Below are 72089 nucleotides of genomic sequence, written 5' to 3'. Positions count from 1 at the left end.
CTCATGACCGCAAGAGTATTTATTTTACTCTTTCTCGTTTCTTATCGAGACCCTTCATACATCTAGGGAGAGCTTCTCTTAGCTCTTGGTATCTGACACTCTCCATCCGATGATTTGTTGATTTTTGATATCCGGTCATTGGTTATCAAAAATAGGGAGAGAATATCATTCGGATTTGGTTATTATTGTTTGAGTTTGGATTTTTGAAGACTTCTGAAGACGATTATTTATTTAGTTATGCGATGTGACACTTATTTTTGGTCTTCACGAATCAAATTTTTTGCATTAATCGATGTTTTTCGATTCAGATTATTTATTATTCGGACTCTACCACATGATGATTTTGTGTTCGCATCTGGTTCAGATCTTATGGTTTCACGAGTTTGGATTTGTGATATGTTGAAGACGAAGATTATTTTGGCAATGTGATGTGGCACTTATTTTTTGGTCCTTGGATCAAAATTTTGGCATTGTTGGACCATGTTTTTGGACTCACATTATCTTTATCCGGACTACATTTTATGGATGCTTCACATTTTTAGCAAGTTATTCTTTGAAGAATTTCGGTGTATTATGATTTGAGAACTCGGGATGTTTTTCAGACTTTTTGAAGCCGAAGTGTTTCTTTTATTGGATATTCTACTTGCTCATGGTGACCTCCTTCTTTGGGTGATTATGATTGGTTTGAAGTTTTGGATCTTATTTTTTCTGCTTCATTGGTTGTGCTTTGAAGCCGAAGACCTTCATTTCAGAGATTCATGGCCAGTTTCAGACTTCACAGACACTTCTGAGTTTCAAAGACATTCCAGCACTTGATTTCATTTTATTACCACACTTGCTAGTCGGGTTACTGTATTATCGCCTTGTATCACTTATTGTATCTCTCATCATTTGTAAGCATTTAGGGAGAGAATGTTGGTGCGTGTAAATGCTCCACAAATAATGAGTGTTTATTAGGTTGTATTTTCCCTTTATTGTATTTATGGTGTAAATACTCTCCCTCCTATATAAAGGGAGAGTTGGCCATTTATTCCAAAAAGCTAGCTCACTTTTTTCTTAGATAGAGATTACTTTACTTCTCACAATGTAATCTAGAGAGAGAAAAAGTGGTGGGTTCTCCCATCCAAGGAGAGTTTCTCTCCCACCATGTTCTTCATGAATATCAATATTATTCTCTCTTTGTTCTTAGTCTTTTTTATGAACTCATAATATGTTCTTCATGTTCATATTTCCAAAAGCACGATTAATCTCAAGATATCTTACTTCTGCATTCACCGTTCGTTATAAAAATGGGTCTCTACACTATGTGTGCATATTATATGTATTCTTCATATCTATGTTGGATGAGCAAAATATACATGTTTTATTTGATTTAAACGGTATATGTATTTTATACCTATAATTATGATGTGTAAAGAGGGGTAGATGATATAGATGATGAAATAAATGATGAGAGGCCTCAATGTTTAAGTTGATTTAGCCATCTAGCTGAGTATATATGACGACCACAGACTTTTCTAGACGGTCTAGTGGAACGCCAGCAGGCTCGCAACCTGTAGGTGTTTTTGAACTATGTGTTCACCAGGTGTACTCCATCCCCCTCATGGTTGCCTTATTGACATATATTTATGAGGAATCCCCTAAGCAGTATTATCCATCCTGATGATAATACTTAGGCTAGGTCCCTTAAATTAGATGCTTTAGGGATAGAAAGTAAGGATAATGGTAACGACTAATTGGAATAGTTAACAACCAAGCGAACATGACCATTCTATACACTTTTTATGTAAGTAGGCCAATCATAATATTTAACTAGAACTAATGACTAATTTGGTACTTATAGATTCCTAATAACAACTATTAACTTAAATATAAGTTACCCTAAAATCCTAGTAAGCGTAGCTTAACTTGCAAAGTTTCTTGCGAGAACGGGGAAATTGATCGGGCAGAACTTCGACCCGAAAGCTTGTATTTTCCATGCCTGCTAGCAAGTCAAGGCATCAGTAAACACTCTTAAAATCTAAGGAAATTAAGACCAAAGAGTTTAGAAGAAATCTAGAGGAAAGGATTGCGAAGGTGCGAGGAAATGAGTGTTCCATGGCTGCTATTTATAGAAACACAAGGGGCGGTCGCGCCAATCCATTGGGCATCGAGCTTGGTATGTAGGGTGGGTGGTCCAGGCCAGTGCCATGTGTGGCAATCCTAAAGGTGTTGCGTTGCCCCTTAGAAGTAAAATCGCGGATCTTCTAAAAATTGTATCTTCCGCATATGAGCTCTGTTTTTGAATTTCTTTATATCCACGCGTAACTATCGAAGAGTATTATAACTGTCATTTAGACTCCATCGGCTAGTTATTGCTCCATTTTAGATTTAACGGTCTATGAAGAATACACTACAAAAGCCTATGTAAAATTAATATCTTCTCCATACGAACTCCATTCTTGACTGTCTTTATACCGATGGATTGGTATTTACGAGATCACCAACTCTCGTTTAGATTGTTTTGGCTATTAATCAACCGATCTTAATTTTGATTTTAGTGGTGCGCACTGTCGTAGCGAAACTTTGAAAAATCATAAAATCCTCAAACAAAGTCAGATTTTGACGTTCTACATATGAACGCTCTCGCTTTTATGACTACTATGAATTTTGTTTGAGTTACTTAAGTTAATAAGCAACCTATCTTTGGTTCACTTTTTCTTCATATAGGGTTGAATGCAAAATTTCGAATAATCATTTCTTCTTCATACGAAGTCAGATTTAAGCGTTCTATATATCTATAGAATTCGTATTGGCGTTTTCTACATTTTTTATGATTACTTTGGTTAAAAGTAATATATTTCTACTTTCAAATTTATAAACAACCGATTTATATTAAATGTTACTCAAGAGTGAAAACGGGGTGTTACATGCAAACCTTGACTTTTAATGTGAAAGAAGATCCGATTGCAGTTATGGATTGGATCTTTGAGATAGAGTTAGCCTTCATAACTTGTGGTTGTAATGGCAAGGTTCAATACCACTTATGTTGTGCGACAATTTAGGGGTGGGGTTGTTCGTTGGTGGAACACATTAGGAAAGATCATAATCCTTAACGTTCCATTGCATCTGACATGGGAAGAGTTCTTGGTTCACTTCAAACACAAGTTCTACTTAGCCCAAAACATGCTAGAGATAGAGAACCAATTTCTGACATTGAAGAAGAGCAACATGTCCGCTAATGAGGACACCAATGCCTTCACATAAAAATGGAATTCGCTTTGCGCCTCGTACCCAACAAGCTAACAAAAGTCGATAAGTATGCGAAGGGACTACCATGGGAGTACAATGTGCCAATATGTTAGGCACCTACTCTTAAGGAAGCCATCTGGGTTTCCAAATCTGTCGAAGACATGATCAAGGTAAGAACCACTGACAAGGCTGGAGTTGCCGAGAAGAGGAAGGGTGAAGGATTCTCAAAATCTAATAAGAATAGTAAATTCTCAAATTCTGGCCCCAACGATAAAAAGTATAGGGGTAACAATGAAGCCAGTTTATGTGAGAAGTGTAAGAAGAAGCACTTTGGGAGATGCGACAAAGAAGTGACTTGATACAAATGTTGAAGGATTGTTCACTATTCCAAAGATTGTACGTACGATGACAAGAAATGTTACGTATATGGAGGTAGCAGGCATATTTCAAAGGACTGTCCAAAGAAAAAGGAAGCTACAAAGGCAAATGTACTGCCAAATCCAAAGGCTAGGGCATTTTAGATGACTGTGGAGGCAGTAGAAGATGAAGTAGATTAAGAGTAGGAAACTACTTATCCGGAGTACAAGATATGAAGTAGTCATCCCATATAGATAGTATTATGATATGTAGCCTAATGTAGGAGGCATGGAGTATGGTGAACTTGAATAACATTGTAATCGCTTTTAAGAAGTTATACAATCGTTATTTATGTTATACTATTTAATGTGTTTAGTTGCTATGTGATTATCTTGTATGGTGACTTGGAAAAACTGCGAGAAACTTATTGGGACGAGTATGAGTAGGTGTGAAAGGTAGTAGATGACTATACTACTCGAAGCATAGGACTCATACTTGAATCAGGAAGAGTCGCAAGGTTACTAATACACTAGTAGTTGAGTTTAGTTTTCTAAATTTCATCGTTATCATCGTTTTAGTGGTGATTATGAAAAAAAAAAGAATAATATGTCGACCCCAGTGGTCATAACGAATCAATTCCAATTAAGATAAATCTGAAAGTAAGTTACTCGGTTTAGAGAATCATGTTCGTTGTAGTATCCAACTTTAGTCAGAAGATTGAAGGAAAAGATAGTCGAAGTGATCGGCAGAAGTGTTGCAGCCGTCGTTAAATACCAAGCAGCCTGTAGCTAGAAATACTACATGTTATTATGTGATTATATCAAATTAGAACATGAACGAAGGTGTCTTCCATGCTAGAGTTTGACTCATAGAGACCTGAGTCTAGCCTTTGCTACCTGTGATGGAAGGTCATTATAGTATGACCATTCTGTCTATATGATAGCCAAAGTAAAGAACTTATCTTGGTCTGAGTCTACAACCCAAAATTAAGAAAGAGAACGAGTCTCTGATTAAGATCAAGTTTGTAACTTGAAGTTTAGGACTGAAGGTCCAATAGAGAATAAAGAGCAAATGCATGTTTGAGCATAGCCAGCAGCTAAGAAGTCCAAGAGTCTGATACTCGTTGGGAAAGACATATGATTTATGGTTATTGCTTAAGATGGAAAATTCATTCATAGGATCATTATCCAGCCCTATTTTGTTGATGATTTTGGAACGTAATCATCCTAAGGGGAGAAAATTGTAATGCTTGCAGATTCATACTAGACATTTAAGATATAATAGACAATATTAGCTAAAGATGTAATAGTCGTAATGACTATGTTGTGGATATAAGGAGCGCTTAAATCCGACTTCGTATGAAGACGTTATGCTTCTTTGGAGTTCTGCGATTAAACCAACATAACTATGTGTGTCATAAAAAGTGAATTATAGATAGGTTGCTTATCAACCTAAGTAATCTAAACAAAATTCATGGTAATCGTAAAAGCAAGAGCATGCATATAGAGACGCCCACTGACTTCGTATGAGGAAGTTATGATTTTTCAAAGTGTTAGCACAGTTGTGTCAACACGAAACTGAAATTAAAATTGGTTGATTGTAGGAAAAACAATCTAAGCAAGAGTTGAAGATCTCATAAATAGAATTTCATTCATATAAACACAGTCGAGAACAGAGTTCGTATGAAAGAGTTATGATTTTTATACGTTTTTTAGCAGTGTAACTGTTTTAAAAATATAAAATTAATAATAAATTGATAATTGACTAATGGAGTTTGAATGAAAGTTGTATTGCTCGTCGATAGCTACACATGGATATAAAGAACGTCAAAAACAGAGCTCGTATAAAAAGATACGATTTTTAGAAGTTTTTCGAAGAGCGCGACGCGCAGGGTAGGTTGGCATGGTTTACACATCTAGAAGGGGCAGCATGGACCAAGTAGAATGTGACACGTGGCAGCGAACTACATGAACGATGTCACCGTAAGGCGTGGTGCGCTCCTTGTAAAGGCGCGACATGCCCCTTTTTCCAACTGACAAATATGTTTCGTTTTTGCTCATTTTCTCACCCATTCATCCCCAAATCCTCTGGGAACCCTCCTGCACCCCTAGCCCCAGTACTCCCTAGTTCTCAACTACTTTATCGAGGGACTGTTTCATTAGAGATCCCAACAAATAGAAACTTGCGGGTCGGATTTAAGTCCGCGTAATTTCCCGATTTTCGCTATAAACTTTATAAATTAAGCTACACTTGTGTAACTAATGTTTAAGTTCATTACCATTATTATGAACCTATAAACAAGATCTATCAGTACTTTCATGTCATAATAATCGTTGATCTACTTACAGGGGTGATGTCTAGGCTAGATTTAGTGAGGTGTTTAAAGTGAGATTTCCAAACAGTATCTAATATGATCTTACCTGGTTGCTCCTTATCAGCTACGGATCAATATTCATTGCGATTATTGAGGAATCTAGACAATCGTCATTATAGTCATAATAATTATGAAACAAAGACTAAGGCTTAGTGATATATATACCTAGGTCTTTCAAAAGGAAAAGCTAAGGCGTTAGGTGAAGTGTTGCCCAAATCACAAGTCATCCACTTTAACAAGTGAGTGAGTAGTTACTTTCATCTTACACATAGATCTAAAGTATTAAGATAATTAAATGTTATATGTGCTTATTATCTGTGATTAAGATATTTTATGTTAGATGAAGTAATACAAGATGATTTTTATATAACAGTATATGTATTTTCATATTGATACTATATTGGGTAGTGATGGGTGATGAGAGATGAAAAATAATGAGGAGAGGCCATGAATTTACTGGAGATGTGCGATGTAGTCATCTAATAGGGTATATATGATGACCACGAGCTATTCAAGACAATCTAATAGGTAGGTTCGCAACTTGTAGGTTATGAGTGACATGTTCATGTGATGTACTCTATTCCTTACTGACATGTACGCAGAGGAATCCCTGAACCAGTACTGTCTACTCGATGTTTGCGATGATACTTAGGACAATTCGATCGAGAAGAATATATATAAGAAAACAAGGATTGGTAAATGGTTTAATTGTTTGATGTGAAATATATAATTAAACAAAATAATTATATTATTGTGGGTTGAAAACCCTATGTACTCACCAGACTTTCCAGCCTGACCCACTCAGTTTCTTTGTATCACTAGTAACGGTAGAAAGGTACATGGATAATGATGTTTGGATCTGATGAGAGGTTTGAGGAGATGTATGCCATTAGTATAAGAAGATGTTGTAAGGCCTGTGATGATATGTTTATGCTTATGTTTCTTGTATCATTTATGGCATCCCGAGTTTTTAATAATAAATGAAAAGTGTTTCTTCGGAAATACTTTTATCTCACATATTTATTATGGGACAAATTCTATATTTGTAAAGAATACTCTATTTTAAAATAAGCATAAAGAAAAGGTCTTTTGGGTTGAAAAATGGGGATGTCACAATTAGTAAGCAAACCGATTCGATATTCTAACGATTTCATTTCGATTCCTCAAAACTTTGCTCCAAATTATTCACCTTCAAAATTGGCACAAAAGGGTTTTTGGACAAAAACCTTCTTTGGAAGCCACAAAATGTCACCCCCAATGGTTGTACACTGAATTAGAGTTGACAATCTTCTATTTAAAAGATAAGGAAAACGTTGTCTTCTGAAAGCAAAAATTAAACCTTAGCGGAGTGAAGTTAGGTCAGTTTTTTTGGCAGGTTTTCGAATTTCATCCCCATTAGTTCCAAATCAATCCTAATCTTTTCTTTTTGAAAATAAGGTGGATTGCATGGAACTTGTGTTTGCATTTAGATATCATTGAGGCTGTCTACTAACCCAAACACGGAGCCTAAGGTGAACAGGAGGTCCCCTTGGTATAAATGTACATCTATATTGGGGATTAAACAACCCAATTCTAAAAAAACATTTTTCCTAATTGCGTCCAAGCACCAAATCTTCGAAACCATAAACCAACCTAATTGTAAGGTTGAATTCATGTTTCATTAGCATGAAGTTCGTGGTTATAGAAAGAAGTTTCTAGCTATGACTTTATGCTTGAGTGTCGTAGTCATTGTTTTATTATTGATATTTGTGTTCATGAACAACTGATAGCAATGGGTTATAAGGTGGGGGTAGGTTTAGAAGCTTTAAGTATATATTTTTGGGTAACCTTTTTTACATGTAATATCAACCTTTTGTGTTCATTATCAACATCTAAATAACATAGTAGTGATGATGATGATGAAGCCCTTATTGAAATCAGGTAATTTTGTAAATGTTTTTTTTGGATATACCCCCACTTCAACGGAAAGCTAATATGTGGTTAATGTTTATTTAGGATGTCAAAACCAAAAAATAAATGGGTACAAAATGATCCCAAAAAACACTGTTACTTTGCACTAAAAATTAGTACAAGGCAAACTGGGTCGATCCACAGAGACACGTGACCAATGTTTATGCCATTTTTCCTAAGGTACGCGAGTCACGAAATAGGGAGTTGTTTTGAATTTGCAAAAATAAATACTAAGCACATGCAAGTAAATATTTGTAACTTAATAGTAAAAAGAGTTTCGATCCTGTAGTATACTCATGTGCCATGAAATTCAATCATGAAATAAGCTTAAGTCACGATCTATCTAAGTTGGTACTTGAAAACACTAATACGCTCTAGCATTTTCCATTCATCATAGTGTTTGATAAACATAAGCTCTTTAAACTAAACCTAGCCTTACTAGCCTTATCTAAACAAGCGTTCAAAATTAGATTGAAAAAATTGCACTAAGATTTATATAAATGTTCCTAACAATGTTTGACACTTTCATAGGCTTGAAAGCATAAAAACAAGAAATTTTAGTTTACACCAAATTAATCCCATCATAGAACCAATTGATGCTTGTACTTTCGTTTCAGTTCATAAAATGATTACAGATTCCATAAATTGAATAACGAAAATGAATTAACCCTAATTGTAGTGGCCAACATGAACCAAGTTTAAATCAAACATTAGGGTAAAACGAAACTACAATGTTCTAGATAGAATCATGAACAAAACATCAAATCACAATCGTACTACAAAATCAGAAATGAAAGGGTTGTAGTCGGACATGGCTAAATCATGAAATTCAATGTCTAGAAATGGAAATTACAATATTAATTCAACTTGCAATTAAAAGAGAAATGTTTACAAGATGACTCAAATCTAGCAAGAACATATGATAAAAATTGCCTCTAATTCATCTTAGGCAAAAGAGAGTGAAATAGCCCTAAAAATCTAGAAATGTGTCATTACGAAAACTGCCAAAAGGCAATTTTTGGGATCCACATTCCATGTATGGATTTACACTAATTCCACACGCCCCGAGTGGGAGGGAAAGTAGGGTGCCATAATCGGAAAGTCTTTTAAAGTAGCATGTTGAATTTAGCCTATTTTGGATTTCACACGATCTCTGTAGATTTGTACTAAATCCACATGCCCCGTGTGTAGCAAAGTTAACTCCCAAATTCCATTCAACACGCCTTATGTGTTCTTTTATGCCTATTTTGACACGCATTGTATGAAACCTCCTATTTGGATCCTCCATAAATTTAATAAATTCTTCGTTTCCGATCCATTTAGTTCCAAATTTTGTCCCAAGCTTCCTTAACATCCATAAATTGAATCACAATCTTCAGATACACATGAAAGCCACCATAAAATGTTCTAATAAAACCGTTCCACCGATAAACTAGAAATAACCAAAAATATGTAAAAGTATATTATTTGAACTTCTAAAGAAAATTCTAGAAATGAGATAAATATGCAAAATAGGTGCATTTATTATGCTTACATTATGATTTAATATGTGTGTGATGTAATTATTATCGAAGATTGTTATAATATATTCTTCATGTGCCATTTTCCATTAGACCGTTTGATCAGGGTGCTATGGTACCTATGTGTGTGGTTTAAGTAAAATATACTACCGACATGTTACAAATTAAAGTATTTGGTCCGTTAGAATAAAGTACCAAAACAACCAATTTCAGAGTTTAAAAAATTCAATATTCCACTATTACATGTTTCACAATAACAACACATTAAAACATAAAGTTAATTAAAAATGTTTTCCAATGGAAACAATCGTAAATCCGAATCTAAATACATCGGTTTTTCAGCATTGTTTCCTTGTCCATTCTTACCCTCAACCCTCTTAGCTAGTTTCTTATTCAGAATCCTTTTTGGTCTTTTCGTGATCCTAATTCTAGTCCTGTCACTTATTCCATTACCCCCCCCCCTCAACCCATAGTTTCTTTTCACTCTCTTATGTATTCATCATATCTATTGATTGTTCTTATTGGGGATCATCACCTTCCCTGTTGTCTTCTTCCGTACCATCCTCCCTGTTTTCTTCTTGCATATGCTCCTCATTTTCACTTACCTTTTCCCCTTTCTTCACTGTAAGTTTGGTAGCCTATTTAGATTGAGGGCAAAAATGCCTTTTTATGGCTAAGTTGTTTATAAACACTACATAATTTTTTTTCCTACCCTTGACATAGGATTTTTTTAGTTATTTCAGAATCATTCCTTCTCCTATTGATTGTAGGTTTACATGTCATTCTTCTCTTTAATGGTGAAAAAGTGGTATGATTATTACTTAGCCACATATTGCTACCATTCATCTTATGCAACGAATACTTGTAAGTGTTCATGTAAAAGGTTATAAGGTACATTAGGTCCATATAAGCATTAATATCTCTATTTAGAAAAGAGATTGTTGCTATTTAAAGCACACATCCATAACCATTGAGTTGCCAAATTCTACAAGTGCATGTTTTTTTTTATCTAAGTCCACAACCTATGTCTCTACTAAGTTCCTTGTTTCAAATTATATAAGACCATTTGGTAATACTTACGAGTGCATATAAGACCATATTATAAAGTTACCCTAAACATTTAAAGATAAGGATTAGAAATTAACATATATCCTTTTCCAATTGGTAACCCATTGAGTAGTAGTGCTATAGATAGACACAGCTTCAACTCAAGCCATGTACTACCGTTTACGTTTATATTGAAGATCATCTCTATGACATACACCATGGTTACCTATGAGATTTTGATGGTTGGATTTTTCCTTGCATCCCTAATAACATTGTTGAAGCTCTAAAATAATCCATTTTCAAAAACATGACGCATCCTATATTTTTGATAGAAATTTTTGGACCATGTGAGGGGTTCTTCTCCATAAGGTATGTAAATTCTATAAGATTTAGAATTTGGATTCACTTTATTGCTACATTAAAAAGAGGTTCAGTAGAGGTATTGTTTGCCTTCCAAATCATGGAACAAAAATACGACCTTGCTTAGTTTGAGGGCCACAAATGTTTAGCATCATGTACCAGAAATGTATCCAGGAGAGCTTATGTAGTCATTGCACTTAGACTAATACATCTAACCAATAAGGGTTAAAGTTAAGTTCCCTTGCTTAAGCATATGTTTTTTTAGTTTTGAGTGAAAAAAGTAAGAAAAAGAGCAAAAAGAAAAAAATAGAAAAAGAAAAAAAGTTGCAAAAGTTAGAGAAAATTTCAAATAAATCGAAGACTCAAGAATAAGGTGAAATTTACCAAGTTATTACCTATTGTATTTTTATTTTCTAGGTTATTTTTCCATATGTATGCTTGGGGTTTAACCAAAAATACCTTGAGGTTAAGAAAGTTTTATAGGGATGGATTCGGAGGGATGCATAAAATGAGTTTTGTTCAAAATAAGTGGGAAAGTGTTTATGAAGATTGTGAGTATTTAGGATTGGATAAGTTCTTAGGAAAATTTGGACAAAAATACATGCATTGCGGTCTTGAAGTAATGGAGAGGCTCAAAATGGATTGTCTTGTGCGATGTTGGTAGCTAAAGTCTTGATATGATGATAATAAAATCAGTTTTGCTTATGTGGGGTATTTTGATATGTGCATAATTAACTACATATTTAATGCATATTTCTAATACTTTTAGCTACAATTATGCTTAATATGGAACAAAAGATACTTATTATAATTAAAATATATTTATTAGCAGCAAAGACTTGCTCAAGACAAAAAGGAAGCATACAAGGAGATGGAAGCAGGAAACAAGAGCTAAAACAAAAGAAGAAGAAAAGATGACGGATGACCAGGTCGTGGTGTTCTCCAACACGGCGTGTTGAATGGAATATTCGCAACCCATCAGGCTGACTTGGCATACATGGGATTTACTCGAAGACCACGTCGTGGTGGCGGTAAACCACAATCTGGTGGTCAGATTTAGATAATTATAAAATCCCAGACATTAGGTCTAAATTAGAGGGAGGCATTCGGTTTTCTGAGGTTTATTGTGACTAAGAACCCTTAGAAACCCAGAAGAAGATCTAAATTCAATTGAAGCTCAAGAATTGAAGAATACTTATAAGAATTCAACTTTGATGTAGTTGGTTTGCTTATTATACTCATGTCTAGCTTATTTTACTTAGATGTATTGTGTTTTTGCTACAATGAGAGGCTAAACACCTTTTACTTCTATTTGGTAAAAATGAACTCGATCCATATGTGTTGATTTCAATATTGGATGATTATATTTTATTTTACTTGTGTTTGATATTTATAAACCCTAGCATGTTTTAGTTCTAGTTTATATTGCTTATGAATTAGATTTTGTGTGTTAATTGATCACATTAAGCGCGTGAATCTATCTCATAACTGTTTATGATCATTAGATAAATAGAGATAGGATTAATCACATCTTAGATTAAGTAATTAAATATATTAACTTAACTGTGTTACAGAGCATATATAGTCTTAATTAGTGCTTGGTTTCTTAACTTGATCCTAAAAGAGTAACTAATATAATTCATATCCTAATTGTGCTATTATCAATTTGGTGTTTAACTTGTGCATGATCATTGCTTTGTCATTCATAAATTGGTAGGCCTAGATATTTGATCATAATAGCTAGCAAATTGGTAATCAATATAATTTATCTATTAGAAATCAACCATAGGAGAAGGAAAAATAGGATCTAGGCAGAAGTATTCTTTTAATTTTTGAAGTTACTTTGTTTTAGTTGCTTGCTTACTTGTTAGGTGATATTAAGTTATTCTGATCTTGAAAAATCAGTAACCCCCCCCCCCATCATACTTTGTTTCATATTTTAACTAGAAGTAATTGATTATTTAATTGAATTTCGTTCTTTATGATCAACACCCGACTTACCTGAGCTATACTATAATCTGACTTGGTACACTACCTATAGGTGCATAGTTAGTAAGAGTTTGTTAGGTTATAAATTTAAGACTAGTAGTCACTTTGTGCACATCAGTATACCTTATACAAATATCACATTTTGTTAATATACATGCAATTTATTATATTATATATTAAACCAAAAGTTCTTATAAATAATATAGCATTGTCTTTCTCAGTTTCGCCATTGTAGTTTCCCATGATTTTCAATTACACCCCTTCAATTTTTAATGAACAGTGTTCAGTGTACATTTGGTCCCATCATCAAAATTCCATTTTAATTGAAGTGGAGATTGTATGTGTATATCAAGCTTGTACATTATGCTTTTCTAGAGATAAATTGGTGTGTCAGTTGTATATGTTACGTGAATGCTAAATTGGGAGCTTCATGTGACCATTAAGTTCTTATGGTTCTTTTATTAAAAGTCCAATTTATTGAAGAAGAAACTAATGAGCATATGACGCTTGTACATGATGCTTAAAGGGAAATAAATTTGCTTGGGTATAAAGAGTATGTGATTGGAGCAAGTAAAGCAAAAGGAAATCCAATACACTTGATGTGGCCTCTTCTTTGCCACAAATGGGTTTTGCCTTCATTTTTTTCAATATGAGAGTCCCGAGGGCATATGGGGCTTGTACATCATGTTTAAAAAAGACATTTGTTTGGAAAAGGATTTTTTACATTTGGAAAATGAAATGTAAATGGGGGACTATATGTACAATTATTATTGACCAATAGTTTATTGGATTTTTGGACTTTCGCCACTAGAGTTTTTATATTGAAGTTTTGCCACATTTTTTTTTGGATATTAGTAGATTTATTCCTTGTAATTTTGTAATTTATAGAAAATGTCCCCGTGAAGTTTTTTTCTTCAAAACCAGTCTTTGTATTTTCATAAGCAAAACCTTGCATGCATTCCAAATCATCTATATAGTTATCAAAAAACCTTTTCCAATTCTCTTTGTTTTCTACACATACAATTTCCCATGCAATGAGGAAAATTTGAATATTAACATCCCTTCCTACAAAATATATTAACTCTCCATTATAGAAACACTTTAAAAACATCCATCCAGATTGATGACTCTTCTCCATCCCCCTCTCCAACCTTTCCCGAATCCTTTAAAACAAATGTAAAACTTGCTGAAATAATGTAGTGGCTGCTAATCCAAGAATAACTAACAGTTAACCCCATCTTGAAATTTCAAGCATGCTCATGAATAACTTAATATGGAAAGAGTTCTCTTCACTCCTCAATAAATCCTAAATCCTAAACTTGCACTATCCAGAACAATATTTCACCAAAAGTATTTTTTGTAGCATAACTGATACCCATCAATAAAAGAATAAAAAAGCATATGGTTTAATTGTTTTGGACTTTCAAATCTCATAACTAGCATATGGTTCTGCTTTTTATGGTTAACATGTTCATTAAAGGTTGTCTACATATCAAGTTATGGCTCAATCTCATCCATTTAAGATATGGATCCTCATGAGGTGGATTTTCAAGGGTTGCATTCACCTATGAGAAAATCTTACTCAGGAAATCATCACTGAAGGTCTTGTTAATAGGAATGTAATCATCTACTTCAATGTCAACATTCATATCTCCTGGAAAATCTATAGGCAAATCCCCTGCACCCGAGTGGTTGTATTAAGGATTGAAAACCACTTCTTTGTCATCATCAAGCCACTCATGTATATTCGTACCAATGTGATCTATTTACATAAGGAGTACACAACCAAAACCATGTGAAGTCGCAATAATCAATTTTTTAGTTATTATCCTTAATCCTTCAGGAAAGTAAAGATCCGATAAACAATAGTACACATTCCCACATTTCTCGTGAGTGAATCTTTCAAGAAAAGCCATGAATTCGTCCTTGCCTATTCCAGAAAAATCGACATCCTCAAACATGTGATGTATTCAATCAGAGTAACACATAATATGATACCTGATAAAAATACTTTGGAAGTACAAATCAACCTTCATGTACATTGCCAATGTCAACAAACCAATTGTTTATAATCGATTAAGAGAAAATAATAAGGGTTTATGATAGATAAAGTATAAAGGAGATTGTTTGATCTAATATGAAAAAATATAGGGTCGTCATAAAGAAACGTATGGTGAATGAGTTGGAAAGTCTCATTAAGCGATATGGATGGATAATTGTTAATTAGGAAGGGGTTAACTAGTTGGACTCTTCAGTAAGAGATTTAGTTAGACTTTTGAGAGAATCTTCATGTTCAGTTTTGAGATCACCAAATGCCTTATTTAAAGACTTCTGATTCTCATTTCTCATCTTTGAGATTTCATCAAGAAGCTTTTTGCACTCATTAAACATAACTTCTTGTACCTTCGTCATATGGGACTGTGTTTTATTATTTATGTGAGCTTTGAAAAGATTAAAACCAATCGTTAATGAATCAATCTTTTTGTTTTGCTCAGAAAGAATGACTAACCAATCAACAAACCTTTTTTCTTGATTCAAATGGGGCAGACTGAGTATTGGAATCAAGAGATCGTAATACAACATTAATCTCACGATTAAATTTCTTAAAATCTCTTCTAAACATCAATTGATTATCATCTTCGTCATCATCTTGACCAGAATCAACTAAACCTTCACCAAGAGAAGCCATCTCAAAATAATTGATAATATCATAAAAAGAAGGATCTTTCTTGCCCTTAAACACAATTCCATCAACCTCTTCTTCTTCTTCTTCTTCTTCTTCTTCTTCTTTAGAAGTGGTCAGAGATTCAGAGATAGACATTGGATCAATAAATATAAGGTTCAAAAATAGGATTCTCGACATTGGAATCTGAAATGAGAATTGTCTAAACCAATGCAGTTTTGATGGAGTTGTAGCAACAAATATCCGAATTTTCTCCAATAATTTTTTTTGACAGTTGTCTAAGTTGTGGTTATAAATATACATTCTTCAAAATTTGAACCACCTTGATGTCGATCCTCGTCATATTCTTAGATAATTGGTTCTTCAATAATTTTGGGCTTCTTGAGTCACTTTGATTTTTTTCAAAACTTTAGGTTTAGGATTAACAAATGGAGATTTTGGTTTCTTCACATTCATTCTTATGAATCTTTTTTTTGGAAAGTGAAATTTCCCAATTGAAGGTTTTCGGGCCAACTTTTGTGAACTGACTAATCCCTTGCTACAAACATGAGGTTATGTCTGATGCCCTCAAGTCACTACAGACGAACCTCCATGGCCAAAAGGTTCACTAGTGCCACGATTTGAACTTGGGTCAATAGGTTATCCACCATATCTTTCACGTGCCTTACAAATTCACCACAACCCAAGTGGTTGTCATTCTTGTAATCTGAACGTATGCTTCTTGAGGTGTTGGTTGAACAAGATATTGATCCAAAATCTTATTTGTAGATATAATAAAACTCAACTTTTTTTAGGAATCTGACCAACAAAAGAAAAATAAGACGTATCAACGATGGTTGGAATACTAATTTTATATACTACCATCTTCGAAACATCAAAATCTTCAATTGGAATTTTGTGAAATTCATAAGCTTGAGAAACTATTAAATCCCAAAATCCATATGTAAAAAGTTAATTTCCCTTTTTGAAAATTTCATGTTATCAAAAAATTCACTCCAAATCACCATAGCAAAATCAACATTCACACCTATATACAACCCATGTTATTAAAAAGAGCCAATAATTCTTTTTCTATTGCATCCAATACACAAGTACGACATGTTAAGCCATGAAGAATGAAACCAAATAGAAGATTCCAAACACCAGGAAGTTTGTTCTTTTTGAATTCAGACACCCTCATCATATAAGGTTCCTGAAACATAGAGTTAAACACATCAATGAGGTCTTGACTTGTAGGAATAACATATGGTCCTTCAGTTGGAAGATACAAAAGTTTTGAAAATTTTGGCTTAGAAAAGGTTATGTGCTTCCCACATCAAAGTTCAAATGAAACCATGTCATTCATTTTGTTGACCCCTATTGTAGTGAATGCGAGAGTGACGATTCTTATTAGAACCTCTTTTGCTTAGGATACTTGGATGGATTTAAAATTTCTTGATAATTGATTGACTGAGAAGTAAAGGTCGACATTAAAGTCTCTTCTTCAAAAAAAACACTAGTAGAAATTGCAGTCATTGTTTTGAAATAGCAGATGAAAAAATTAAACTAGGATGCTTGAATTATTTGAGAGGGTTGAGTAAAAGTAAAAATGATCTAATATTTCCAAAAATTCCACATAAGATCAACCGACAAAGAAATGCATTAATCTTCCTCGGAAGAACAAAATGAAATGCAATGACTATCAAAGGGTCAGGAAGAGAACAAGCACTTCAACCAAAAATGATCTAAGGCTCACTCTCTCATGCCTATCTACAACCATCACATACACATAATAACAATATAAACACACTCACGAATGCATATTTAGTACAACTAATGGTTCAAGTAGCTTGAAGAGAATAAGAACTTCAAGGAAATATGATTCGAGGCTCACTCTCTTTTACCCATCTACAAGCATCACACAAACATAATAACAATATCAACACACTCACGTTGTTCCCTATTTGGGTTGAACTATGTTGGTTCAAGAAAAAATTAGGTTCAACCAAAAAAAATAATTGGTTCAACATATATAGAAACTTGAGGTGAGATGACCAAGCCCAAACCGGTCCTTTATTTTTTTTTACTAAAACCAACATAAATTTTGAGTAAATTTGGTCTGAACCAAGTGTTAATAATCTTCAAGGTGTGGAAGTGTTAAAGAGACAACATTTATTTATAATGGAAAACCCCCTACCAATTTCTTCTTAGAGTCGATGTGGGACTCCTTCTGCCACCAAATATGTTTTGCCTTTTATTGTCTACAGTCTATACCTCTATTTTCCTTCCTTTTCCGTCTAACACTATAAGTAGATCCTTAAAAATTCAAGGTAGGTCCTAAATTATTTTCTTGGTATAATTTTTGATTTAATTATAAAATTAGGTGGGTCATGGGACTTTCCTTCCCTATGCCTAAATCGACGGTGGTAATAGCAATAGCAAAGCACTTGTGTATAGTTTTAGTAGTAGGTTAGAGCAATATATTTTTACTCACATTTATTTAGCATTGCACTACTATAGCTAGACATATTATTCACTGAAAGTACAATGCTTTAATTAGTACAAACGAAAGTACAATGTTGTGATAGAATTAAATAAAAATACATTGATATTTCTTTTATTTACCAATGTACTGCTGGGTTTTATTCAAAAATAGTCTAAAATAGATAGTCAAAACTATGAGTTTAGCAACAGAAGCAATTTTATGCTTGTATAAACTAAAATCATTTACCCACCAATGATCATTTTACAAAACTTAGGAAAGATTAAAACAAGCATAGAAGGAAAAATTATATAGCCTTGGAAGACTTTGATTCTCATGAGAGATTGGAAGTTGATGAAGTGTGACAAGAAGCTTTAAAGGACAAGCTCTCTACAAGTATCCATCGGGCAAGGATAATCCACAAAAACATGTTAGTATTTACTTGTATACATGTTGTTCTTAAGCTTTAAGATTTATACCAAATAAACCTTAAATAGAAGAAACATATATGACCTTTAATCTTGCACCAAATCATAAGAAGAAGGAGAGGGAAAGTGAGCTCCATGCTTGTCGTTTTGTAAGAGAAAAGAGGATAGAATTCACAAGAAAAAAATAGCTAGTTTTTGGCCTTATCTCTTCTTTATATACTTATACAAGAATACTAACTAACATCCCGTTTCCATTTATATATATAGTTTTTGGCCTTATCTCTTCTTTATATACTTATACAAGAATACTAACTAACATCCCGTTTCCATATATATATATATATATATATATATATATATATATATATAGAGAGAGAGAGAGAGAGAGAGAAAAAAAAAAGGAGGTTTAAGAAATAGCATGGGTGGTTGAATGATTAGAAAGTAAACTTTACGGAATGGTGAGTATAGTAAAAAAGGGCGCAAATAATTATTTGGATGGATTTAATCGTTTAGTGTGGCATTATAATAGTTTAAAGGAGTAAATTAATTAAAATGGGATTTATTAGATTAGAATAATAACAATAAAGCTAAATTGTAAAGTTCTAGGGGGGGTTTTATGCTATTTCAGAAACTTCTTTTGTTGGAGGAAATCAAGCATGGGTTAAAACTATCAAAAGTCTAAACTATGGGTGTTGTTTCTATCAATTTAGGAAACTTCTGCTCCCCTGTTCCCTGCATCACGACATCGTGGGAGGCAGGAGATCCTTCATCCCATTGGTGGTAATCGCATCCTAGCATGTATGTAATCAACCCAAAAACCCTAGACTAGTGAGGGTAAGCATGTGTGTGTGTGCGGCTGAAGAGAGAGGCAGAGAGAGATTGATATTGAGAAAAATAAAGAGAGACAGTAAGGCGATGAGACGTCGATGTTAGGAGGCGGGTCTAGCTCACTTCGCCGAAGATGAAGGCACCGTTGGAGAGGGCAATACCATCGGTGAGGCATCATAATGGTTTGAGCGATGAGCTCAACCTTCGGTGGTGAGGTACATGTCGGAGGGCCATTTGGGTTCATGGTGAGCTCCTCTTGACCAACATGTAGAGAACGGGATGTGAGCAATGATTAAAACTTGATAATGGGAATGAGATAGAACCGCCGGCGTCAGTGTATAAGGAATCGTCGCCGGGAATGGAAGCTTTTGTTGGTGCCTTTAAAGAGAACGGGAATGGGTTTTGCTGGAGTTGAGATAGTGATGTTCAGAAAGGATTCAATGGTTCTGGTGAGCAATGTCATCGGTGATAAACCGTCAATGGCGGTGGTGGTTAACGGAGTCCTTAATCTTCGTCTTGCCCTTGAAATCTCAGCCTTACTGTCGCCAAAAAAAGTAATTCATTGTTAATGCTTTCAAGGATATCGGGTAATGGGAGATTTGAGAGGATGATGTAAGATAAAGAGAAAGAGGGAGATGTCGCCGGAGAAGGAGGCTGCACAGGTGAAGCTGCATCGCTGGAGGTGACGTCGACAGGGAACCTTCAGGCGGCGGAGGAAGATCACTTAGGTAAAGGGTCTCCTTGCTTTTGGACTGATCATGCTATATTAGGTTATTTTGATATGGGCCATTAACCTTTGGACTCCTTGATGGGTTATTCATCTCTTGGGCTTAAGAATTCTAATGAAATCTAAATGGACTCAACTCTCATATTATTATAGAATGTGGGCTAGTTGCTATTATGGACTTCATTTCTTGTTATATATAATTTTTAATGGATTAATAATAATAAAGTTTCATGGGCTCACAACTTGTAAATGGGGTTTATCTAATTATTGTAGTTTGCTAGACTCTAAGATTCGGTGTTATCCCACTTTGAATTGAAATGAATATTCTCACGATAATTAAAATGATCATGTGTAGTGTGATCCATATTTAGGTCCATTGAAGCATAAGTTTTATTTTATTAGTGTATGGATATTAGTCTCAGACTGAGGTTTGACCATGATTGGTATCAGGTGGTTGGTGATAGCTACTGATGGGATTCAGCTCTTTGATCCAGGTGAGTTATCTTCACTACATCAATAGGGTCTAAGGCACCAAAACCGGCCCTTTATGGATTGTTTTCGGATTATTGTGTGATATGCTTACTGATTTACATCCTGGTAGTTAGGATGGTGTTATGCTATGCTTAGTGATCTGGTTAGGTCGGTGTTCCTGGTATATAAGATTGTTGCTATGTTTTGTGATCTGTTAGATTGGTCTGACTGTTGTATGCATGCTATTGTTTATATGATATCCATGTGCACATGATTGTTTTGTTTGGGGTTGGGTTGAGGCAGTCCTGCTTCGTGCTGTAGGCCAACATACCCAGGGCGGTCCGGATAGGCTATAGGCCCTGCGAGGCGGTATAGTCAGGACGAAGACCCGGAGAGAGGTTCGGATATGCTGTAGGCCCTGCAAGGCGGTCCAGACGTGCTGAAGGCTCGGAGTGCGGTCCAGATAGGCTATAGGCACTACGGGGTGGTCCAGTCAGGCTGAAGGCTCATTTGCATGCTGTTTGTTTATATGTTATTGATATGTTTTATGGTATTGGTATTTTGGGGGAACTCACTAAGCTTTCGGGCTTACAGTTTCAGTTTGTTGTTTCAGGTACATCAGAGGATCACGACAAGGCAAAGGCATGATCGTACAACTCCTCATGTTTTGTTTATGTTTCTGGGAAAACTCTGATATTATACATTTTGAAAACAAGTTTGTAATGATTAATGGTTTTGAAACGTTTTAAAAAAAAGTTCGAATTTGGCATGATTTTTATGGGTGTCACAAGTTGGTATCATAGCCTTGGTTTGAGTGAATTGGAGGAACATTGTGTGAATCCAATCTCAAATCAAGGAAAAATATTTTAAAAAGGATTTTCAAATGGTTTTCAAATAATGAAGGAGGAAGCAAGTGTACGATCAGCCGGAGCTCGCGGATAGACCCCAAAATACCATACTGTTATTTGATGTTATGATGTGATAGAACAACATGCTAGAGATAGGCTAGGAATCTTCAGGAATTGCATGATAGAAATTGTCTGATTATATGATGCCTGCTAGCCTTGGGTTTTCCTTATATGAGATTGACATCATTACTGTAGTTGCTTAGTGTATACATCATAGTTATACATAATTAAGATCTTATAGCCTGAGAATGTTTGGTTTGGCCTTATGTTCTATTCTTGTTTGATTGGGGGATTAGGTTAGGATCAGATATTTGAAAGTCTATAGGGTCCAACGTTATATGTGACTAGCATACTCTAGTGCTGCATGGTTGGTTGAAGTTTCATGGGTGTGTTGTGAGAGGCCGAAAGGATAGTTATGAGATATTTAGCATTCCTATAGGGGTGATGATTGAGTGCTCGCTATGTTTATGTATATTGTTAGGGTGTTGTGGTGATACTTGGGACAAATATGGATAGGTGTGGAAGGTAGTATGGGCCCGTACTACTGGAAGCACATGATCCATACGCATGTCAAGGAAGTGACAACCCCTAGGGTTTGGTTGGGAGTTGGTTCCCTTTTATTATATGGACTATCAGAGATCTTTCTGGGGTATTATTATAATGGTGGTTACGAGACGTCTTGAGACCATATCCGGGTATGGATCGGGGGCTGGTAGCCAGGATAGTCTAGTATTGTCAAAAGATCGTGTTAGGGAGATCATCTAGAAGGAGGTGATCGAGATTGTCCGGGGATAGTTGTCGAGGATGTTTGGGTCTATCAAGACTACCATGGTTAAGTATTTTGATGATCGCTATGCCGCCATTGCCGAGACAGCTGTCGCGACAGCTACAGCAACTGTAACGGTGGCAGGGGAGGAGCCATTCGAGCTTTCCAGTATCGGGACTTTGATAACACGAAGCCCCAACTTTTGATGGGGTTCAAGACCCGATTGTAGCCATTAGGTGGCTGTCTGATGTGGAGGGATATTGCTTCACATGTTCATGTTCTGCTGACCAGGAGGTCAGGTGCGCTCTGAACCTGCTGAGGTCCGGGGCGAAGGATTGGTGGAGACTTATTACTGGGACGTATTTTGATGAGTAGTGAGCTGCAGTTACTTGGGATTAGGGAGATGTTCCGTACTCGTTACATTTTGCGATTGAGCAGGAGAGGTTGTCACAGGAGTTTCTGGATTTAAGGCTTCGAGGGTTTTGCTCGAGGCCAGGGTGTGAGTCGCGGGGATCAGGAAGGGAGTGATAATTATGACCAGCTCGAGTTTTGTAGCTGGAAGTAGAAGGGTTGATTGATGGATTGGAATGTTGTTATCGAGGGCAAGGGTTGTGCCCTTTCAGTTTTCTGAGTTCAAAGGAGTGAGCAGGCTTGTGACCTCTGGGTCAGGTTGTATTTCCAGCTCAGGGTCAGTTGGTCGCAGGGGTTGGTGAAAGTATTCCAGCACTGGTGAGCACAGGTTGGTCGATTTGGCATGAGTATCTTGCAAGGAGAGTTAGGTACCATATTCTCGGGTAGGTCGGGTGCCGGATTGTCATTTGGATTGTAAACAGGGATTAGTTCATGTCACCTGGGATCGAAGGGGAGTTTCTTGCGTGACCTCAGGTTGGTTAGGGTAACTCAGGAGGAGGAGGTCAGGACTTCTTTGGATGTTTTGAGGGTGTGTGATCCCCTATATTCTTCGGGGTTGTATCAAGAATTGTATTGTGTTGGTATATTGTTGGATTGGGTAAGTTATATTCCGGGTTGACTATCTGATATTTCTTTGGGTTATTGGGGGTCGTTATATGTCATTCTGCACGCTGGAAGTCTTCAGCTGAAATTCAGGTTTCTCTTGGGTTCTGATTGATCTGTAGCAGGAGGATCGTTTTACGTACGTTATCCATTCCATGGTCAGGAAAAAAAACGTACCTGGTTTAGCCGGTTTGAGTTATGAGTTGATTTCTAACCATTGAGTGGTGGTTAGAACCCTAAGTGGGGGAGATTTGGGAATTCTCAAGTTGAGTGTCAGGCATTGAAGGTTTTATCAGTTGCTGTCCGGACTGATGTTTTCAGGTTTGTTGGGCAGATATCGATCGGTGAACCTCTCCAGAAGCAGGTATGTTCAACCCCAGGTGGATTTGTGATTCTCTGGTTTTGTTGAATCATGAAGTGACCCTCTTAACTTAGTCTACCACAGCCCTCAAGGATCTGTAGTCAAGCTCTCATCAGCAGTTGCATCCGAAGTCATCTATCCAACCGCAGTCTTACTTACTTTACTTAGTTTAAATTTATCTATCTTTTCTGTAATACTCTCTATTGTCCAGTACGCCTTGCATGGCTACTCTTAGAGAATTAATCAAATGTAATTCTTGAGTCTCTATATATAGAGCTCATCCTTTCACAGTTTAAAATATCTATCTGAACAATCTTCAAGTCCATCAATTACATCTCTCTATTACGCATCTCATATCTCTTCTTACTTTCAAAATCCTCTAGAACATAACTGAATATTATTCCTCTTCGGAGCAAGTCATTCGTGATTTATCACTAAGCTTGATCTCACTCACTAACTTTGTTTGAATGCATTCCATGTTATGAATCAACTTATGTGTTTACATGATCTATCACCTGCTGTCATTTATATTTCCTTACATTTCCGCAACTAACTATCTAACTATCTAACTCGTTAACTTATTATTGTTGAGCTTTTAGATCTTTTGAGATTAATTATTCCGCAATTATACTTGTTCTAACGTTTGTTCAAGTGTGTCTCAAGTTTTTCTCTCAACAATTGGTATCAGAGACATATTGGTTGCTTTTTGAAAAACAAAACTCGATTTTTAAAGGGCCTTCTATACCACCGAAGCTCATTTCTTAAAACAAAAAAAACAAAAAAAAACAAGGAAAATGGCACAAGCACTATCTCTGAATGTTTCCAACAATGTTGGTGGTTCTAATCGATCTCCAATATTGGTGGCAAATGAATACCATCACTGGTCTCAGAGAATGGAAAGGTACTTAAGGAGACTTGGTAGAGATGTATGACGATCTGTTGAAGAAGGACCACATGTCCTTGTTCTTACACCAGTTCAAACTGATGGCACCACAACCAGACTAGGAGGAGGACAACCAGTCATGAACTGTCCCACCAAAGATGATCTCGATAAAATGGAAAATGATGTTGTTTCTTTTTATGAAATCTCTTGTGGAGTTGCTCCTGACAACTTCGACATTATCATAAACTGTAAATCAGCAAAAGAGATCTGGGATGTTCTCAAGAATTTGTACGAAGGCTCAGAAGCTCAAGATAAGAAGCTCACAACTGCACTCAATGAATTCAACAACTTCAAAGCTCATACTGGCGAAAGTTTAGAAGACTCCTTCAAAATGTTCAATCTAATAGTCACCAAGTTATCGAATGCTGGCACCATCCGCAGTAACCATGAAACAAACCTTCAATTTCTCAACGGTTTAGGAAGACATTGGACTACTGCTAAGATGATAGTCTAAGGGGATAAAAAGATTCATTCTTTGACTCTCTACAAGCTCTATAGGGAACTGCAAGCACAAGAATCCACCGTACTCAAAGACTGTGCTGACTTCGGAGGACCACTTGCTTTTGTAGCACAAGCTCCACATAATCAATCTTACTCTCCCTCGTATGATACTACACCGCAGTCGTACGAAGCCGACTCAGAGTATGATGATGAAGAAGAATTTCAAAAGGCTATTGCTCTTGTTAGTAAACAGTTCAACCAGCTACCACCTCCCTCTTTTCGCAAGAATCAACAATTCAACAAACCTCCTTTCAACCGTAACTTCAACCCACAAAACAATCACTCTCATTATCCTAAAAGTTCTCATCCACCACCGTAATCTAAAAACACTCAACCAAAGGAGGCACCGCAATCCATTCAAACCTCTGACTCCAGTACCCCCTCAGAAGACAAAAGTGATGTTGTAATATGTCACAAGTGCAACAAAGAGAATCCTTTTGCAAAGGATTGCAAAGCAAATGTGGTGAAAGACAGAGCATTCTACCTTAGAATGGCTCAAGAATTGGAGGAAAAGGAAAAGGCTAGGGCATACGTGTCCCATGTCAAAAGAGAGAATCAAGTTTGGTCATCTGGAGATGAAGAAGAAACCATCAGCAATATCAAAGGAAAAGGCAAAATTTGCATGCTAGCAACTGCTGATGATGATGGGTCTACAAAGCTGGAAAGGAACTACTGCTACATGGCAAAGGATGGAACTCTAAGCATTGTCGAACAGGTAAAACTCATGATTCAAACTCTAAACTATAACATGCATGACTGTCAACCCTTCATAGACAATCTTAATGACACTTGTGTTGCCGTCCTTACAGACTACAACAAAGCCTTAGATGAGAAGAACATAGCGTCCCAAGAGATGTTTCATGTAAGAGGACGACTGGACAACAAAACACTCAAAATGGCCATGTTAGAAAAGGATTTAGAGTTAGAAAAATATGCAAGAATGTTGAGTGAAACACAACTAGAAATAGCTTTGAACCAAAGAGATTTAGCTCAAAGTGAGATTGTACGCTTAAATCTATTAATAGAAAAATTGTTCAATGAAAGTGAAGCTATTGAAAATTTGGTTAATGAAGAAATTGTCATAGAAAGTCCTGAAGTCTCACAGGACTTTCCACCTTTGTCCTCAGACCGCAGTGCCTCTCACTGCAGTCATGATCCTCAGAAAAGTCCCACTGAAGTCACGACTCAGACTTACGCTACGGTAGCTAAGTCTTCCTTACGACAGGCCACAATAAAAAGCTCTGTGACTCTTCAACCTATTCACCATGAACTACCCATAGAAAACTTTGAAGTAGGTCAATGCTCTCAAAACCTTGAATCTTCAAGTTCTGATGAGTCAAGCCTCGTTGTTAAAACTTTTCAAAGGTTTCCAAGAAACCGCAATTGAACACTAATGATTGCGGTTTTCCAAAAACTTTAGCAAAAAAGGCTTTCAAAGAGGATATTCGATCCCGAGGCACAAATTGACAAGCCTTGTCTAAAAATAAAAGACATATCAGATTTCCAAAATCTAAGAGTCCAGAAAAGTTTGTTTATGTTCACTATTTTTCAAAAAACTATCCCATCAAGAAAACATGAAAAAAGGAATGTGCAGTTTCAACATCCCTTCCTAACTCATCTAACAAAACCCAAAAGAAAGAAAGGTCTTTTCGTAGCAATGGTTTTCAAATCTATTCCTCAGATGATCCAAAATGGAAAGGTATCTTACCCACTCCAACACTTTTAAAGTCCCATCAAAATTTCAACAAGTGGAAGGGCATTTTACCAAATCCTAGAAAAAGGTCTAAAGACTTTACACGTGCTAAATCTTATTCGAAAAGAACTTTTTCAAATTCCAACAGCTCAAATGTTAGATTCTACCAACCTCGGACCAGTCACAAGTCTACCTCATCATTCCGCCCGTTGAACAAACAAAATGTCAAAACAAAAGACAAAATTTCAGCTTGTCAATGTCAATGTAGTTGTCAGAAAAGGTTATCTCATGTCAAAATTGATCCTTTTTAGAAACCTCGTAACTTTTCAAAACAACACAACACTCCAAAAACTCACAAACACCCAGGACTAGGATTAAAAGTTGACACGAAACCAGTCCCTGCAACCTCGATTTATGCATCAATCAGAAACTCATCCTTTGTCCCAGGCTCCAAACTAGTTTGGATGCCTAAATTGACTGTGTAATTCTCAGGCCTTGTGCAAGGAGGAACAAGAAGAAGAATGGTTAATCGACAATGCCTGCTCCTTGCACATGACGGGAAGGTTAGAATACCTTCGAGATTTCAGGCCAATTTGCAACGGTGGAAACGTCACATTCGGGAACAATGCGAATGGGATAATCCGAGGTTATGGTGTTCTTACTACGGGAACCTTCTCTATTCAAAAGGTTGCTTATGTAAAGGCCTTAAACACAATCCCATCAGTGTTGGTCAACTATGTAAAGCAGACCATCGTGTTGAATTTGATGACCAATTTTGCTATGTAATGACAAGCAATAGGAGCACTTGTCTGATCAAGTCCAGATCCAAAGGTACTATGTACCCTCTGGATGTATCTCTAATCATAGGCAAACCGCAGTTATGCTTCCTATCCAAAGCAGTATCCGAAGTCAGCTGGCTATGGCACCGCAAGCTCGCCCATCTCAACTTCAGATACATTAACAATTTGGTCACTAGAGAACTAGTCAGAGGTCTTCCAATCCTCAAGTTTAACAATGATACTCTTTGTCCTGCATGTGAATGTGGAAAACAATTCAAGGCAAGTCACCCCACGGTGATTGACTCCTCAATTTCTGAACCATTGGAACTCTTACACATTGATCTCTGCGGTCCATCCACTGTAGCCAGTCTTCATCACAAGAAATACATATTGGTCATAGTGGATGACTTCACACGTTTCACATGGGTCTTCTTTCTTCGACTCAAGTCAGAAACACCGCAGGTGTTGATCAACTTGATCAAGGAAATTGAACTTCAGATCAAGTTACCAGTTAGACGTATCCGATGTGATAATGGAACCGAGTTTACTAACCATCTCCTAAATAGTTTCTTGGTTTCCAAAGGCATTACTCACAACTTCTCAGCTCCTTACACACCGCAACAAAATGTGGTAGTAGAACGAAGGAACCGCACTCTAGTAGAAGCTGCCAGATCTATGCTCAACTTTGCACACCTTCCTCTCTACTTCTGGGCCGAAGCAGTGGCCACAACCTATTTTGTACAAAACCGAAGCATTGTGTGAAAACGTCTCAAGAAAACACCATATGAGGGCCTTAACAACCGCAAGCCAAATGTTTGATTCTTTCATATATTTGGGTGTAGATGTTTCATAATCAACAACAGAGACTATCTCAACAAATTCGCACCAAAGTCTGATGAAGGCATCTTCCTTGGCTACTCCACTAACAAGGTTGTTTATCGAGTTCTCATTATATGCACAAGGTTGATAATTGAAAGCTTCGATGTGAAATTTGATGACTATCACATCCGCAACACCGCTCCATCAACTGAAACCACAACAATTCTAGAAAGTGATATTCCTGTCTCTTCGGGTCCATTAAATCTAGTTGAAGTAAACTATGACGATCTCTTCGATCCGGTAGATACAGCCAAGTTATCTGAAGTCCTTGTATCCCTAGAACTTCAGCAGCAGCATGCTGACGTATCTGGTCCAACACTGTCCGATGAAGTATCTCTAAATACTTCCACCTCGCCGTTTGAGGGGGAAAACTCAACTCCGGACCATGCAACAACCATCGAGGTTCCAGTACTAGAAGATGTAGCTCCAATCCGTAGGGAGTTTTAACCATCAAACGTTTCTTCAGATTCGGATGATGAAAACATAGAAAACATTGACACAAGAACAGGTTCAAGGATTATCACACTCCCATCCGCAATCCAGGGGGAACCTTTGCAGGTTCAAGAGGAACTCCCGTCTGCACTCCAGGGGGAACCGTCACCATCTGCCCAAGAAAACTCTGATCCCTCCTTCCCAGTTCAAGACAATTCAGCTGGATGTTCTCAAATCCAAGGGAACTGCCTTCTCCAACCGCAGAGTCTTCTGATATTGAAGATATTCCCTCCACCGCAGCTGTTGATCATCTGCAACCCTATCTGCATGTTAGGACGAGAGACCACCCGCCAGGTCAAATCATCGGCAACCCATCCGCAGGAATCCAGACTCGATCATTCAAGGACTTATCTGATCACTGTCACTGCGCAACGTTTCTATCCTCGGTCGAACCCCAAAAGATCAAAGAAGCATTACTAGAACCAGACTGGATTTCCGCAATGCAAGAAGAGCTAGAAGAATTCAAAAGAAACAAAGTATGGTAGCTCGTTCCAAAACCACAAGGTCACACCATTGTAGGTACCAGATGGGTGTACAAGAATAAGTTGGATGAATTTGGTGCCGCCATAAGAAACAAGGCAAGACTAGTTGCCAAGGAATATAGTTAACTTGAAGGTATTGACTATGATGAAACGTATACTCCGGTAGCACGAATGGAAGCCATCCGGATCTTCTTAGCATACGCAGCACACAAGAACATCAAGACTCATCAAATGGATGTGAAAAGTGCTTTTCTCAACGGCGAATTAAAAGAGGAAGTCTATCTTCAGCAACCTCCGGGTTTCGGAAGTCTTGAATTCTTAGACCACTGCTACAAGCTTGAAAAAGCAGTCTATGGTCTAAAACAAGCCCCAAGAGCATGGTACGAGACTCTCTCTGAATTTCTTGTCTCGTCTAGATACAAAAGAGGAGTGATTGATCCCACTTTATTTAGAAAAGCAAATGGTGATCATCTAATGCTTGTACAAATATATGTGGATGATATCATTTTCGGCTCAACTGATCAAAAGATGGTAAATGAATTCGCTAAGCTCATGACCAACAAGTTCCAAATGAGCATGAATAGAGAGATTAACTTCTTTCTAGGACTTCAAGTGAAACAAGTCCCTCAAGGGATATTCATTCATTAGGATAAATACACCTCTGAACTGTTAAAGAAATATTCAATGGATAATTGTTCTTCGGCTAAAGTCCCCATGGCCTTCAGATATAAGATATCTGCTGATCCCTCAGGTGAATCAGTTGATCACAAGACTTATAGATGTATTATTGGCTCTTTGATGTACCTCACCGCAAGCCGACCAGATATAGTCTTTGCAATGGGTGTATGCACAAGGTACCAAGCTGACCCGAAATGTCACACATGACCGCAGCCAAGCAAATTCTACGGTACTTAAAGGGTAGCAAGACTCTTGGCTTATGGTACCCCGCAGGGAACGACTTCAGCCTACAAGCATTCACAGATGCGGATCATGTCGGATGTAAACTGGATCGTAAAATCACCTCGGGTAGATGTCAATTTTTAGGTGGAAGACTCGTCAACTGGTCATCAAGAAAACAAAATTGTGTGTCATTGTCTACCGCAGAAGCTGAATATGTGGTCGCAGCCAGTTGTTGCTCACAAGTCTTATGGATGAAAACACAACTATTGGACTACGGATACAGAATGTTGCGGATACCAATCTATTGTGACTCTGAAAGTGCTATAGCGATTTCTCACAATCCAATTCAGCACTCCAAGACCAAGCATATTGAACTACGGTATCACTTCATCAAAGACCACATCCTGAAAGGTAACATTGAACCAATTTTTGTCCATACTCATGAAGAGATTGCTGATGTATTCACAAAGGAACTTGACTCTACAAAATTCAACAATTTCTTACAAATGTTAGGAATGATGAATCCGGACCCATAATTCTTTTTGAATTGATAGGTACCGCAGACCATCCTTGGTCTCTGTTGCGGTCCTAGTTGAAGTTATCTATGATAGATGGTTTTGATATATCCGATGTACCGCAACCATATATCATACTTATACTTTAATGGTCCTTACTATTTGTTATTACTAATCTTTGTTCAAGTGCTCTCCTCAGTTCTTCTACCGTAGTCATCCATCCGATGGCAAATGATCCAGCCGCAATGAAGTTTTAATCCACAGTCACTTTAATTGATTTTCAAACTGTTTCATTTTTTTAAAATCATGGTGTGCTATTTAATGATCCTTCATTAAATAGAGAAAACATTAAAAAAATATTCTTTGTGTAACTGTCCCATTCTTTTTGAATAAACCTCATGTCAGACCTATTTTGGTATGATGACAAAAATAACGATTTCCCAAAATCAAATCCTTTTTAAACTGTCTCTTCCTATTACCCCAAAACTTCTAATCCATTACAACTTCCCCTTTACACAACGGATTAATCCCACCCTCACCACACGTTCTTCAGACGTGGTGTTGAAGCCTGACATTTCATTAAATGCCAACCCTTTTTGGTAAATCTCAAAAATATAGATTAAACCTTTTTCTTAATCTGTGGCTGAGATTATCTCTCCTAATCCAAGAAAAACACCCAAACATTTTACCTAATTTCACTTAGGGTAAAATCGTTTCCCGCTCCAAATTAGCCACTATAAAACCCTCCTTCTTCTTCCCCAAGAAACGTTTACACTTTCTGAACCTCGAACCTTTTCTTGCACTCTGTTTTTCTCTTGCAAAGCTTCTTCAACTCCTAACAATGGTGAAATCAGGCATCTCCAAGAAACACTCCAAGGCATTTGGATCAGTAAACCCTACTAGTTCTGACTCTGCTTCAAGACACCCAACGCCAACGATTGCCTCGATCAATTTTAGGGTTGTGTTCGAAGAGCATTCCTTCTATAATGCTCCAACAAAGTTGATGATCAAGTTTCTGTCCAATCACCCACTGTTTGGACCCTTCAATTCAATCACAGATGTGGTTCCACTTTCAACCATTTTCAAATGTGCTTTCTCAGCGTATCGACCTCTCAAAAATCCTCAAGAAGTGCATCTAAACTTAGTAAACGATTCTTTGGTCATTCTGACTAAAGAAAAGTCTCTCATTGCCATCAACCTCCTTGTTCATGCTTCAATCAAGGTTTTCACTCCAAGCATGGCGGACATCCTTTCTGCACTTTACTAGATGGGTTATCAAAAGAAGATCAAAGGCATAGGAGAATTCAAGAAAAATCAATTGCCTCCAGTATGGCAATTTGTTTGCCACTTTGTGATCCGCAGCCTGTCCGACAGAACCGGAGGCACGGATAATATGGGTCTCAAGCTCCTGGAATTAGTGTGGAGCATCTTTAATGGCCATGATGTCAACTACGGTCAGATTTTATGGGACGACTTCTTGTAATACATTCCCAAGAAAAGTCCAAGAGAGAACCATACCGAACTCACGTTTTCCAGGTTCTGGTCTCTATGCATATCAGATCTCCATGCGGATGCAGGACTTAGCATGGGTAACGACATCAATCTCTTTATCACCAAAGATCTCAAAAGGTACAATCCCTCTTTTGATCAATCTGCTTTTGGACCTATCAGACGACTACCAACCCACATTCTCTCTACTCTTGTTCTTGAAACTTCTACTGTCTCAGACCATATTGAGGCTACGGAAGGTATTGCCCCATACCTTCCTACCCCGCCTCTACAAACCCCATCCGCAATCACTGTCCCTGGTAGTACCGCAGTCCCATCTTCCACCACTCTTTCCAACTTGTCTTTATCATAAAGACGTAAGCAGTTAGCCTCAGCTCATCAAGGCCCCCGCCACACCAAGAAACAAGGCACTCCTAAGAAAAAGGATGCTCCCAAACAAGCTAATCCTTCAAAGAAAAGAAAAATCATCCAATCTGTGCCCACAAATGTCGAACCAAGCAAACATAAATCTCCCTCTCCCTCTAGTAGTGATTTTGATGAGGACGATTAACCCATCTCAATCCTCAAGAAAAGAAAAACCAATCCCAAAGGCCAAATGTGTGACCGTACTGATACCGCAACCTCTCAAAAGGCTCCGGTAGTCCTTGGGGTGGCCGCACACCCATTCAAATCAACCATCCAATACCACTCCGACGCAGATGGTGCGTCTGTTTCACTGCAACGTGGAGACTCTCCCCTAGGTCAATCCCAAGAGGATGGAACTGGATCCCGCCCTAAGGTCTCCAGGGCTTCCCGTCTACACTTCTTTTCCCCTGAGGAGTTGAAATCCATTCTTTTGTCTGTTACCCAAACCCTTCAAACACCTTCCCAACCGCAAGGCGATTCTTCAGCCTTTGCCAGAACTGAGCTAAGGCCAGACTTCACCCTAGGTCAAGGAGACCGAGGAAGCTCTGGAAATCCTACTTTGCTTACATCTGTTACAGGTGGTTTAGGCACGGTGAGCACCAATGTGCAAGGATCCGTGAACCCGAGGGACACCTTGGTGCGTTTTGAAGGAATTGATGAAATTGACCTCAACGATTCATGGAGCAAGTATCAACCAACAAATGAAGCCGAAGCCAAGAAATATTCCGCTTTCCGTAGGGAATTTCAAGCAAGAAAGGCACGTCAAACAAAGCAACTTCAACAGAAACAACAAGAGATTCAGTCTGTAGCGAAGTATTGGGCAGACGCAATCAATAATGCCAATACTGTATCTACTATCTACAAAGTTCAAGCTTTGATGGACGACGTGGCTGATACAATCCGCAAAGCTCAAGATGCGACTGCTGATCAAATTCCTTCAAAGCCCCCTCCAACTCCAACTGCTAAAGATTCTCAAGACGAAGGCACCACAATAGAAGTCAGCTCTGCTCCCACCTTCGGATTTGATGATGTTGATCTAAATAAGGTAAATCAGGCTAGCCCTTCGGATGATGACCTAATGATGTTTGATGAAGAAGAGGAATCGAGTGGTTCTCAACACTTAACCTCTAAGCCCAAGGAGAAAAAGAAAAAGAAGAAGATGGTTGTGTCTAGAAAAGAATTCTTGAATCTACAATCCAAAGTAGATCAAATTCTTGCCGCGGTCGAGTCCACTCAACCGCAATCTGAAGACCATCCAGTACCGCAGTCCTTGATCGAAAGGATTGAAAGATTGGAGACTAGGGAACGTCTAGCTGCTGAGAGGATTTCTCTCAAAGTGGAAATGGGGATTCAGTCCATCGACAAGCATATCACAAGGAATTCATGGCTGTTGCGGAGCACCTCATCTTTGAGGTATCCGCAATCAAAGAAAATCTGCAAACAGCCATTGCGGACCAATCCACTCTTTAACAGAAACTGATAGCTGAGACTCACACTGCTTATGAGTCCACTATCTCAGTCTTTCATGCAACCATCAACAGACTTCAACGATCCCTATCGTCCAATTTCCTTGGTCCTGAAATTCTACATCTCACAAAGGAGATTCATCGCCTACTCTTCAACACCACCATCCCAGACAATCAACAACTGGATGACGTTCTCAAAGCTCAATTTTAGGAGGTGTGTGCCAAGGTCGATGGTCTCAAACAATGGCTTGAGGAGACTCCGAGTCTGAACTCTTCAAGAGGGGAAAGTGAAGAAGACCATCGTGAAGAAGATCATAATGAAGAAGACCATCAATTCAACAACGATTCTCATCATAGAAGTCCCCCCCATCACAACTAAGAAAATTCCTTCACCGCAACCATCTCCTCACAAGAGTCCAAGCAATCAGTCACCTCCACCGCAACAAAAAATCGTTCCCTCTCCTGAACGACCTGAGACTCCCCTTCACTTCAAGAATCTAGCTCCTGACATGTCTTCAGCAAGCTCCAATGACTCTCCCGTCACAAAACAGAAGAAAGATTACTGGAAAACAGCTAAGTTTGTTGAACTCGTATGGAGAGAATGCGGTTTCGAAACTGTCATGGATGAATCCTTGATAAACTCTTGGATCAATCCCCACCGCAGACTACTGGACGATGACTGCAAACCCTACCTTACCTATGCTGAACCCCCCTCTGATGGATATCGGGATGTTCTAATCTCCCCAAATGCTAAATACTTCACGGTATTTGAGCAATTTGACAGTAGCCTACCGGATCACAGAAGACTGCCTATGGAATTTGAGAGACTCAATCGTTTCCATGCCAAACATGCCTCTTCCATAGAGAAAATCTGGTCTAACGATAGACCATCCGCAGTCAAGAACTTGAAACCCCGGAAATTCATGAAGGATGACTTCGTTCAATACACACTTACTAGAAGTAATCAGGACTATGTCCGCACCCAAGCTGACTTCGCATGTATGAACCCAGAAGAAGTATTTCTAATAGCAAAGGTGTTCCAAAACAAGTGTGAAAAGTATCCAAAAATGAAGATAATGCTTGAAAGGGCAAGCATTTTTCTGAAGGAAACAGTCTGCGACTTCGCAAAGATTGATGCGGACATCTACCCAACAATTTCCAAGAAGTTCGATCTACCACCACTAGATCCTGCACCAATGCCTACCGATGGTTATCAAGAAAGATCCCTAGGTGCAACAAACTTCCCTGAACTTGGGGTCATCTTCAAAAGGAAGGTTGATCAAGTCAAATACTTCATTCACATGACCTCCATGAATCGTCTTACAAGGAAGCAACTTGAAATCTGTCGAACCGCAGTAGAAAAATCAAAACACACGACTGCCGAAGTCAAGTTCGAGATTTTAAGAAGGATCACCTGGTTGGAAAATATCAGGAAGTTTTGGTGGATTCTGATCAATTTCATTAAACTTGATAGGTGAAGAAAAGTTAAAGAGATCATTTAGGGGGAAATTGTTGAATCATGAAGTGACCCTCTTAACTTAGTCTACCGCAGCCCTCAAGGATCCACAGTCAAGCTATCATCAGCAGCCTAATCCGAAGTCATTTATCCAACCGTAGTCATACTTACTTTACTTAGTTTAATTTTATCTATCTTTTCTGTAATAATCTCTATTGTCCAGTATGCCTTGCATGGCTACTCTTAGAGAGTTGATCAAATGTAATTCTTGAGTCTCTATATATAGAGCTCATTCTTTCACAGTTTAAAAATATCTATCTGAACAATCTTCAAGTGTATCTATTACATCTCTCTATTACGCATCTCATATCTCTTCTTACTCTCTAAATCCTCTAGATCATAACTAAATATTATTCCTCTTCGGAGCAACTCATTCATGACTTTATCACTAAACTTGATCTCTCTCAATAACTTGGTTTGAATGCATTCCATGTTATGAATCAACTTATGTGTTTACTTGATATATCACCTGCTGTCATTTATATTTCCTTACATTTCCGCAACTAACTATCTAACTATCTAACTCGTTAGCTTATTATTTTTGATCTTTTAGATCCTTTGAGATTAACTATTCTGCAACTATAATTGTTCTAACGTTTGTTCAAGTGTGTCTCAAGTTTTTCTCTCAACACCCTCATTGTTATTAATGTTGCATATTTGGTCCTTGAGTTGTACGCGGGGCGTACCGCATGGTACGCTTAGCATACTCATGCGAGGTGGGATCGAGACTTTGGACATGTACGTTGAGTGTATGTGTATGTATGCGGGGCGTATGTGAGTCATTTAGAAACCCTAATTTTCAAGGTTGGGAAATATATAAACATCATTATGGACCATGAAACCCTTATTTCTCAACCTCCATTGTCCCTATAGCATCAAGCATGAAACCCTAAGCCTCTCCTTTGTGTTTTGAGCTCATTGTATTCATTTTGGTGGTTTTGGTTCATATTCAAGAAGTAGAAGGTTGGTGCAAGGTAGTGGAGCTTGTGGACCTCGTTTATTTACTTCATTTCCAGATTGTTTGAGGTAAAAAGCTATGAACTTTCTCATTAGTGGCTTAGATCTATCATTTGTGTGTTTTGGTCCCTTTTGGCCCTAAGAATGAGAACTAGTGGTTTAATACCGCTCCGAGAGCTTTGAGTTGCCACTCTTGGTGTTTCTGAAGTTATAGATGCATAAAGTTTCCTCCTTTAAGGTTTAGATTCATCCATGCAATAGTTTATGTCCATTTGATGAAAGTAGGGTGTTATATTTTGGAGTTGGGTCTTTATGGGGCATGCAAAGTCACCAAGTTAGTGACTTTATGGTAATAAACGCTTATTAGGACTTGGATATGTGGTTTGGGCTTCTAGTCGTAAGCATTAAGTTCTTAAGGTTGATTTTGGCTTAATGGTTGAGTACGTTGGATGTACAAGTCATTAAGTGCGGCGTACAACCCAAGTTGCATGTATGCTTAGAGTACAGCTGAGTACGCCCAACGTACTCAGTCTGTTGGGTTTCGCGACTTTTGGACCTCGATTGAGTCATTTCTTTGGAATTTGTTGCTTTGGGACTTAGTGGGCCACCTGGAATCAAGCTTTTAGGCTAAGAGTTTAGACTAGGAAAATTGTTGGGCTTTAGGGTAAGGCCCATAAATGGGTTTGGGCCCAATTTGGAAAATTGGGCCATAAGTGGGTCTTGGTTGATTATTTGGTTTTGGGCCTTTTAGATATTGAGTTTGGGCCTTAGCCTTGGGCTAAAATAGGTGAAGGGTAAAATGGTATTTTTACCCCAAGTATGGATTGTTGGACTTATGGTTATGGATTGGAACCCAAATATTAATTGGGTGCTATTTTTTATTGACATCCCGGGGATTCGTTAGGGCAGCAACTAGGGTTTTGCAGTGAGATTCGGCAGTTGAGGTGAGTTTCCTCACTGGGTTTAGCGGGTCTAAAGCACCAATGTTGGCCCCTGTTGTTTATGTTAGGATGCTAGGAGTCTGCATTATCCTTACGTGTGTTATGTGTTGCTATGTATACCGGTTGAGGCCTAATGACTAAAACATATGCTATTTTTTTATGATCATTATATGTGTTAGAATGATTATGTGATATATATTGTACGTGTATAGTGGACGAGGCCCAATGACAGGCGAGGCCTAAGACTAACATATATGTATACCGAGCGGGGGCCCAGTATGTGATTTATTATGTATGGTATAGGGTAGTTTGGGGAACTTACTAAGCTTTGTGCTTACGGTTTTTAGTTTATGTTTCAGGTACTTCTGGTTTCTAAGGGAAGAGCTCAGTATGACTGCGTCGCACACACTATATGGATTCTGCTTTTGAGATATTACTCTGATTGATATGATATTTGATACACTTATTTTCTTTTGGGTTATAGGGATAATGTTTTGGAATACTATTTTATTAAATTAAAAATGAAATTTTTGGATCATGTTTTTGGGACGTTTCACATTATATGGGTGATAATGGAGTTGAGTGGACTCCAACATCATTTGATCAATTTGGAATATTTCTTGGACCTTGTGGACTAGGAAAGTTATGATCTTTTGTCTTCCTTTTTAGCCATGCAAGTTATCTTGGTCCTTTAGGCCATTTTGGTGTATTAAAGTTTAGATATTGAATGATTGTGGCATTATTATGGGTAAAGTTGGAAACTTTATCCCTCTATACATCTTGTTGATTCAGATCTGAAAGTGGGAGACTTGGACTTAATGGATTAAGTCGAGAAAGATGCATTTTCGGATCCCTTTGAGACTTAAATTCTAGATCTTGGTGGTTTGGACCTTCCTAATGGATAAAGTTAGAAACTTTATCCACTAAGACCTTGGAAAGAACCATATTTGGGCTTTGGAGCTCTTGAAATTGGAAGAAAATGGATTAAGCTTGTTTGGGTTGTTCAGACCAGTCCCCACGGTGTGGCTTTTGGCTGCCACGGCATGACGATTGGGGAATCAGCGACTATTTCTGCATTTTGTGCCTACAACGTAGCCAAGAAAGGCCACGATGTAGAAGGTTGGTGGTTGGAAATTTTCACTTTGACTTTGAACATTGACTTTTTGACCAATTTGACTTTTGGTCAAACTTGAGTAGAATTGAGCATTTGGCTAAGGATTGGTTTTGGTTTGGCTTTACGAAGCCTGGGTTGGATGTTTTGTTGTGGTAGCTATTAGGCTTCTGTTGAATTGTTCACGTGAGTTTTCCTCACTATACTCTTGAGTCGAAGGCACCAATGCTTACCCACTAGGTTATGTATCCCAATATATAGGACGTTGCTACGATGTAGTTATCTGTTATATCTGCATGATTATATGTTTGTTGGTTATATGTTTTTCTATTGCATATGTTGACATAGTGAATTTTTGGGTGAGGCTTTACTGCTCTGTGCGTGTGCCAATAGGATAGGGTATTCCAATCAGATGACTTATTGGACCCGTTGCATGATGGCCTTTCAATTTGATGATTGATTGGACTCGTTGCATGATGGCATTCTAGTCTTATGACTGATTGGACCCGTTGCATGATGGCATTCCGGTCCGATGATTGATTGGGCTATGGTATTCTAGTCAGATGACTGATTGGACCCATTGCATGTTTTATCTGTCTTGATACGTTTGGTATTTTAGGGGAACTCATTAAGCTTTGGCTTATTGTTTAGTTTCATGGTTTCAGGTACATCAGATGATCGGGGCTAGGTGAATGCATGATTGTGCACATCATCCTTGGAAATTTTATTGATAAATGATTTTTGGGATAATCTGATTTATGGTTATAACTTTTTGGAAACATTTTTTTTGTAAGACTTATAGGTTATTAAATGGTTTTAAAAATAAACATTTTTATCATGATGCTTGGGATATTACAATATAATCATATATGATTATACATGTTTATACATATATGTCAAATCATAAATGATTATACATATATGTTTGTTTACAAAGTAATTAATCATATATGATTATGGAGGTTGGTGGCAGAGAAGATGGTGGTGGCATAGGTGGTGGTGGTAGAGGTGACAGTGGTGGGGTCGGTTGGTGGCAAATTTGGTGGCGAGGAAGAAGGAACATGCGACATTGTATAATCATTTATAATTATAACTCTCCCGCCGCTCCGGTACGCTGGAGCACTGGAGCGGCAAATGAAAAATATATGGTTGAGGTTGAATCTCAAAATCTCTTTTTTTTTCGGAATCTCAATGGAACTTATATATATATATATATATATATATATATATATATATATATATATATATATATATATATATCATGGTTGTAAAAAATCGGCCTAGGCAGCCGATTAACCGGCGCCTAGGCGCTTCATGGCCACCAACCGCCTACGAACAAGGGTTAGAGGGTAAAATAGTTGGCATTGGTCAATATCAGTCAAAACCGGTCCAAATCGGACTAAATCAGTCTAACTCGGAATCCAAGGCCAAATCAGTCCAGCTAACCATGGGCTCAAAAGAACCGGTTAGCCCACCGAGTAGTTGGGTTTAACTTTTTAAGGAACCTATGTCCTTTTATAAGATATGCGTGCCTTTATTTTTTGTCCCACCAGTGATGTGGGATGCCAAACTTGTAACCTTCATTTTTTGTTCACAACTCCATCAATGTGGGATGCCGACGGTGAAGCATGGGAATCTGACTGCTTTCTTACGAATTAAAATCGCTCGAAACGTGAAACCGCTGACTGTTTTCTTCTCCAAGCTATGGAGTCATCTTCTACGACAGACGACACAACACCTTTGGTTTGAATTCTTTACATGAAATCAATGCATATGGATTATCTACAGTTCTTTCACACAAGTTTTTTGCTTTCTCCTTTTCTGATTTAAGTAATCGATTGAAGGTTAGCACAGCTACAACATGGTTATGATGTGATTAGGCATGAGGTTGATTTTAGCAGATTTGGTGTTCCACCCTCTAGTGATTGTTGACCAGATAACAATCCGCTCTCCTCTGTATATGATTACTGAAATGCTTGTTATCGCAAATGCTTGGTATACGGTGCTCCTCCTAATCCGAATTAACTTGGAAATAATTTTGTCACATGTCACTCTCTCATTAACTTGGACATATGTCAGTATTTGGTATTTTTGAATAAATGTTTTATCCATTTGTCATTTTCTCATTTTTTTTTTATCTTTTCTTAATTAACACATAATATTTACACCTTAATTAATAATTGCCTTAATTGAAAATAGCCAATAAATTACAATATTACAACTCATATAGTATTTAATATGTTTCCTTTTAAATTCAATTTTAAAACTTAAAATTTAAATAAATTTTTGTTTAAACATCATATTTAATCTTTTTTATCCAACCCATATAACATACGAGTCTCACAACTAGTACCCTAATAAATTAATTTTTTTTGCCACATGTCATTCTCACATTGATTTTGACAAATGTAATTTTCTCAATATTAGAGTAATTTTATTTCCACAAGTTATGTTATTATTATTTTCATTTTCTTTTTATTGCCACATTATCTACCCTAATAAATAAAGATCTTTTTGCCACATATCATATTCTTATTTATTTTGTCACACGTAATTTTATGATTATTTAAATTAAATTTTATCCCACATGTTTTTTTTAAGGTTTTTTCTATTTTATTAAATTCCACATATTATTAAAATCTAATAATAAATGCATATCAATTTCATTAATGGACTTTCCTTCTAATTTCAAAATTACTAAATTAAAGTTTCACTAATTTTCTTTATTTATTTATCTAAATTATTTGTTTAAATTGAAAAGAGAAAAATAAACACTTTAATTTTTATAATTCAATATTTTTCTTACTTTTCTTATAAATTCAAACTTCTTAATTATTTTGAATTTTATCTTTATATTTTCTTTCAAATGAACCCATATAATACATGGGTCTCACACCTGATTAATGTAATTAAGACATACCATTATAATAATTAATAATCCAATTAATAATGCCAACTCAAAATTCGGTCATTTCTTGTCACAACTAGTATTTTAAGGCTAGGAAATTATGTCCATGTGTAATTTTTTTGTTGAATTCTTGTAACCCTAAGTATTATGTTATACATGTTATTCATTCAAAAACGACAATTTGAATAAAAAATTCACTTGTGCAAGCCCTAAACCTAATTTAATACGCTGCATTCACCCAATCTTGAGCTTGAAACCCTAACTTCCCGGTTCAAACCTCTTATTAGACCAAGATTCTCTTATTGGGCCTAATGGGCCAGTGAACCCTCAACTTGGTTCCCTTGGGCCAAGAATGCTCATTTGGACCCTAGTTGGACCCACATCCCTTAAATAATAGTCTTTTGGGCCATAAGACCCTTCATGGGCCTTATTGGGCCGAAAAACATTCATTTGTTTTTCATGGGCCGAAAACCCATTTCATTCACCACATTTGGGCCGTAAACTCATAAGTGGGCCCACATGGATCGAAATTCTCTAATGGTCCAATGCTTTATCAAGCCCAAGACCCATGTTCTTTTCTTTCCTCCCATTCTTGGTTTTTAAAAAAATGGTGATTAGTAAGGTGACACCTCACTAATAACCATCAAATAACAATGTCGTTATCTAACATGTCTCCATGCACCAAATTAAGACCACCATGTAAAAACCACACCACCTCCTCTCTCTTCTCTTCTTATTCTCGGCCGAGGGCCACCCCTCCATCACCTTCATTATTCTTTTCCCCTTCAAACAACAAAAATCCTCCCATATCTCTCTAAAACAGTAAGAACTCCCTTCCATCTTTCTCTAAAAATCGTGTGGTGCTTAAGTAAATTCAAGGCTTCTACTTCAAGAATCATTAAGTTTGTTAAGTTATTATCACTCTCAATTGGTTTGTTTCCATTTCATGTTAAGATTCACACTCTTAAACACTCCATTTCATGATTCTTGCTTCCTAGAACTCCCTAAGCTCGAAAACTTATGTCAAAGAAACATCTAAGGTCGCAAACACCTTCATTCTCTTTCATTTCTTCATCAAAACCGATCCATAACCCAAGGTGAGCTTTATACCCCTCCTTTTTCATGATTTACTAACTTTTGGGGGAGAATACAAGTTGGTTTTGTGTTAAATCTAAGGATTTATGCATGCTTGTGTGTATTTTCATGATATTTTGTGTAAATGTTATGAAACTATGTTTAATACTCATGAGCTCGATATATCTCCAAGTCTTGAAGATCTTAGGAAAACAAGTTACTTTATGTAACTCATTATGATGTTGAAAAGATAAAACATGTTAAAGGATACTTGAAAACTAAAGAAAACCTGATGAAGGCCCATATTTGACAAATAAACAAAAAGTGAGCCTTTTATGATAACTCACGGTTTTGAGAGGACCAAAAGAGTCATTTTTGGATAAAAATGGGTTTTTATGAAATTCACGGTTTTGTAGGGGTCAAAAGTGTTATTTTTTACAAAATGGTCTTCTTTTGGGCTTTCATGGTTTTAATGGGTCTAAAATGCCATTTCTAACAAAGATGGGCCTTATTTGCAAACTTTCGGTTTTAATGGGCCTAAAATGTCATTTTAATAAAAGTGGGCCTTCTAAGTCATTTTAGATTTTTTTTTTTGAAGCCAAAATGATCATTTTGATAACGAAGGAACTCTTTACGACATTTTACTCAAGTTGGGCCTTAAATACTCATTTAAACGCTTAATGGGCTTAAATACTCATTTATACGCTTAATGGGCTTGTATACTCATCTACATGCTTATTGGACCTATACGACACATTCCATGTTAACCGGGTCGATAACATTACATATATGATGTTTTGATATGAACAAATATATTTTTATCACCGATGATTTGTATTCAAAATACATATTTGAAACATTACTTAAAGCATTAAACAACGAGACACACTATTCGCGTAGATTTAGTTAAGGCTCTTGTGAGACACGCCTTCATTCGTACCTACCTAGTGTACATCATAAGTTCTGTAGTTATAACCAAAGTCTCCTAGAGGGAGAGCGAGAATTTATGTATAGATCTATATGAGGTTGACACCCCCGTACCTGAGTTGTTCGCTACAGCTAAACGGGTCAGTCTAGGGTGACAAATGTCTTACCTTAAACAAGTGACGCATGAAGAACGTCATGACAGGCATAACAGTCACATCAACCACGGTTATAACGACTCACATAGAGAATAACAAACAAATAAACTTACGGAATACATATACTCCTTTCGTGATACAAAGTACGAACTATACATTTTCATTACTCCGGTCTTGGGGTTAAGACCACACTTTTTCATTATACATAAAATATAAGATTTTTTGGGAAACTCTCTTTATACATTATCAAACAAGAACACACATGCTTTAATACAAGATCGGAACAAAACTCACAAACTATTTTTATAGAAAATATCGGATTTTCTGGTGTTTACAAACTACTACAAGGCTTTTCATACAAACTTACTTATGAACTCACCAACATTATATATGTTAACGTTTTCAAAATAACTTGTATTCTCGGGAACTCGATAAAACAGGTTGGTTGATAAGGAATGAAGAATTTTACTGTATTTCTTTGTTCTCACCATACTCGATATTTTTGGATGTAATTTTTCATACAGTTACAATGATGTAAACTACAATGGTTGTTATGTTTTATGTATGGTGATGATGTTGTCTATGATTCATTTATATACATGTGTGATGATATTACAAAATGAAGTCACCCGCCGTCGGACGTTTCTGCCGTCTGGTTCGGGGTGTGACATTTCTTATGTATATCCATAAATTGATCTCTATTTACATAAATAATAGTGTATAATTATAATATTGATATGATTAGCTAAAATCAAGGAACTGTTAGTTAAATAATTTCCTAAATAATTACTAACATTGATAGTGATATTGTTGATGTTATGAAATGAAATCATTTTACTGTAACAAATTCCATGGCATATTTTTAGTTCTTGAACATACACCAAACTGAAACTTATTTTCTTTGAGAAATTAAATATTCTCCTATTTTTCTTCCTACAAATCCTCTTACCCAATTAAATGATGACTTGTGTAATATTAGTATACTAAAATATCATTAAATTTCATTAAATGAGCATTAAATGTTACATATGTCGCTATTTAATTAGATAGGATGATTTGTAGGAACAAAAAGTAGGAGGATATTCAATTTCTCATTTTCTTTTCTATGACAGTCACAGGATGAGTGTGGACATCTAATTAATATTGCTAAACCTCACATAAGTCAAAAGAGATAGATAGTGTTACATGCAATATAAAATATACTAGGTGCAAAGTTTCTTCTTTATCAATTTAGCTATTTCTATGCTTCTTTTTACAATCATGTTTATCTTTGGAGCTTCATTTAATTACATGGGTTCGTACTTATGAGATGTGGTATATTTATGGATAGATGATAATATGAATGATATAGTTCATCCACTGAGAAAATGATTACAGACTTCACATTTTTATCTTTAGTTACGATTTTTCGGAACTATTATTAATCTGTTATAAATTTATGAGGTGCATTCAATTTTACAAAAATTGATTCAACTTTTCTGTGATGATTAATTTAAGATCTAGCATGGTATGTATACTATGGTAACAAGCTTATTGTTGTTATGATTTGATCAAAATGAAAAAACAAATAATAATAATAATAATAATAATAATAATAATAATAATAATTAGCATTTTTGGATACTTAATATGAGTCGATCAAAATCAAACATCAAAAATAATTTATACTCTGTTTTCATATATCGTTTATGGTAACCATCTTTCAAAATCTTTGAAAAAAAAAAACCTTCAATATCATTTTAAGTCTTATAAACAAACACATGAGATATTTCAACTTCTTTGTCTTTCAAATCATTTAAAATCTTAGATTTTTTAATTTATTTGAAATCTTACAAAACAATTTTACAATGCAAATGTCTCCGGAGGAATTCTGGTTTATCATATATATCATGTTTAACTAAAGATGAACTGGGATCAAATTCCATTATCAAAAGCTGAAATTTTCAGTTTCCCTGCATAGGAAAGCAGAAAAATGTCTCCTAAACAATGAAATTTTCCACATTGTCATTTACATTCTTAAACCAATTCAGCAGGCATCTTAATAAGAATTGCTATCATTTAACCTACTATGAGTTGCTATCATTGGTAGAGCTCTGCATATATTTCCAAAAATTCCACATAAGTTCAACAGGTAAAGAAACGCATTTGATTTTTCAAAGTCATAGCATACACAGTACAAGTACAACTGATAGTTCAATTAGCTTTAAGAACAATATCAAACTTATCAGAAAAATCCAAACTGAGTATTTGGGATCTGTTATTACTGCAACAACTACTTCGACACTAAACAATCTCCCCCTTTGTGGCCTGTCACTTTGAATATTAATCCTTCTTCAATTCTGGGAATAAAACAGGAACCAATTCCAACAAAAGTTCTCTGACCTTCAACCACCACCTTAGCATATCCACAGCTTTCTTTCTCTCAGGTTCAGAATTCTTAGAATTCAACATAATCCTTTGAATCATTCCCTCCAACACATTATTAGGGAATCTCTCTTTCTCATTCATCCTGAAGAATACTTTCCTTGATCTACCACCTGCTACCCTAACTGAATAAGTTGAACCCCATGTTGGTTCTGTAACCATTTCTCCACCACCAATATTATCCATTCCTTCGGCATCTTTATTTGGTAACTTTACTTTCTGATTTATAGCTCCAGCCAAGACTATATCAGTTCGAGCTATGTCTCTATAATAGTAACAGAGAAAAGCCTTGATAGACTGCATCACAACAGAATTTGGCTTCAAACCCCATTCTTTTGAAAGCTTCAGCAAAACAACTAAATCATGTGGATTCAGATTTGGGAAATCAGCAATCTTGAAAGTAATATCATCCATAATGTCTCTCCGAACAACAAACTTGAAATTCTGAAACACCTTTTCAAAACTTTCGGTCTTCATGACAGACTCAACGCTTCTGATCATCTTTGGACTCCAGGAATATTTTGAAGGTTTCCCAACAAAAGCATAGAAACGAACAAGTCTTTCGTTATATGACAAATCACCAACTTTTTCATTGGTCTTTGGACCCATTATAGGATAGCCATATGCCCTTGGAGATATAGGAAAATCAAATTGCTTTTCCAAAGAATTGATGACTGAGTAGCTTTCTTTGGGAACAAGGTCAAACACAATATTTTCAGAAAATCCCAGACTTCTTATCAATTTTACCCTATTCTCAGCTTCCATTTTTTCTTCTTCAGCAACTCCTTTAACGTACTCTGCATCAAAATTCAATTGGGAACGGTTTCTTTCCTCAGTTTTTCTCTGTCTCAATTCTTCCTTACTTAGCACTTCCATCTTTTCTTTTCTTTTTGAAGTTGGTTCAGAACCTAATAAAGGCATCGTAGCAACAGCAGTTGAACCAATTAAAGGAGATTTTGATAATGGGAAAGGAATACTCTTTATGAATTGGGTAGAAACAGGAAATACAACAGTGTTTGATATGGTAGATGGTAAGGTATATTCAGAAGATGGAACAGGAACAGATGTCAAAGGTTGAAATGAAGAAGTACCTTTGGATGACGTAAGAATGATGTCTTGAATCTTGAGATTCAATTCCTGACTTTCTCCTTCACCCCCTTGTTTCAAAGGTGACAAAGATACAATCGGATTAACAACACTTGTGTAAGAGCGAAGAAACTCAATGTGGGCTAACGCTTTTGTCAACTCATTTTGTAAAGTAATTTCTCTCTGTTTCGCTTCCGTAAGAGATTCATTTAGACTTTTGAGAGAATTTTCATGTTCACTTTTGAGATCACCAAATACCATGTTTAAAGACTCCTCATTCTCTTCTCTCATCTTCGAGATTTCATCAAGAAGCTTTTTGCACTCATTAAACATAACTTCTTGTACCTTTGTCATTTGGGAATTGATTTCAGTATTTACGTGGGCTTTAAAAAGATCAAAACCACTCGTTAATGAATCAATCTTTTTGTTTTGATCAGAAAGCATGACCGACCAATCAGCAAACATTTTTTCTTGATTCGAATGTTGGGCAGATTGAGTATTGGAATCAAGAGATCGTAATACAACATTAAGCTTACGATTCAACTTCTTAAAATCTCTTTTAGACATTGACTGATTATCATCTTCGTCATCCTCTTCATCAGAATCAACTAAACCTTCACCAAATGCAGCCATCTCAAAATCATCAACAACATCATCAAAAGAAGGATCCTCCCCGGCCTTAAGCACAAATCCATCAACCTCTTCTTCTTCTTCAAAAATGGTTAGAGGTTCAGGGATAGAGATTGGTTTGGAAATATGAGTTTCAAAAACAGGTTCTGAAATGGGAACTGTCTCAACCAATGTAGTTTCGACTGGAGTTGTGGAAGCGGATATCGGAATTGTCTCCACTAAAGAAGTTTTGACAATTGTCTGGGTTGTGGTTATAGGAATATCTTCTTCAAAATTCGAATCACTATGATGTTGTTGCTCATCCTCTTCTTCGACAACAGATTCTTCAACAATCTTTGGTTTCTTTACTCGCTTTGACTTTCTTACAGCTTCAACTTTAACAAATGGAGTTTTTCTTTTCTGCGCAGTCATTCTTGTAACTCTTGTAATCTGAACATCTTCTTGAGGTAGTGGTGGAGGTGTTGGTCGAACAGGGTAAGGAATAATAAGAGAAGCCCTATATTGATCCAAAATCCTACTTGGACATTTAATCAAACTCAACATTTCTTCAGGAATTTGACCAACAAAAGAGAAATGAGACTGATCAGCTTTGGTTGGAATACTAATTTGATGAATCAGCATCTTCGGAACTTCAGACTCATCAATTGGAATTTTGTGAAATTCATAAGCCTGAGAAACTATTAAGGCCCAAAATCTATGTGCAGAAAGTTCAGTTGCCCTTTTTGAATGTTTGATGCTATCAACAAATTCATTCCAAAGCACAGTAGCAAAATCAACATTCACACCTTTATATAACCCATACATAAGAGACAATAACTCTTTGGGTCCAGCATCCAATCCACCAGTACGACTTGTTAAGCCACGAAGAATGAAACCAAATAGCAGACTCCAAACAGCAGGAAGCCTGCTCTTTTTGAAGTCAGATACCTTCTTCATATAAGGTTCATGACCCATAGAATTGAACACATCAATGAGCTCTTCACTTGTTGGAGTAACATATGGTCCTTCAGTTGGAAGACATAAAAGTTTTGCAAAATCTGTCTTAGAAATTGTTGTTCGCTTCCCACCTTGAAGTTCAAAAGAAACTGTATCGTTCCCTTTGTTGACAATTGCTGTAGTGAATGCTAGAGTGACGATTCTCCTTGGAACCTCTTCAGCCGTTGACAAAGCTTTATTTAGAAAAGAACATTTCATACATTCCACCATAATCTGAAGATATTTTGGATACTTGTATGGATTCAAAATGGCTTGACAATTGCTTGACTGAGAAGTAAGGGTCGGCATTGAAGAATCTTCACGTTCAGAAACTGCAGTCATTATTTGGGAATAGCAGATGAAAATCTTGAACTAGGGTTATTGATTTGCTTGAAAGAGTTGGGAATGGTAAAAATAATCTAATATTTCCAAAAAATCCCCATAAGTTCAACAGGCGAACAAGCGCATTTGACTTTTCAAAGTCATAGCATATGAGTCAAATGTAGTGAAGAGAACAAGCACTTCAACGAAAAATGTTCCATGGCTTACTCTATCTGCTTATCCACAATCATCACATTAGCATATCGCATATAAATCACAAATAATGGATCAAGTAGAATATCAAACTTATCCGAAAATTTCAATTTTACCCAATTCTGTTACAAATTGCAATTGTCGATGAAGACTTGGCAGCTTGCAGGTATGAGATTGTAGTATGATTTTGAAAACTTGACTGAGCAAAGCGTGCCCTAATTCTTCCACTGTAACTTTGAAGCGACAAAAGCCAAACTGAACTCCTGTTCACTTTTCGAAGAAGCCAACACTTACCGAGCGGTTTGTTGACCATAATAAAACCCAATGTCACAGACCAGATTTTTTAGTTTGTTGACTACATGTTAGCTTGGCCCAACCAAAAAAAAACACAAACACGCACAAAACAAAAAAAAAATATAACTTGTAGGATTAGTATTATTATGGCTTAACCAATTATTACTTTTTTTAAAGTCTCGTGTTTTTTGCATCTAAGAGTATAAACTTGATTTTTACCGGTTAATTTGGATAATCTACCTATTGTAACCGGTTGCCGACCCCAAGTGGAAAAAAAATTGTTGACAAGACACTTTGTGTTTCCATATTAGATGTCGATGTGGCTATCTATTAACCCAAACATGGAGCTCACGGTAAACAGTGATGGATGAATAACAACAAACAAGCAAAAAAAAAAGTTTTCACTAAAAAGAAGAGCAAACAAAGAAATAATAAATAAAGATTCAATTTACTAGGCATTTGCATAAGCAATGATCAAATAAAGCATTACCAATGTAATAATATAATTATGTCGTTTCTAATAATATAAGATAATGGAAAAATAAAGTCTTGTAGTAATATCTTCTCTCATAATATAGAATGAATATTACTGGTATAGTCTAGTCATGTAAAATAATTGTTAGGTAATATTTGTCGTTTTGTAATCATGGACTATCCATAAGAGTCTTCTATCATGTAAAAATAAGGCTTTTGTCCCGAATGAATAAATTAGAGTTAGAATGTGTAAGACTTATGTACTCTCAAAATCTTTTGTGTTGAAATTTATATTTCTGAATAACAGAGTTCATTCATCATCCAAGATCCAAAATCATCCATTAAAAAGACTATTATTCAGAGTTTATTCAGCATCCAAGATCCAAAACCATCCGTTAAAAAGTCTAATATTCAGGTCATTTACTCTATCCTCATTCATAATTTGTTTTATTATTATTTTCTTATATTATTTTTTGGTGGTGGTGGTGGTAGAAGCTCTAAGTTATATATTTTATAGGTAAACTTCTGTACATGTAATATAAACCTTTTTTTGTTTATTATCAATGTTTTAATAATAGTTAGAATTTAACATATTCTTCACATGTATTTTTTATATTCTCAATACAATTTGAATTTTGTACTTGTATGTTACATTAACGAGAATGATAAATTTGCAATATATATATATATATATATATATATATATATATATATATATATATATATATATATATCTCGTTATTTTCAGTATGAAACATGATAAATGAATGAGAATGACATATTTGCAATTTTAATTTTGTTTCATTTTTTTTGGGAACAAACAAAAATCTGGAAACTAGTTATTTAAAAAAATTAAACTAATAGGATTAATTATCCCTTAAAATCCAGAATTTTCCTTATATTACTTAATATTAATTAACTAAAATACCCTTCAAATGAATTTTATGTTATTATAGGTGTATGTTATTCCATTATAGTTACATACATCCTAAAATTATAGTCTTTAACTTTTTCATCAAATGGTAGAGGAGGTTGAAAGCCTTGAAGCTTCTTTTTAGTCTTTATCCATTGTGTTTAACACACCATCTATCCTTAATGATGGTAAGTTGTCATGCTTCTAAAATACAACTAACTTCTTATAACAATCAACTAGCAATATTTTTTGCCCCCTCTCATAGCCTTCTTAGGTTTAGAAGAAAGAAGACAAGATTTATAAAGATCTTTCAACTTGTTATATTTTATAAAAACTTATGTACATTTATTTAAAGAACAAAACCCTTTTAACCCAAAGGATGTACACGAATTTATCATATCTTATGATACAATTTTGATACTTAATATTAAAATTTATTATTTTAACAAATTATTAATTTCCATTTGATTGCAAGAAATATAAATATTTATCAACAATCAAATTCTAATAAATATTCAATTTGTATTTACTTGTTATTGGTATTATTGGTATGAATATATTCTAAAATAATTCTTGACCATATAGGTAAACATAAACCATCATATTGTCTGCTTCCATAACCTCCTCCTTGTTTTTTCTTGCATATGCTCATTGTTCTTACTTACCTTTTGCCTTTTCTTCACCCGTTGGAATCTACAAGCATTGATATTCCATGTGCGTTTTTCCCATCATTTGATTGTTCCATCCGAAAAAGCAATCTACATCTCTTCCGTTCTTCCTATCGCTACCATCTGCACATCAAGCATGTATCTCCTTCTTTTTCCTTCCTTCGAGTTTGATGTATTTGCTTGTGTAACTCATCAATATTCAACAAAATTAAAAAATGGTAAAAAGAAAAATGAGTTTGATGTATTTGCTTGTTTATCTCATCATCAATCTTCAATAAAATCAAAAAATGGTAAAAAGAAAAATAATGGTGAAAAAGAGTACCTTGTTGTAGGTTTCTGTAGAGAAAAGATTCATATTAGTATCTCATCTTTTTCAGTAAATTTTGTATCTTCTTATTTATATAGTGATCCCATGTTAATATTTGGACCTATTGAGCTAACATGTTAGGTGCCCGACAAACTAAAAATCCCGGTCTCAAAAAGTAGGTTTAATATGCTCACAATTCCTCTGTGAAAGAAGGATGAACAAAGACACATATGGTATGACTTTGAAAAGTCAAACGCAGTTTGTTAGCCTATTGAATTATGTAGAATTTTTGGAAATATTAGATTATTTTACTTTTCTCCCTACTATCTTAAGCAATTCAATAACCCTAGTTTCTAAATTTTATTTGCTATTTCCAAACAATGACTGCAGTTTCTGATCATGTTTCTTTTGAAGAAGAGTCTTCAATGTCGACCTTTACTTCTTAGTCAAGCAATTGTCAAGCCATTTTGAATCCATCCAAATATCCTAAACCTCTTCAGATTATGGTGGAATGTATGAAATGTTCTTTTCTAAATAGAGCTTTGTCAACAACTAAAGAGGTTCCAATGAGAATCGTCACTCTAGCATTCACTACAGCAATTGTCAACAAAATGAATGATAGGGTTTTATTTGAACTTCAAGGTGGAAAGCACATATGTTGCAAAGATTTTATGTCTTCCAACTCAAGGAACGTATGTTATTCCTACAAGTCAAGAGCTCATTGATATGTTCAATACTATGGATCATGACCTTACATGAAGAGGGTGTCTGATTTCAAAAAGAACAGATTTCTTGCTTGTTTGGAGTCTTCTATTTGGTTTTTTTCTTTGGTAAGTCATGCTTTCTGATCAAAACAAAAATATTGATTTATTAAAGAATGGTTTTGACCTTTTTAAAGCTCACATAAATATTGAAACCAAGTCCCAAATGACGAAGATACAAGAAGTTATTTTTGATGAATGCAACAAGCTTCTTGATGAAATCTCGAAGATGAGAGAAAAGAATAAGAAATCTTTAAACAGGGCATTTGGTGAGCTCAAAAGTGAACATGAAAATTCCCTCAAAAGTCTAAATAAATATATTACTAAATCGAGAGAAATTACTTTACAAAATGAGTTGACGAAAACTTTAGCCTGTATTGAGTTTCTTCGTTTTTACTCTAATGTTGTTCATCTAGAAGAACTTGCAAAGCAGGTCGAGGCTCAAATGGCTAATGCCATAAATCTCACTTTGAAGATGGTTGCATCTCATCTCAAGCCTCTACAACCTGTTATCAAAACATACCCAAGGAGTGTTCTGAAGGTATCTTTGTCACATTTGAAACAAGGGGGAGAAGGAGAAAGGATTTCAATCTCAAGATTCCAGAAATCATTCTTATATCATCCGAAGGTATTTCTTCAGTTCAACCTTTGATGTTTTTACCAACATCTTTGACATCTAAATCTACCTTTCTTGCAACCTTACCATCTACTATATCAAACATTGTTGCATTTCCTGTTTCTACCCAATTCACAAAGAGTATTCCTTTGCCATTATCAAAACCTCTTTCAATTAGTTCAATTGTTGTTACTTCAATGCCTTTATCAAGTTCTGAACCAAGTTCTTTAAAAGGAAAAGAAACGATGGAAGTGCTAAGGAAGAATTAAAACAGAAAAAAGAAAGTAGTTGTCAAGTGAATTTTGATGCAGAGTACACTAAGAAAGTTGCTGAATAAGAAAAAGTGGAAGCGGGGATAAGAAGTCTGGGATTTTCTAAAAATAGTGTGTTTAACCTTGTTCCAAAAGAAAGCTGCTCAATTATCAATTTTTTAGAAAAACAATTTGATTTTCCTATATCTCGAAGCTCATATGGCTATCCTATAATGGGTCCAAGGATTAATGAAAATATTGGTGATTTTACATATAACAAAAAGACTTGTTTGTATCTATGCTCTTACTGGGAAACCGTCAAAAATGTTCATGGAGTCCAAAGATGATCGAAAAGATTGAGTCTGTCATGAAGACCAAAAGTTTTGAAAATGTGTTTCAGAATTTCAAGTTTATTGTTCAGAGAGACATTATGGATGATATTGCTTTCTCAATTGGTGATTTCCCAAATCTGTATCCGCATGATTTAGTTGTTTTGCTGAAGTTTTCAAAAGATTGGGGTTTGAAGGCAAAATCTGTCGTGATGCAGTCTATCAAGACTTTTCTCTGTTACTATTACAAAGATATAGCTCGAACTGATATAGTCTTGGATGGAGTTATAAATCCAAAAGTAAAATAACCAAATAGAGATGTTGAGGGAATTGATGGTTTTGGTGCTGGAGAAATGATTACGGAACCAACATGGGGTTCGACTTATTTAGGTAGCGTAGCAAGTGGTAGACCAAAGAAAGTATCCTTCGGGATGAATAAGAAAGAGAGATTCCTTAATAATGTGTTGGAGGGAATGGTTCCAAGGATTATGTTGAATTCTAAGAATTTCGAATCTATGAGAAAGAAAGTTGTAGATATGCTAAGGTGGTGGTTGAATATCAGAGAAGTTTTGTTGGAATCGGTTCCTATTTTATTCCCAGAAATTAAGAAAGATTAATGTTCGAAGTGCTAAGGTGGTGGTTGAATATCAAATAAGTTTTTTTGGAATCGATTCCTATTTCATTCCCAGAAATTAAAAAAGATTAATGTTCGAAGTGCTAAGGTGGTGGTTGAATATCAGAGAAGTTTTGTTGGAATCTGTTCCTATTTTATTCCCAGAAATTAAGAAAGGTTAATGTTTGAAGTGTATGGCCACAATGGGTGAGATTGGTGACAATCATGACTTCCGAAGTTTTGAACCTATTGGTCTAACATGTTAGGTGGGCCACAAACTAAAAGAACCAGGTCTTAAATAGTGGCTAATATGTTAGGTGGCCCACAGTTAGCTTTTTCTGTGAAAGATAAAAGATGAACAAGAATGATCATTTAGGACTTTGAGCGCTTAGTATCCCAGTGGGAGAAGTTAGGGCCCGCATTCTCCTTCTGCATTGTCATTAATTTTTTTTTTTGGTGATCAGAGCAAATATCAGTCATATCACAAACGCAAAGCAATCAGATTACAATCTTATACCTACAAGTTGCCCCATCGTCATCGACAATGGCACATCTTATATTGGTAAAATAGACATGTTTTGATAAAAAATTGATATTGTTCTTCAAACTACTTGAACCAGCATTTTTACTGGATATGCTTTTGTGAATGTGATATTTCTATTATCGTTTTGTGTGCACGGTTTTTGAGGGGGGCAAACTTGCCAACATATGAAAGTCTAGAGACCAAACTTGTAAACATGGCAATATACAAAAGTTGAAGGGTGGACGTTGTCGCTGTTCACATTTGAGGGGGGTAAAATTGACATTTTACAAAATAAATGGGTGGAAAGTGCCATTCTATAAAGAATGGGGTGGAAAGTGTCATTCTACAAAATAAGGGGAAGAATATTGCCAATATATGAAAGTCTAGGGACCAAATATGCCAACATAATAAACTTTTGTGGCCAAAATATAAAATAAGAAAATAGATTTGTTGCCAAAGTGTGAAATAAGAAACTTTTGTAGCGAAATTATGAAAACACAACTATATTATTCATAAGAGGGATGGTTTTTATTATATATAATAATTGTTTGTTTTTGTCATCATTTTACCATATTTTAACCATCCTTATTTCATAGCCTTTGATGTTGATGTTGCTTTCAGCTATTACGTACAATAAAAAACTTTGAATTAGTGATAGATGGTCTTGCAATTTGCTTAGGATTTTCCACACGTCATGTGATCCCCATATAGGGCTAAATGCAAGAAATAACAACATACTTTCATTTATATGTGTATTATAGCATCAACTATCCATTTTCTTCTATACAATTTACGTTATTGCACTGCCAAATTATGTCTTATTAAGGGATAGTACTTTGAAAATCGTACATAATTATAGCATTGCAGTTTCGATCTTTTTCTTTTTATGACATTATACTTTTATAAAATCTACCAAAAATTATAAAAAAAATCTTTATAATTTGGATGACATTGCTATAACCATGTAGGTCTTTTATTACAATGTTGTAATAAGAACATATGAAAGTAGGATTCTATAATAAACAAACCAATGAAAGTAAATTGCTATTTTGTGCATTTAGAGGTGAAAAATCCAACATATAAAATACTTGTTCTAGAGTCTAGAGTTAGCATATCGTCTAAAATATCAGTAAGGGTATATTTTTCTGTTGCAAAAGGATCATGTATCTCTTCAGTTTCATCTTGCTCTCCTTTAGCTTTCATTAATAATTGAGTTACTTTAAAAATAGAAGATTCAATTTCTTGTTTAGAGACATAACCAGTCTCAATCAGGAAATATGGAATATGATTTCCATTTACATGTCCAAGTTGTTGTATAAGAAATTCCAAACCCTTTAATTCATTTAATTTTGAAGATCTTTTTGCCTCAACCATTTCCCATGTTGGACATATGTACATAACATGTTGTACAAACAAGACACATCAGGTTGTACTATGGACTTGGACTGCGGCTGATGTTAATGGAACAAAAGTTAATTTTTTAATTTATTTATTTATTTATTTATTTTGATTGCTCTAGAATAGGTGCAATCAAAGTACTCTAGCAAAGCAGGATCATGGTCACTAACAATTGTCACCTTTTCCCCTGCATAAAGAAAACAGAAAAAATGGTTATTAACAGATTATGAAATCCTCAATGCAGCTAATCAGGCAACCTTAATCCTCAATATACGTTCTTGAATGAATTCCCTAATCTTAACAAGAATTGCAATTACTATCAGTTATGTGTACTATTGTTAAAGCCCTAAAGATTATGAAATCCTCAATGTAGCTCATCAGGCAATATTAATGTATATAAAAATATTGCTAGATCAACACACCCACATACACATATACATTACAAATGATGGTTCAGGTAGCTTGAAGAACAATATTAAACTTTTATCAGAAAATTTTAATTTTACCCAATTCTGCAACTTTCAAGCACCCAAAGTCTTAACGGAACATTGCTTGTTTATTTTTTATCTTTCACAGAAGATGCTAACAGTGGACAGGGCGATTTGCTGAGTAAAGTTAAACCACTATTTGAGACCGGGTTCGTGGGCCACCTATCATGTTAGGTCCTAAACTTTGGAAGTCATGACTGCCACAACTAATTCGACACTCAACAATGACGGTCACTTCGGATATTAATCTTTCATCAAATCTGGGAATAAAACAGGAACCAATTCCAACAAAACTTCTCTGATCTTCAACCACCATCTTAGCATATCCACAGCTTTCTTTCTCACAGATTCCGAATTCTTAGAATTCAACATAATCCTTTGAATTATTCCCTCCAACACGTTATTAGGGAACCTCTCTTTCTCATTCATCCTGAAGAATACTTTCTTTGATCTACCACCTGCTACCTTAACTGAATAAGTCGAACCCCATGTTGGTTTTGTAACAATTTCTCCAGCACCAATATTATCAATTCCTTCAGCCTCTTTATTTGGTAACTTTACTTTCTGATTTATAGCTCCAGCCAAGACTATATCAGTTCGAGCTATGTCTCTGTAATAGTAACAGAGAAAAGTCTTGATAGAGTGCATCGCAACAGAATTTGGGTCTTTTAAGAGCTTCAATAAAACAATTAAATCATGTGGATTCAAATTTGGGAAATCGGCAATCGTGAAAGTAATATCCTCCATAATGTCTCTCCGAACAATAAACTTGAAATTCTGAAACACATTTTCAAAACTTTCTGTTTCTATGACAGACTCAACACTTCTGATAATCTTTGGACTCCAGGAATATTTTGAAGGTTTCCCAACAAAAGCATAGAAACGAACAAGTCTTTCGTTATATGACAAATCACCAATATTTTCATTAGTCTTTGGACTCATTATAGGATAGCCATATGCCCTTGGAGATATAGGAAAATCAAATTGCTTTTCCAAAGAATTGATAACTGAGCAGCTTTCTTTGGGAACAAGGTCAAACACAGTATTTTCAGAAAATCCCAGACTTCTTATCATGTTTACCCTATTCTCAGCTTCCATTTTTTCTTCTTCAGCAACTCCTTTAACATACTCTGCATCAAAATTCAATTGGGAACGGTTTCTTTCCTCAGTTTTTCTCTGTCTCAATTCTTCCTTACTTAGCACTTCCATATTTTCTTTTCCTTTTGAAGAATTTGGTTCAGAACTTGATAAAAGCATTGTAGTAACAGCAGTGGAACCAATTGAAAGAGGTTTTGATAATGGCAAAGGAATACTCTTTGTGAATTGAGTAGAAACAGGAAATGCAACAGTGTTTGATATGGTAGATGGTAAGGTTGCAAGAAACGTAGCTTCAGAAGATGGAACAGAAGAAGTAACTTTGGATGATATAAGAATGATCTCTGGAGTCATGAGATTGAATTCCTGACTTTCTCCTCCCCCTTGTTTAGAAGGTGACAAAGATACCTTTGGAACACTCTTTGGGTATGTTTCGATAACAGGTTGTAGAGACTTGAGATGAGATGCAACCATTTGAGTCTCAACCTGTTTTGCAAGTTCTTCTGGATTAACAACATTCGTGTAAGAACGAAGAAACTCGATATGGGCTAACGCTTTCGTCAACTCATTTTGTAAAGTAATTTCTCTCTGTTTCGCTTCAGTAAGAGATTCATATAGACTTTTGAGAGAATTTTCATGTTCACTTTTGAGATCACTAAATGCCTTGTTTAAAGACTTCTCATTCTCTTCTCTCATCTTCGAGATTTCATCAAGAAGCTTTTTGCACTCATTAAACATAACTTCTTGTACCTTCTTCATTTGGGACTTGGTTTCAATATTTATGTGATCTTTAAAAAGACCAAAACCATTTGTTAATGAATCAATCTTTTTGTTTTGATCAGAAAGCATGACCGACCAATCAACAAGCATTTTTTCTTGATTAAAATGTTGGGCAGACTGAGTATTGGAATCAAGAGATCGTAATACAACATTAAGCTTACGATTCAACTTCTTAAAATCTCTTTTAGACATCAATTGATTATCATCTTCGTCATCCTCTTCATCAGAAGCAACAAAGTCTTCACCAAGAGCAGCCATCTCAAAATCATCGACAACATCATCAAAAAAACGATCTTCCACGGCCTTAAACACAAATCCATCAATCACTTCTTCTTCTTCGTCTATAGAAACGTTCCCTAATGTATTCTTTAAAGGTCTTTCAAAAATTGTAGCTTCCGAATGATCTAAAGTAGAAATATGAGTTTCAGAAGTGGTCAAATGTTCAAAGATAGACATTGGTTCAGAAATAGAGTTTTCGACAACGGGTTCTGAAATGGGTACTGTCTCAACCAATGTAGTTTCGACTGGAGTTGTAGCAGCAGACATCAGAATTGTCTCCGCTAAAGAAGTGACAATGGTTATAGAAACATCTTCTTCAAAATTCGAACCACCCTGATGTTGTTGCGTGTCCTCTTCTTCAACAACTGGTTCTTCAACAATCCTTGGTTTTTTGACTCGCTTTGACTTTTTCTTAAATTCAGTTTTAACATTTGTCGAACCAAGTTTACTCCTAACAAGTGGAGTTTTTCTTTTCTTCCTAATCATTTTTGTAAGTTTAACATCTTCTCCTTCTTTAGGTGCTGGTCGAACAGGGTAAGGAATGATAAGAGAAGCCCTGTATTGATCCAAAATCTTACTTGGACATTTAATCAAACTCAACATTTCTTCAGGAATCTGACCAACAAAAGAGAAATGAGACTGATTAACTTTGGTCGGAATACTAATTTGATGAATCACCATCTTCGGAATTTCAGACTCTTCAATTGGAATTTTGTGAAATTCATAAGCCTGAGAAACTATTAAACCCCAAAATCTATGTGCAGAAAGTTCAGTTTCTCTTTTTGAATGTTTGATGCTATCAACAAAGTCACCCCAAAGCACCGTAGCAAAATCAACATTCACACCTTTATACAACCCATACATAAGAGACAATACCTCTCTGCGTGCAGCATCCAATCCACAAGCACGACTTGTTAAGCCACGAAGAATGAATCCAAATAGCAGACTCCAAACAGCAGGAAGTTTGCTCTTTTTGAATTCAGACAGCTTCTTCATATAAGGTTCATGACCCATAGAATTGAACATATCAATGAGATCTTCACTTGTTGGAGTAACATACGGTCCTTGAGTTGGAAGGCATAAAAGTTTTGCAAAATTTTTCTTAGAAATGGTTGTTCGCTTCCCACCTTGAAGTTGAAAAGAAACTGTATCGTTAACTTTGTTGACGATTGCTGTAGTGAATGCTAGAGTGACGATTCTCATTGGAACCTCTTTAGCTGTTGACAAAGCTCTACTTAGAAAAGAACATTTCATACATTCCACCATAATCTGAAGAGGTTCAGGATACTTGGATGGATTCAAAATGGCTTGACAATTGCTTGACTGAGAAGTAAGGGTCGGCATTGAAGACTCTTCTTCAAAATAAACATGATCAGAAGCTGCAGTCATTGTTCGGAAATAGCAGATGAAATTTTGAACTAGGGTTATTGAATTGCTTTGCTTGAGAGAGTTGTGGAAAAGTAAAAATGATCTAATATTTCCAAAAAGTCCACATAAGTTCAACACGAAAAGAAACAAATTTGTCTTCCTCAGAAAGACAAACTTGTAAATTAGGAGTTAGGATACCGGTTATACTGTGGCGAGGCCTATGAACAATGTTGTGAAAAATTATCCGAGGCGCACTCTCTCTCTGCCCATCCACAACCATCACACGAACATAACGCATATACAGTAACTTTCAAGCGACCAAAGTCCAAAACTTCTTCCCATCACACAATGCAGAGGGAGAAAGCGTGCCCTAACTTCTTCCGCTTAGAACTTTCAAGCGACCAAAGTCCAAACTCAACATCACGTGTTCATCTTTTACAAAAAAGCTAACAGTGTACCGGGCGGTTTTTTTTATAAGGATGCCAAAAATCCAGGGGGACTCGGTTCTCATGGTGTCTTTTTAAAAAAAGTCAGAGGCAGAGATGGGGGTAAAGGTTAACATCCGTTTTAATTTCGGGGGCGGGGTGGGGGCAGGCAATCACGTCCCGAAATCCTCATGGGTTCCCCGTTAATAAATTACACATATATTTGCATATATTAATTATATAAATACAATAAATAATAACATGATTTTGAGCTTCCAAAATTCATCAAAAAACATATTTTTAAGTTGTTAGTATAATATTTTTAAGATGCCATAACTTTTTTATTTTTAACATGTAAGATTTTGCTATAAATAATTATTTGTTACTTAAAAAAATAACTTCTTTTAGCCTAACTAATAACTTCTTTTAGCCCAAAAAAATGCAGCCTGAAATCAATCGGGGGCAGGGGAACGGGGGCAGGGGCGAGGGTAATAAAGGGGATTCGGGGGCGGGGGCGGGGGTAGGAAGGCTGAAAATTTCGGGGGCGGGGGATGCACTCTCCGTCCCGTTTGCCCCCGTTGACATCCCTAGTTTTTTAGTATTTGAGCCACCTAAGTTAGCCCAATAGGTACAAATATCAGAGAATAAGGGATCGTTATATTAACTAGGAAATGCCCAGTCGCGCCAAAGGCACGTTTTTTATTTGTAATAGTAAAAGGTCACAATGTCTTTGGCACGGGTTCGAATAAATTTCTTTCACAACTTAAGCAATTGTTGTTTGAACCTCAAGAAGCTTTTGTTTGTGGTCTTGGATACAAGAACAGAGTGTTAAAATTTTGTGTTATGCAAACCTATAACAAAATAAGAACTATTAAATAGTTTCGATTCTTATAATTCATAAAATTATGGGATTCTAAATAAAATTGAAACTCACTTGAACATAAAGGTAAATAGAACATAAAGGTGAAGATTCTACTTAAACCTTGATTGATTAGTTTTAAACTAAATAATTTTTTTGATAAGCTTGAAATTGTTAATGCCAAGCAAATTTTTATATGAATATCATATGATATGATAAAAACATGACAATAAGTCAATAATTTGTATGCCATTATTTTGGAGAAAATTAAAAGATTTGATAAAAAGGTATAATAATAATTAAACTAAAGTTTTAAATATCTATAATGACTTTTAAGAAACATAAAACGATAATTTTTAAGACATTATAAAGACGAATGTGTGGGACATAGAGGCGTGTAGTGACAATAGTCAATAATAATAATAATAAATTATGAAATCTATAGTACAGGGACTGTGTTGTAATTTTCATAAAATCAGTTTTAATAAAGGAAATTGTGTTTATGGTTAAAACCGGCAACATGTAAAACCTAACGGACCAAAACTGACAACTTTCGAAAGTCTTAATCTTCTTCCCCATGTAAAACTGGAAAAACTTATGTGGCAAATTTGTAAAGACAAAAAAACTCATAAAACAACAATTTTTAAAACACTATAAAGACGAATGCGTGGAACATAGAGGCGTGTAGTGACAATAGTCAATAATAATAATAATAATAATAGATTATGAAATATATAGTCCAGGGACTGTATTGTAATTTTCATAAAATCAGTTTTACCAAAGAAAATTGTGTTTATGGTTAAAACCGGCAACATGTCAGACCTAACAGACCAAAACTGACAACTTTCGAAAGTCTTAATCTTCTTCCCAAAACTGAAAACCTGTGTGACAAATTTGTAAAGACAAAAAACTTATGTGGCAACCTTATGTGACAAATTTGTAAAGCCAAAAAAGTATAATGTTCCCTAAACCTCTTGTGCTTTAATATATATATATATATATATATATATATATATATATATATATATATATATATATATAGAATATTTATTAAATCTTAATTTTTAATAGACGTTTAATAAACTATTTAGACAAAACCATAATATTTAGTTTTAAAAATCGGTTCTAAGCAGTTGGACAGAAAATTGGGGATGTGAGCACTTCAACAATAACTGACTTTATGTCAAATTTTAGACTGGAACAAACTGTTTTTTCAAAAACCGGGTTGAATCGACATGATGGAACCGGTAAAAAAACTGTTGAATCTATTTATTCCACTTAGATAATTGGATTTCGCTTGAGTTTTTTACCAAATAGATGTTTTTAAAAAACTTATTTACTTAATACATAGACTTTTAAACGTATTTATCAATGCGTTTATTTAGTAATTTAATAAAAATAAAAAATAATAGTAAAATTGTCTACTCATCTCCTATTTTTTTTCTGTTTGTGGATACAATTTTTTTTTCTTTCAAATTCATTAAAATTACTTTTTTTTAATAAAATTTGATTTTTCAGTTTTTGAGTTTTTGCTATAATTTTTACAAACATCATTATAATCAATAACTTTTTGAATCTAAACCAACAAATAATTTTTGGAATCTAAATTAACAAACACCATCTTAAATTAAAAAATCCGTAGGTTTAATATTTTAAGTACAAAACCGACAATCGTTTCTTAAAAAATACAAAAGAAAATAAAAAAACATTCAGAATATTCGATAGCCATTATCTGCAAATATATATATATATATATATATATATATATATATATATATATATATATATATATATAATCATGTTTTAAATTTATAAATCTTAATCTATCATGGCTAAACTAATACATGTTACACGCAGTGGACATGATCATGTAGCAATATAAATTATCAGGTTTCAAATTTATAAATCATAATCTATTGCGGCTAAACTAATACACGTTACAAGCAGTGGACATGATCGTGTAACAGCGTAAGCTCAGGTGTGAAACACATGGATAATAAGAATTCAATTCAGATACATTCAAATGCTAATTAAACTATAAATAATAAAAGAAAAATGGGGTTTCATTCGGTTCAACTAAACTAACAAAACTAAAGCATGGATTTAAAGCCAAAATAGATAAAGATGTTTTCATATAGATTTCAGTTTCGCCTTTAAATATGGTGGATTCAAATTTAGTGCAATGAATATTTAGTTATTATTTACCAATTTCTAAAGTATTAATTGTCTTGGTCGGAAAACGAAATTGTATAATTAAGACAAATATCTAAACAGTTATAATTAAATTCATATTATAAGAGATCTGATCCAGAAATTAACTTCAATAGTTATTAAAGTCAATAATAAGAATAAGTTAGTAAACAAATGATTCTCTTACACATTAAAGTTTATGATTTTATCATTTAAACCTAGGTTTTGTCAAACATTAGTCATAATTATTTAATGGTCATAAAACGACTATAAAACAAGCTAATAAAACTAGATTGATCGTCTAAGTTCTACTAACTTTAGCAATAAGTAATAAAAATCAAAACTTCAACACATAAGGATTGTTTATCAAACAAACATAATATAACGTCCCAAAAATACTAAGTGAACATTTTTTCTTTAAATCAATCAAAACAACCATTCATTCAATTCGAAATCCTATCGGAGTACAAAACATGTCATATAGTCATTAGAGTACAAAACAAGTCAAATAATGTGTTCCGTACAAAACAAGTCAAATAATGTGAAACACTGGTGGATGCGGTGTAATCACGTCGAGCTCTTCCCCTTTGGAAACGGAAGTAACCGAAACCATAAACATAAAACTGTAAGCACAAAACTTAGTGAGTTTCCTAAAATATCCCATGTTATACATACATATCAACTCGAAGTTGTACAAGTCTATTTCACCCCCGAGTCTATTTCAACTTAATCGGTATTTTCCAACCACATAGGTCTAATTCACCCTCGAGACTATTTCAACTCTATCGGTATTTTTCAAGCGAACGGGTCTATTTCACCCTTAGGTCTATTTTGTTCCACATACAATCAACATACAGTCATATCAACAAGAGTCACAATGACAACACGCATATACATGCATATCAGCAAGTGTCACAAAGACCACTATCATCCTACAACATAATCCAGTGGGCTAACATTGGTGCCTTCAACCCACGAGTACAATGAAGAGACCCACCTCGATCGATAAATGGATAGACCTCACACATGAGCTCCTGGTTCTAAAGTCTCTCCCACTGAACATACCCAAAAACGTAACCTTAATTATCAATGAAGGTAATATCCCAACTTAGCAAGTCCAAAAACCAAGACTAGTCCCTTTTGGGCAAAAGACCATTTGCCCTTCTAAGTCCTCAATCCCTTACAGCTGACCAAAAGTCAAACTGGTTAAAAAGTCAACAGTCAACCTTTTGTTGACTTACTCATGGCGTACAACTTGCTCTACGCGCTGCATAGAGCCTTAGATGGAAAATTCATGGATCAATCAAGATATGTTGGGCGTAGCCCAATTTACACCCTGCGTACGACACATTTAAGCCAATTCGAATTTTAGCTCTTAATCCATAAAGACCAACCATATATTGCTTAGATCTGGTCCTAATAAACGTATTAAGTGATAAAGTTGATGACTTTATGCCTTTTCATGGATAAATGGAGCTCAAAATCAAACCTTAGTCCCATAACATTCACTAATGACCAAAAAACCTTGCATGCGTGAATGAGGACATCCAAGATCCCATTTTTATGACTCCTTAACCTCAGAAACCACAAGAATTGCAAACCACAATGTTTGGAGTAGCTTATACTCATAATACTCGATATTAGGGGACAAAAGAACATGGAAATTAAGAATCTAATGAGATCTAACACATGGACCAACAAGATTCAAGCTTTATACATTATAGACTTGAGAAATTCAATGTAAGCTCTAGATCAACAAGCTTGAGCTTCAACAATCAACAATCTTGGACTTATCCTTCTTCAAAATGCACCAAAAACACAAACAAAGACTTAATATTTGCTCTAGAGGATTAAGGTTTCAAGTTAATGCTCAAGGGGGTGGAGGTTGATGATAAGAAGAGTCTCAAGGGGTTAAGGTCCTTAAATAGGGCTCAAAACCCCCAAAAATTAGGGTTTGCACCCTGCGAGGTTACGCCCCATGTAACTTAGGTTAGGCCCTGCATAAGGGATAAAACCCCCGCATGGGCTTAATGAACTACGCCCTGCGTAGCTGGCCATATACGCCCCGCGTAGAGCCATAATTCCCAATATAATAAGCTTAAATAATATACAGAAAAGTACCTGAAAAAATGAGCGTTACACATAATATATTAAAAAAAACTAATATTAATATAACTGAATCACACCAAATCATTAAGTTACATATAATCTAGTGAAAACATTAGGTTTTTACCCCATAATCGATAAACTAAAACAGAAAAACGTAAGAAACAATCTACTAAACATGATTATTGTAACGCCCACAGATTCGGGCTAGACATTTAAGATATAAGAGATAATCTTAGCTAAATATGTAGTAGTCGTAATGACAATCTCGTGGATATAAGGAGCACTTAAATTCGACTTTGTATGAAGAAGTTATGCTTCTTCGAAGTGTAACATCCCAAAAATTTCAACAAATTTAAACTTTTCAAAACAGCCCATTTACTAATAAAAGTGTTTACAAAACCACTATTCCCAAAACATGATTTAAAATCAGAGTCTCCCAAGATCCAATCAGTAGTAAAACCAAGGATGTGTACGGTCGCGCCTTCGCCTTGCCACAATCGTCTGAAGCACCTGAAACAATAAACTGAAATTGTAAGCACAAATCTTAGTGAGTTCCCCCAAAGTACCATCTACATACACATAACAAACAAACAACATGTTGGGTCCGATCATCCTCGGGATGGTATACCCCAGGCAAAATGCCAATATACAATGGGTCCATAACCTATCGAGGTTGGATTACCCCCGACCCACAACCTATTGAGGTTGGAATGCCCATACATATCGGGTCCACAACCTATCAAGGTTGGATTACCCCTGACCCACAACCTATCGAGGTTGGAATTCCCACACACTACAAGTCCAATCAACCATCGGGTTAGAATATCTTAGGCCCCTTAACCATCGGGTTGGAATGCCAATCTACAACGGGTCCTACCATCCTCGGGATGGAATACCATCGGGCCCATTCAACCATCGCGTTGGTATGCCCCCTGGCCTTTTGGCTTACACACAAAGCATAAAGCCATAACCACCGACCAAATGTGTGCACATGTAATAGATAATCATATAACAATCATTACAACACAATAACATACATAACAGGATATCAAAACCAAAGGGTTAGCCTTGGTGCCTTTGACCTACAAGTATAGTGAAGAAAACTCACCTCGCAAGCCAGACAAAAGCTAATGAGGTCCCGACTCCGAATCCCAACTCTCAAACCAACACCTACTCCAACCAAAAGACCAAACACAATCAAACTCCCCAAAATATCCTCAAGGTCCAACTTGGTCAAACTTGGTGAAAGTCAAAGTCAAATGGTCAAGGTCCAAAAGTTAATATCTCTTCCCAGCGGAGTATGCCCTGCGTACCAAGAGAGTATGCCCAACGTACTCTGATGTTGACCAAAAGCATGGCGTTGACCGCGTGTGCGCAACGTACCACAAGGTACGCCAGCATACACAACCTAGTCCCAAAACTCCATTAAGAGCTTATTCCATTAATTTCTTACATCCAAAACTCAGATCTAAGCCTAAGATGATGTCCTAAAGTTTTCAACTTTTTGACTTTGCATGTCTATAATGTGCTTAATGTCCAAAACCCTAGGTTCTTAACCCAAGAAGACATCACAAAGGGATAGGAGGGCCAAAATCATATTTTTATAGTTCATAATAGCTTTATAATGGATAAAGTTTCCAACTTTATGAAGGGTTTTAGTATACTACAACATCCTATGGTGCACATACAACCCTAAATGCTTTGGATCTATGTTTTCTCTAATTTTACATGCAATATTGTTTCCAAAGCATTAAGCCTACAACTAGCATGCAATTGACATAAACAACATAAAATACTAGTTAGGAGTTTACCTCTTTATCTAGCTTGTAGAACTTGTTGTATTTAGCCTTAAGAACTTAGTACCCCAAGTGTTGCACCTAAAATGGAATCACAACACACCTTTAGACAAAGGATGACTTTTGAGAGAATATTCTTACACTCAAATCGGCTCATGAACTCTTAGAACATCTAGTGCCCGATTTTGGATGCTAAGGGGCTTCTTATATAGTGTGGCAAGATTAGGGTTAGCACCATGTAAACCCTAATGCCCATGAATTTTCATATTACCTAGGATCCATGGGTTAAACCTCCATGGACTACCATATTGGTTTAGCCCATCCTAAATAACAATTGGCCCACACTATATGAATCATTGATTTACCAAATCAATCCCCATATATTTAATTAATCTCTTTTGATCACAAATTAATTCCAAATTAATTTTTAATCAATACTAATTAAATCATATGATTTCATATTAATATATTAGAACTTATAATATATTAACAAATCATAAATAACCACTTCTCAAAAGTCCATCCTATCAAATTGTGCTGGTGATATGCAACCCAAATGGACCAGGCTACTCTCGGGTCAAGTATATACCAATTATAGTTATGGACTTAGACACCTAATCCAACACTTTATCCATTAGAATGGTCCCAACAAACAAGATCTAGTCTTTAAGTCTCAAAGGGACCCACAAGTTCATCTTTTTAACCTTAATCCATTAAGTACAAGTCTCCAACTTTATGATCTGAATCAAAATGATGTTTAGATGGATAAAGTTTCCAACTTTATCCATAACAAGGTCACAAAGTTTCAAGATCTAAACTTTATGCACTAAAATGACCAAAAGCTCATAACATCCAAAACTAGTTAGATCTAACAAATGCATCATCAAGATCCAAACTATATACCTCTAGAAGATAGATCAAGGTGAAGAAAGTCCAGTACTACAAGCTCTAATTCAACCAACACTTCTACAAGAAGTTCCTTCTGATGGGTTTTATACAAAAGAACAATCCTAGATGCTCATACAAAACCCTAAAGCTTGGATTTAGGCTTCTCTATTGTACATGCAATTCATCCAAGACTTGAAAACCCTAATCTAGCATACATTGAAAACGAAATCTATAATGAACTAGTTTAGATGATACCTTTCAATGGTTGCAAGAATCCTTTGAACTTCAAGAAGCCTAGTGTCACAAGCGTAACATCTTTAATGGATCACAAACACCACAAGCAAGAGAATGATGTTTAGGAGAGAGGATGAGAGGAAAAAGTCGGCTCCAAGCTGCCAAGGGATCGGGTGGCCGATTTTGCTAGCCCTAGGGGTCCTTATATACTTGAGCTTCTAGGGTTTCAGTCAAAACCCTAATTGGATGACTTAGGCCCTAAGTAACTTGAGAACCTTCTGGAATGAGGCCTCCTTGGACGAATTTAAGATGGACTCCTCCTTAATTTCTTCCATGCCCTAATCCATAAGGATTCTCAACCCAATATCAACTATCACACAACTGACAGTTCTAGTCCCCTTTATTTAATTAATCTCTTTTAGCCACAAAATTAATTCTTAATTAATTGTTAACTAATATTAATTAAACTATATAATTTCTCTTTTAATATATTATTCATATAATATATTAATAAATCATAATAACCTCTCCTTTTTCCATAAATTATCCTATCAAATTGCTTTGGTGAAGGCAACCCAAAAGGACCATGCACAACCGGGTCAAATACATACCAAATATAGTTACAGGCTTCGACACTAATCCAACAGTCTCCCACTTGGATAATTCTAGTAACTATATTGCAAATACAATCCAATTAGAAATCATATCTCTCAAAGACGCTGTCGAACTCTGATCTTATCAGTAACCTGTCCTTTAGATAAGGGATCATATAGTCCTCCATTCTAGATATTGTGCGGACAATTACATGGAACATAGTCATACTTATTGTCCAACAGTTTGTTTCTCGATCTCTGATTCGTCTGACCGGGACCGACACATAAGTCAAACCAAATCATCAAGGGGCCCAGATATCACTTTTACCCTCTTAGGATAAAAGGAACATAAAAACTTCGACTTATATACATTTACCAACTCGCAATGCACAACAATGCATTTTATAACATCAAGTTACTGATGTGTGTATGCATTATCAATGCACAACCAACTAGCAAATAATAAACCATATATCTAGGTTTTAAGACCATATGATATTATCATCTTGCGATCACTCGAGATAAATTCCATGAAGTGATACCAGCAAGCGTAGGTTTAATCCAATGCTCAAATCATATTCATAAGCACTCATGAACGTTGCAGCAAACATTTTCTATGTGTAATACACTTTAGACAATCTACAAACCGATTCATGACAATATTCTTTCATACCTACTCCCAAAGTATGAGCGACTGTGGAACGTTCGAATAATCTTATTATTCAGGAAGTCAAAACATGCAAAGTGAAACAATAGGTAAACAATCAACATATGAAAATAACTTTACTTATAAATAATACTCCTTTATTTAATCATCAGATGTCAATTACATTTATCTATTACATGTTTTGAAGCTATCTAATCTAAACTAATATCATCCTTCATCCCGATGCTCTTAGCGTGCTGCAAGTGCTTAACCTTACTCAATCCCTTTGTAAGGGGATCTACTGGGTTATCCTCCGACGGTACCCTCTTCACTGCGGTCCAATGTGCTTTGCCAGGGTTCCCTTGATATCTGTTAACCATGCTCAAAGAGAAGGCCACATCAAGACTAATACAAGTCATCGAATACATGATTGAGCCAACTGCAGAAGTGTATGGTACCCGACTCATCTCTTCTATCCCAACTTCGATACTCGGAGTTTGAGTCTTACTCAACTTAGCATTACTTTGGATTGGTAACTCCCCCTTCTTGGAATTCTCCATACTAAAACGTTTTAGTACCTTGTCCAAGTAAGTATTCTGAATAAGTCCTATTAGCCTTTTACTCCTTTTTCTCACTATCCTTATTCCCAGAATATAGGCAGCCTTTTCGAGGTCCTTCATAGCGAAACACTTCCCAAGCCAGGACTTGACTTCCTGCAGTGTCGGGATGCCGTTTCCTTTGAGTAGTATGTCATCGACATACAATATGAGGAAGCTAACTATACTCCCACTGGCTTTGACATATACACATGATTCATCCTCGCTTCACAGAAAACCAAACTCTTTGACTTTCTCATCGAAACAAAGATTCCATCGGCGAGATGCTTGTTTCAATACATAAATGGATTTCTCAAGCTTACACACTCTATTGGGGTGCTTTGCATTGAAAAAACCCTCTGGCTGACTCATGTAAACATCCTCAACCAACTTTCCGTTAAGGAAAGCGGTTTTGACATCCATCTGTCATATCTCATAGTCATGAAATGCAACAATGGCTAGCATCACCCTAATAGATTTTATCTTCGCAACCGGTGATAAGGTCTCATCATAGTCAACTCCGGGAGTTTGAGTAAAGCCTGCCGCAACCAATCGTTCCTTATAGGTGTCTACCTTCCCATCCATGTCGGTCTTATTCTCGAAGATCCACTTTCACCCGACCGTCTTACGACCTGGCACATTGTCAACCAAATTCCAAACTTGGTTGTCATACATGGACTGAATCTCGTTGTCCATAGCCTCTTTCCATTTTGCAGACTCCGGGCCTATCATGGCTTCCTTGTAGCTATTAGGTTCATCCAAATTTATTAGTGTACTATGACTAATAAACGTATCACCCTCACTTGTTATATGAAAACCATGCAACACAGGCGGAACACTAACTCTACTGGAACGTCTAAGAGGTAAGGATTCGTCAATCGGTTCAACCGGAGTTTCCTCCTCAGGTTGAGCACCAGTGTTAGAGGTTCCTTCATCGCTCGACTCTTGAAGCTCTTCAAGATCGATTTGCCTCCCACTGTCCCCTTGGCTTATAAGTTCTCGCTCTTAGAAAACCCCTCTCCTCGCAACGAATACAACATTGTCACTCGGTCTATAGAAGAGATATCCAAAGGACTTTTGCAGGCAGCCGATGAAAATACACCGCTCACTACGAGGCTTGAGCTTGTCGTGAGTCTCTCTTCTTACGGAAGCCTCGCAACCCCAAACCTTGATATGTGTCAACGAGGGAGCTTTCCCTGTCCACATCTCGTGAGGTGTTTTGGCAACCTTCTTTGTAGGGACTAAGTTAACGATATGGAGGGCAGTCTCTAAGGCATACCCCCAGAATGAGATAGGTAGCGAAGCATGACTCATCATGG

At 35.9% G+C, this 72089-nt stretch overlaps 1 protein-coding gene and 1 long non-coding RNA gene across 4 annotated transcripts; one reads left to right on the top strand and one right to left on the bottom strand.

The window, feature by feature from the left end:
• The first annotated feature begins 19066 nt into the window (after positions 1-19066).
• On the top strand, positions 19067-37934 carry LOC145076931 (uncharacterized). The gene is made up of 3 exons (XR_013692872.1): positions 19067-19956; positions 20406-20449; positions 37813-37934. It is a non-coding gene; the product is annotated as an uncharacterized LOC145076931 (long non-coding RNA).
• Positions 37935-45747: 7813 nt separating this feature from the next.
• On the bottom strand, positions 45748-49585 carry LOC145072358 (uncharacterized). Of its 3 annotated transcripts, none has more exons than XM_079018769.1 (2): positions 49371-49585; positions 45748-49293 (listed from the first exon to the last, which is right to left on the bottom strand). In XM_079018769.1, exon 2 carries the CDS (start codon positions 49083-49085, stop codon positions 45951-45953), a length of 3135 nt encoding a protein of 1044 aa, XP_078874895.1. In that variant the 5' UTR covers positions 49086-49293; positions 49371-49585; the 3' UTR covers positions 45748-45950. The 3 variants fall into 3 exon arrangements, with proteins under 3 accessions (XP_078874895.1, XP_078874896.1, XP_078874897.1); XM_079018770.1 differs by having other exon boundaries at positions 45748-49297; positions 49394-49585; XM_079018771.1 differs by having other exon boundaries at positions 45748-46960; positions 47144-49584.
• Between the last annotated feature and the right edge of the window lie 22504 nt (positions 49586-72089).

This window comes from Lactuca serriola, chromosome 9, assembly GCF_051521515.1.
Source record: "Lactuca serriola cultivar US96UC23 chromosome 9, Lser_US96UC23_V15, whole genome shotgun sequence".
Taxonomy (NCBI): domain Eukaryota; kingdom Viridiplantae; phylum Streptophyta; class Magnoliopsida; order Asterales; family Asteraceae; genus Lactuca; species Lactuca serriola.
Note: the sequence above shows the minus strand (reverse complement) of the source record. Positions and strands in the feature narration are given on the sequence as shown.

Bases quoted from the DNA above. Each gene is read 5' to 3' on its own strand.
- LOC145072358 (XM_079018769.1), bottom strand. From the start codon at position 49,085: ATGACTGCAGTTTCTGAACGTGAAGATTCTTCAATGCCGACCCTTACT.